The sequence below is a fragment of the Armigeres subalbatus genome, chromosome 1 (assembly GCF_024139115.2).
Source record: "Armigeres subalbatus isolate Guangzhou_Male chromosome 1, GZ_Asu_2, whole genome shotgun sequence".
Lineage (NCBI taxonomy): Eukaryota > Metazoa > Arthropoda > Insecta > Diptera > Culicidae > Armigeres > Armigeres subalbatus.
This window is the reverse complement of record NC_085139.1, coordinates 286,740,445-286,812,533: the sequence shown is the minus strand read 5'-3', so window position 1 is coordinate 286,812,533 and position 72,089 is coordinate 286,740,445. Positions and strand designations below refer to the sequence as shown.

The following is a 72,089-nucleotide window of genomic DNA, read 5'->3' as shown; positions in this document are numbered from 1 at the left end:
AATACTAATGTTGGTACAAGAATGACAGAAATCGTACCATTTCTGACTTTTAAATCAGAAAATATACAGCAAATTTCATTGAATAATAAAAATAGAATGTAACGCAGACTAAAAGCAAATGGATAACAAGGATAATCGGAAAGGGCTCACCGAATTTTTCGTGGAAATGAGTTGGCGTATGTTTGAGATATCCGAGGTCCATCGTCTTGTTTGAATTAGTAAAGTATGGTTCAATTCTTGAGCACATATTCTCGTCTTCATCAGCATTTGTTGTTCAATGGCGCCCTCAGAATCACAATCCTTTAGTCACTTTGGTCCACCTCTTTTAAACTTTCACTGTTGATTTTTCTGCAATTTTTCATACTTGCAAAGATAACTTTCACATTTTTTTTTAATTTTCATTCATCCAAAAAATTACAGCCAAAAATCTGCTGTCCAGAAAAATACCTTAAACGTAAAAGAGATAAGTTGTACAAAAATGTCATAAAATAATAATGAAAATCATTGGAATAGGTACCAGGTTGCGCGGAATAAATATTCGCAATGTTTAAAGCATACTCGATGCGAATATATTCAGAGGAAAATTTATCAGCATCAAAACAACAGCAAAGAGTTATGGAAAATATTAAAATCTTTGTTAAAACCTAGTTCTTGTAAACCGCGATCCATAACTTTTAATGGCACATTAGAAGAGCCAGAAGAAGTAATTGCGTCTAAATTTAATGATTATTTTGTCGACAGTGTTTCAACCATTAACCGATCTATCGAGTTAGTGGATGAACCTGACGAAATAAAACGGCCAGTCAACAGTAACTTGAGATTCGAAAGTTTTCACCCCATAACATTTCAAGAACTTGAAACGATTTGTTTTAATTTAGAAACTGCTGGTATTGATAATGGTAATGCTAAAATTATACATGATTGTTTTCATGTCATCGGACACAACCTGCTGGACCTGATAAATGAATCATTGCAAACTGGGCACGTGCCGCAAGTTTGGAAGGAATCGTTAGTGATTCCAATTCAAAAGTTGCTGGAACGATTAAGGCTCAAGACTCCATCACAATGTTTTGAAAATTAATGACTGTATCGCTTGTTTGTAATAGTGAGGCAATTGCTACGGAAAAGTGCAGCAGCGATAAATAAATTTTGTTTACAACTGGGTTGGGTGGAAATGGGGTGTTAAAAATATGCCAGCTGATTCATAATGTTGCCAGACTTGACGAAATTTTTATTTTATATCATAACACATGTTTACGGTGTATCAAATATATGGAATACACCACTTGGAATGTAACAGAAGCTTACATAACATGTTTAAATATTTATTTTTGGTTTATTTGTTCAATCCGACAAACAGCAATGATTTTTTCCAATAAATAAATCTGGCAACGGTGAAGAGATGATTATTTTCTTGTGTATGCACACCTTTGTTTGCGTGTTGGCGTGGACGTGGCTGGCGTATACGTTGTATTGTTCGGATTGAATGAAGTTGCATCGCGTAGATTTTGTTCTCACCATTTCACTTATTGCGCTAGTAAATTTGAGCCTTCCGCATTTTATTGCATTTGCAATACGGTCGTCAAATTTATCTCTCACTTCGATTTTTGGAAAGCAGTTTTCGACAGTTTTTAGACGTGAAGTGAATTGATCGGTAGTCAAGATTGAATAAAAAGGTGAAACTCAGTTAGTGAATATGTTTTAGGAGTGATTAAATCAAAGAAACAGTGGGAAAAGATCATGTGAAAAATCTAGTGCGTGTGTATGTGTTTGCTCCGAACGTTCGGAGTTAGTATGCGTTCGATAAAATTGCGAATGTCGGTCTAGGAAAAAAGCAGTTTTCTGCGTTTTCCAGCAATTCCTCAGTAAGTTTGGATAAGTGAAAAATTAATATGAGAACGTAATGAATATGCAATGATTGAGGTAAGTCGGCAAATAGCCCCAAAATATTGAGTTTAGTTCAAAACTTTATTAGTATTAGTGCGGATTCGAATAAAATCATCGTCATCATTGGATTGATTACGGTTTATAGAGCCTTAAAGCCGAAGAGTTTTGTCCCATCAACATGTTGCACACAGTAGAGAAAATTTTAGAACTTGTTGTGAAAGGCCAGCTGTTTATGTATTTAAATAGTAATAGCTTGTTAATACCGGAACAATCGGGATACCGGGAGGGTCACTCCTGCGAAACCGCTTTGAACTTCTTCTTCTTCTTATTGGCATTACATCCCCACACTGGGACAGAGCCGCCTCGCAGCTTAGTGTTCATTAGGCACTTCCACAGTTATTAACTGCGAGGTTTCTAAGCCAGGTTACCATTTTGCATTCGTATATCATGAGGCTAGCACGATGATACTTTTATGCCCAGGGAAGTCGAGACAATTTCCAATCCGAAAACTGCCTAGACCGGCACCGGAATCGAACCCAGCCACCCTCAGCATGGTCTTGCTTTGTAGCCGCGCGTCTTACCGCACGGCTAAGGAGGGCCCCCTTTGAGCTTGGTATTAGCTAAATGGAAAGAAAGCATAGAGCATAAAGATACGATTGTTGCTGTGTTCTTGGATCTGAAACGCGCTTTTGAGACAATTTCTAGGCCCTTATTGTTGAAAACCATAGAGCGCTTTGGAATTTCGGGTTCTGCATACAATTGGTTTAAAAGATATTAGTCTGACCGAACTCAACGAACTGCTTTTAATGATTCTGTATCTAATCACGTGGAGAACACCCTTGGAATGCCACAGGGAAGTGTATTGGGACCCTTTCTGTTTATTATGTACATAAATGACATGCGACGGGTTTTACGTTTTTGTGATATAAACTTATTCGCAGATGATACTGTGTTATTCATTGCAGCTAGAGACTTAGAAGATGCGATTGAACGCTTGAATGAAGACTTGCATTCTTTAACCGATTCAATACGGATGGGTCATATATGACCCAAGACGAAAATCAGATGTCAAAATCAGTTTTAAGAGATAGAGCCTGGCTTTCTTCAGCAAAATGTTCAAAATTAAATGTTCCGTCCAGGAAAAATATTGCCTTACATGAGGTGGAATAGCTCCACGATACCTCGTAATGTCATTACAGACACATCACAGAATTCGTTCGACATCTACTTAAATTCATCTTAATATTCAAATCGATCAACATGAAGCTCTTCGATGTGCCCAGTAGTTTTATGAGTTGGAATAGCTCCATGCTATCTCGTAACGCCAATACAGACACTAGGGTGGCTCAAAAACACTTTTTCAATTTTTTTGATGGGCCGCCCTTTCATTCGGTTCTATTTGATGCCCTGATGCTCTGGACAAAATTTCAGCCAAATCGGTCAACGTTTGGGCGGTGCTAAACTCGTTGGAAGTTTATATGGAAAAATGTATGCAGAAACATCCAAAAACAGTGATTTGCAGTTGAACGGCACAATTTACGATCAAGAACCATGATACTCATTCAGTTCTTGTAGAATTAAATACAGAATGTTATGCTGAAAACCGCGAGAAGATTAGAGTTGTTTAGGCAAAGATATTAGCATTTTACTGGAGTGTTGTAGGGGTGAATTTATTTCTTTTCAAAGGTAAAAGAAACGAAATTTGCTCAAACCCCACTTCAGAGAAATGCCAATAACTTCGCCGGGCAAACACTAATCTTTTCGCGGTTTTCAGCATGACATTCTATATTAAATTCTTCACGAATTCTGAATCACGTATCATAGTTCTTCATCATAAATTGTGCCGTCTAACTGCAAATCATTGTTTTTGGATGTTTCTGCATAGTCCGGAGACGAGCCAGCCTCGGGCTGAAAGTCTCCTTAATAAAGACACAAAAAAAAAAAAAAAAAAAAAAATGTTTCTGCATATATTTTCGCATATAAACTTCCAACGAGTTTAGCACCGCCCAAACATTGACCGATTTGGCTGAAATTTTGCCCAGAGCATCAAGGCATCAAATAGAATCGAATAAGAGGGCGGCCCATCAAAAAAATTGAAAAAAGTTTTTGCCATACTAATTTGAGCCACCCTAACAGACACACTAGATAATTCATTCGACACCTACGACACTCCAAACTCTTCTTGAGCTCAGATCTTAATATTCAAATCGATCAACATGAAGATCTTCGATGTCCCCACTAGTTTTATGAGTTGGAATAGTTTCATGGGTTAGGAGGTACTAACACCATTACAGACACACCACATAATTTGTTCGACATCTACGACACTCCAAACTATCCTTGAGTACAGGTTTTAATATTCAAATCGATCTACATGAAGCTCTTCGATGTCCCCACTAGTTTTATGACTTGGAATAGCTCCACGACACCTCGTAACACCATTACAGACACACCACAGAATTTGTTCAACATCTACGGCACTCCAAACTGGCCTTGAGGTCAGATCCTAATATTCAAATCGATCAACATGAAGACCTTCGATATCCCCACTAGTTTTATGAGGTGGAATAGCTCCACGATACCTCGTAACACCATTACAGACACACAACAACATCTACGACACTCCAAACTATCCTTGAGTAAAGATCTTGATATTAAAATCGATCAACATGAAGATCTTCGATGTCCCCACTAGTTTTATGAGGTGGAATAGCTCCACGGGTTGTGGGGTACTAACACCATTACAGACACACCACACAATTCGTTCGACATCTACGACACTCCAAACTATCCTTGAGTAAAGATCTTGATATTCAAATCGATCAACATGAAGCTCTTCGATGTCCCCACTGGTGTCCTCACTAGTTATGAGTTGGAATAGCTCTACGGCACCTCGTAACACCATTACAGACACACCACAGAATTCGTTCGACATCTACGGCACTCCAAACGACCCTTGGGTACAGGTCTGAATATTCAAATCGATCAACATGAAGATTTTCGATGTCCTCACTAGTGTCCCCACTAGTTATGAGATGGAATAGCTCCACGGTACCTCTTTACACCATTACAGACATACCACAGAATTTGTTCGACATCAGCACTCCAAACTATCCTTGAGTACAGGTCTTAATATTCAAATTGGTCAAAATGAAGATCTTCGATGTCCCCACTAGTTTCATGATTTGGAATAGCTCCACGGTACCTCGTAACCCCATTACAGACACACCATAGAATTCGTTCGACATCTACGAAAAAATGTGGATGCGATGTTGAAAAAAATCTGGATGCGATGTTTTTTTTCCTGTTCGGGTGTGCCACTGCGACCAGTTATTAGATCTATTGTAGCGTTACCAGTATCCTTAGTGTTTAAGTGCATGTCGAATTACTCCATTACTATTGATAAGCAATGCAGTATCGGTTTCGATACCGTTGTTGTTTTGTTTTCTCAAGAGCACCATGACAAGGTCCCGCTATTGAGACCCTTCACAGAGAGCAATCCCATTGAAGGCGCGCCCCTTATCAATAGGAAATCAATCCTGTCTTGAGAAAACAGAACAGTAATACTGTTTTGGCCATGCATCGGAGCCCTAGCCACATCCTTGTCTTGCTTCTAGAATATCACCAGTAAAACTCTTAAAACCCGGGATTTAGCTCTGTCTACAAGACCATTTCAAGCAAGAGAATTTATTCAGTAATAAGAACTTCCGTGTGTTCCTCTCACTACCATTGTTCACCAGTTCAAGAAGAGTTAGTACGTATTTAAACCCCTAACTAGATTTTTCCAGCAGTCAGTTCAGCCTAGGGACGGGTACCGAGGTTTTTCAACTAATTGCTTGAAGTTTAGCCTCAAACCAGAGGAATTCGAGTCTTTTAACTGTCTGCAAGGTAACATTAATTATGTTTTATTTCTGAAACTGCTGTTGGTAGCGGGGACTAAATACGATGAATCCTTAATTACCACAACTTATTGCCCTAGCTAGGAAAATGGATTAAGCTAGGGCTCTGTTTGGTAGATCTTACACCGCAACACACTACGTCAAAGTGATCTACCGTGTTACGGGAATGGATGCGATGTTGGGATCATAATAAAACTTTTTTTTTCGTACGTATGTACTGCGTACGTAATGATGCCCATTGGAGCAATTCCTACTAACAAGCATGTTTGGAAACCTATGCATCACTCTTTTATAGAATTCTGGAGTTCCATAATTGTTCTGGGAATACTGTGATTTTTATATAATGGTGTAATGATGTTCCATGATGCTTCTCCAACTAACAAACAAGCTTCAGAACCTATGAATCACTCTGTTGGTGACCTCCAATATCTGAACTCATTTATGGTAGGATCCTATGAATCATTCTGTTGGCCTCGTAGACCTACAATATCTGAACTCAAGAATCGTTTGGAGTACCATAGATGTTCTTGGAATGTTTAAATTTTCATATGCTGGTGTAATGATGTCTTATGGGGTTTTTACAACTAACACAAAAGCTGAGCAGCATTTGAATCACTCCCAGTAGCACACTTGTTACATATCAGTCACTGTGACTCATATGTGACCAAATCCAGTCACATTGGAGTTGCTTCAACCAAATCGATCTGAACTCTGCTACTTGGGCTCTGTTGGTCTTGTAGACCCCAAGATCTGAGTTCAAGAATGGTTTGAAGTACCGTAGATATTCTTGGAATATTGTATTTTGTATATACTGGTGTAATGATGTTCCATAGGGCTTCTCCAACTAACCCACAAGCTCGGATATCAATGAATCACTCTGGTGGTCTTGAAGACCTCCAATATCTGAAATCAAGAATGATTTGGAGTACCGCAGGAACTCTTGGAATGTCGTGATTTGCATATTCTGGTGTAATGATGTCCCAAGGTTGCTCCAACTAACGTACAAGCTCAGGACCCTATGAATCACTCTGTTGGTGTTGTAGAACTTCATGATCTGAACTCAAGAAAGGTTTGGAGTACCGTAAATATTCTGGGAATGTGGCTGTTTTTATATATTGACATAATCACGTCCCATGGGGTTTTTAACACTGCGATTTGATAATTTAACCGTACGATCCGGCCGCGCCTTCCGAAAGGGTTAGCGGATGGTTTAAGCGCCACTCCTAATGGAGACCATCCACCTGTTCTAGGGTTGCCCGGCCTAAGACCTTTCAGGGGAAAGGGTTATTATTTTCCAATAATGGAAGGAAAGCGCGAAGATCGACAGGCTATAGGGATTCCAAAGAAAATTACTCCCCCTTCAAAACACGCTCGATCATTAAAAAGAGCAAAGACAATCTAGTTGAAGGCAGAATATCCGCTTACAGTCGTTATCATCATCGGTTGGCTATAAACAGCTCACCCCGATCAGATCTGAAAAAATGGAGAGTGTCCGTTGGTTGGATTCAGAGCCAACCTTCCCAGTAAAAGAATCCCAAAGAAAAACTACTGAAAAACGATACCGAGTGACATGAAAACCTCCTCTACATTACCTTTTCTCGTTTCCTTTTACCAATCAAGTTTGTCTGTGGTACCCTATTGCATTTATTAGAACTCGACAATAACACAATGCTTTCAAATTTCAATTCATTGACATCGATTTATTTCGTAGGCCTACAATCATTAATTCAAAAAAACTCTCTCTCTCTCTTCTCCTCTAATTCTGTTCGCTTCTCTTTATCTTCCACTATCGTTCTATTCTCCTATCACGTGCTTAATTGTGCGGTGTGGGCATTCACATTATGTGATCGGCTAACAAAGAAAGAGCCTCTCACGCCACGCATCACCAACCAAAATTGGGAGCAGGCAAAACCAAACGATTCTTCACCAAGCTTGGGAAATTTACTTTCGCATGCGTTTACTTACGGACCATTCGTATTATTGTCGCCGTTGTAGCTCCACGACGGGGACGTTGCTTACGTTGGCTTGCCGGACGATGCTGTTCGCCGGTCGACAAGATGGTGCGGTGCCTCAGGCGAGCCGAAGAGAGGACGACGCCTACACACGTGCTCCACGGACGGAGATGGCGACGCTTGCCATGTGCTTACTTGACGGAGAGGGTGACGCTTACCTACGGCTCATCTACAACGATGCTGGTCTCTTACACCGCGGTCGCGGTGCGCGCTCTTCCTTCTACTGCGCTACGGAATTACTTCATGCGCCGACGGCGCCTCGCCAACGATAAGTGGACTTTACTTTGCTGCTGTTGCTGCGCTCTCGGTCATCACCGAAAGCGGGAAAACGGTTGCTGTTGTTGCTGACTTACGGTTGCTTTTGCCTTCGCAATGCCTGGGCGCGAAATGTCGATCGCGGCCCCTTCCGACAAAGTGGACCGTCGGGAAACTTCGAAGCTGCAGAGTGGGGTCAGGAGTGGTCACTGGTAAACGGGTGAGGTGACGGGCTTTCAGCACACCGGCCACGATTCTGAAGATTAAACGTGTTCGCCACGCTGTTACAAGCACATTCAAAGCACATTTAAAAGCACGTGATTTACCTGATTGTCGCTCCACACTCGCACACTTTCCTCAACCAGCACAGTTTTTAGCTAAACTAGGAACTAGTGAACGACTGTCTTTGCTATAACTAGGAGAGAGGTTTAACTCGAATTAGTAAATTCAAAGAGGCTACCATGTCACTTGTCTACCTGTAATATCACCTCACGACGCGAAACTTATTTGGACAACTCCTGCCTCTTCCACAATCCAGATCAAAGTGAACGAGTCACAGTCAAGAGTCCTTAGATTAAATGTAAGATTGTCCTAATTCTTAGCCTTCGGTTTTGACCTCACGAAGTCCCTAGATCGCATTTCCACCTCCTAACGATCGAAGTGCAGGAAGCAATTAATCCATTCGGATCGCAGCCTACTTTGCCTGCCGATCTTTCCCGAAAATTATCAAAGAGGCTTTGTTGGGATTTTCCCCAGGTGGATGGTCACTACCCGACCCGTGACGTAATCACACGCGCTCGCCACATGGTAGGCACGTTGATCTAGAACGTTCTGAGCGTTCTGCGAGCGTGAGAGAATAAAAGAGCTTTTGAAACGCGGTGTACTGGAATGGAATTATTTTATAGCTTTATACTATTTACAGGAAAATATTAATTAAACTACTTTCTATAATTACATGAATTCAAATTGCTTTGTTATAAATATTTACACGACTGTAACGGACCGAATGGCCGTTACAATAAAAAATAACTTAATTATGTTTGAAGTAGCAATGCTAACTTCAAATTAGGATTGAGGCCCCGTAAAACGCTTTGTTGTTTATGTAGATCATCAAGATCTAAACTTACGGAATGTTTGGAAGCCCTAGAAGATCTCAACAAATATTTCCCCCCATATTTCTACTTTTTCATGGTTTGCATCCGTTTTTGAAGCAGTATGTCCAAAGTTTATGTTGGAATACGGCGAAAAAAAAAATCCGTATTGAATCGGTTAAACAAGAAGCTGTCAAGTAACGTACTGCTATAAGTCCAAGCTGCTTCAGAACCGCAATGTTTTATTTTTCCTCCCGTGCTGATAGCTAACTCCAGCTTCCAATTTGTTTCGGACAAATGGAAGTAGATTAGAACGGTTGATTGTATGGCAAAACATAATTCAAACGCAACTGTTAGTATCTGCTTACGATAATTATGTACTGAACATGTTTCGGAAGCAGAACAAAAGGAAACTGGAGTGACAATCTTTCTCTTTAGTATTAAACTTCTTCATAGAAGCAACATTAAGGTGAAGTACGACAGAGCGCAAAAATGGCTGCAACAATGGCCATGTTAGCCCTCACCTCGCGGTTTTCCTCACACAATTGCAAATTTATAGGCGATTAGCTCGTCTGAAAACCATTTTTCGTGTATTCTGCAAGCGAGCAAAGGTTCCTCGCTTTTGCCAGTCGTATCCTTTTGAAGTTATGTGCATATAAAAGTGGTATGTAGTTTTGAAATTGGATTCCAACGCGATGCACCTTAAAGTCTGGTCATAAATCTTAAAACATTCTGGTCAGAATTCAGACAAGAAATCCTGGTCATTTACAGAAGAGTCAGAATTCCACCAGAAGACAATGACAGATTTTTTGTCAGGACTCAGGATTCAAATAGAATCTTTGTCATGAATCTGACGTATTCAATGTTAGGTTACGACAAAATTATGGATTTCTAAATAATTATGGGAAGAATCACTGATCAAAATTCCGACAGAATCTTGGTCAACAATCCGACAGAATACTGGTTCAGATTCCGATAGGATCATAGTCAGGTTTTTGAAGTCACCCTGGTGAGGATGTCATCAGCAACCCGGTCAGAATAGCGCCTGAATCCTAGTCAAGATCTCGACAAAATCCTGGTTAAGATTCCGAAAAAAACCGGGTGGGGAGTCAGACAGAATTATGGTCAGAATTCCAAGAGGATTCCGGCCAGGGTTCTAACAGAATTCTTCACGAAGAACACGATTCAACCAGTATCCTGACCGGAATTCTGTCGCGATCTTGATCAAGATTCTGTCGAGATCATGACCTATACAGTATAAAAATGTTACAGCATATATGATGTAACAAAAAGGCTCCGTTCGATTCGACTATTTTTTCCATCACTTTTTAAACTGAAAGGTCGTCGTTACTATGTAGCTTGTATTCTATATTGCGTACAAGGAAAAGTCGTATGTAAAATTAGAGGCTATTGAACACAAAAAAATGCTTTTAAATATTTCTATGGCGTGTAACTTTCAGAATTTTTAACTGTCTAGATTTTGTCAAAATCCTAACCAGGATTCTGCAGCATTCTGATCAGGATTCTGTCGTATTCCCGACCATGATTCTGTTGGAATCCTGACCAGGATTTTGTTGGAATTTTGACCGGAATTCTGAACTGTGTTCTGTTGGAATCTTGTCCAAGATACATACTATAGGAATCCTGACCAGAATTCTGTCGAAATCATGACCAGGATTTTTTTTTTTCGGAATATTGAACGTGAATCTGTCGGTATCCTTACCCGGATTCTTTCGGTATCCTGACAAAGATTCTGTTGGAAACATGACCACGTGTTTTTCAGATTCATTACCAATAATTTGTTGAGATTCCGTCAAAACGCTAATCTGGATTCTGTCAAACATCTGATCAGGATTCTGTCGTATTCCCGACAGACAAGGATTCTGTCGGAATCCTGATCAGGATTTTGTCGGAATCCTGACTGGAATTCTGTTGAAAACATGACCAGGATTTTTATTCAGATTCATGGCCAGGAAACTGTTGCAATCCTGACCGGAATTTTGTTTGAAATCTTGGATTCTTTCGAAATCGTGACCACGACTCTGCCGGAACCCTGATCAGGATTCTGGCGGATTTCTGATCAATATTCTGTCGGGACGGGATCATGACCTAGATTCGATCGAAATCCAAACCAGAATATTGTCGGAGTCCTGATCGGAATTCTGTAGGAATCCTGACCAAGACGTTGTCGGAATTCTGGTCAGGATTTTTTTTTCGGATTTCTGATCAGGATTCTGTCGGCATTCTGATAACGATATTGTTAGAATCCAGACAAGAAATCTGCTAGAACTCTAAACAAGGTTACATCAGTCAGTCGGTCAGTATCCTGACCGGAATTCTGTCAACATCTTAACCAGGATTCTTTCGAAATACTTACCAAGATTCTGTCGGTATCCTGACCAAGATTCTGACAAGGATTCTGTCGTTATCCTGGCCAGAATTCTGTCAAAACCCTTACCAGCATGCTGTCGGAGTCCCCACCAAAAATCATTCGGAACCCTGGCAGGACTCTGTCGGGACCATGACCTAGATTCTGTCAATATTCTAACCAGGTCAGCATTCTTATCAGGATTCTGTCAGTGTTCTGACCAGGATTCTGTCGGAATTCTGATAACGATTCTGCCAGAGTCTTGACTAGAATTTTGTCGCACCCTAAATATGATTTTTTCAGCATTTTGTCGGAATCTTGACGGGAATTCTGTCTGAATCCTGATCTGCGTTTTGTCGGAATCCCGTACAAGATTTCATCAGAATCCTGAACGGAACTCTGTTAGACGAGGATATTGTCAGAGCCCTGACTAAGATTTTGTCGGAATCCTGAGTGGATATTTTTTGGAATCCTAGCCAAGATTCTATCGGAATCACGACCTGAACTCTGTCGGAATCCTGATAATTGTTCTGTTGAAATCCCATCCAAGATTTTATCGGAGTCTTAACCGAAATTCTGTCGGAATCTTGACCAGAATTCTGTAAAAATCATGACCAAGATTCTGTTGGAATTCTGACTTGTGTTCTGTCGGAGTCCCGGACAAGATTATGACGAAATCCTGATTAGGAGGCTTTCGAAATTCTGACCTGAATTCTCTCACTCAGATTTCGTCGGAAGTCTGACATGTTTTCTTCCGGGATTCCATTCACGATTATATTGGCATCCTGATCAGGATTTCGTCGGAATCCTAACCAGGATTCTGTCGGAATCCTGACCGAAATTATGTTAGAAGATTAGTTACAGATTCTATCAGAGTTCTGATCAGGATTCTGTTGTATGCTTTCGAGATCCTGACCAGGATTCTGTAGAAGTTCTGACCTCGACGGTTCTGTCCGAATCCTGACAACGGTTCTTCCAGAACCCTGACCAAAAATTTTTCGGAATCCTAAATAGGATTCTTTCAGAATTATGTCCGGAATTCGGTCGGAATCCTGACTAGAATTATGTTGGAATGCCTACCAAGGAATTCTGACCAGTATTCTGTCGGGATCATGACCTAGATTCTGTCAAAATCCTAACCAGAATATTATCGGAGTCCTGATTGGAATTCTGGAATCCTGACAAGGATTTTGTCGGAATCCTGACTGTTTTTTATAAGGTATCTCCACAAAGATTCTAATGGGATTCTGACCAGGGTTCTATCGGAATCCGGTCGGGAATTCTGTCAGAATCCAGACCGGAATTCTGTTGGTATTCTGATCTGTGTTCAATAGGAATCCCGACCATAATTTGGACGGAATACTGACTAGGATGTTTCGAAATTCTGATCAACATTCTGTCAGAATCCTGTCCAGGATTTTGTCGAAATCCTAACCCTTACTAGAATCCTAACTAGAATTCTGTCGAAATCATGATCGGGATTCTGTTGGTACTCTGACGTGTGGTCTGTTGGAACACCTACCAAGATTTTGTCGGAATCCTGACCATTATTCTGCCGGAATCCCGACCAGAATTCTGTCAGAATCTCAACTACACAGTTAGTTTTTATTTTTGCAGCTCGGCAAAAATCCGCACAGCCGTGCGTCAGCAAAATAAAAAAAAACTGATATTTCAGCAAAAATGCCGTTTAATAGCTGATTTTTAGCAAAATATTTTCAAATTTTCAGCAATTTTGACAGAAATCTCGGCAAAAAACATGTTTGCTGGGGCACGGCTGTGCGAATCTCGGTAAAAGTTCAACGTTTTGCTGAGATCCTGGTAAATAACATTAAGTGTGTAGGATTCTGACTGGGATTCTGTCGAAATTATAATTTTAATTCTGTCGAAATCCCAAACAAGATTTTCTCGGAATCTTGACCGGAATTTCGTCGGTATCTTGACCAGGAATCTGTCAAAATCCTGACCAAGATTTTTAGAAACACAACCAGGATTATGTTGGAATACTGTCTGGGATTTTGTCGAAATCCTCATCCGGATTCTATTGGTATCCTTTCCTAGATTTTGTCGGGATCCCTATTAGGATTTTGTCGGAATCGTGACATAAATTCTGTCAGAATCATTACCAATACTCTGTAGGTTTCTTCACTAGGATGATGTCGAAATCCTTATATGAAATCTGTAGAAATCCCGAATAGGTTGCTCTTGATTGTCTGTCAGAATCCTGATCAGGATTATGTTGAAATCGTTACCAGGATTCTGCCTGGATCCGCTCGTCCAGCTTCTGGTGGTACTGTTCAGCAACTCCTTCAACTGACAAGCGTTGGATATTGAGACGCATCGTTCTGTTGTTTCGTAAATTCTGTAACTACCGGTTGCTCAACGGGAAGCTTTCCTGAAACTCCCTGACTAAAATACACCTCAGGGTCGGCATGCTTAACGGGAAGATTCAAGATACAAGGAATGACCGCACGGAAGCACAGAAAAACTCACATTCTTTTCGGACTTTTCCGACACTCTTCCACACTGTCCCACTTTCTTATTCTACGCTAACCTGAGTTCCACGGTATTCGTTTCTTTGCCGCCAATCAGCGGCTCTTCACGCAACGGAATGGGTTCGGTTCTTCTAATAGCGTCCTCTGCAGGTTCGTACGCCATCCTGGGGCCTCTCCAAGCGTGTTGACGGACTCGGACTTTGGCTCGTATCGATGGAACTGCCGTTCCCGACTTGACACTCCTTTCCCGTCAATTAGCGGCTAGCACTTCTCCACGCTAATAGCCTATTCAGATTACGCCATTAATGACATAATAATTGGCGTTTCAGGGTAAATACGCTTTATGATGTCATTATTTACGTAATATTCCATGCATTTTGCGCTGTCAAAAGATACCCGCTAAAAAGAGTCATAAAGAATTTATTACGAACAATTATTACGAGAGAGCTTTCGTTCTAACTGGGATGCAGGGAGAAATTCAACAAAACAAAACTGACAAGCGTCACGCTCTCTTTGCCAGAGAAAATTCTCTCTGTTTTCATTTCGTTTCGTAGTTGACAGTCATGCTCTTTCTGTCGCAGCAGGGTCGAATGCATGTTATGCAATGTACACACCAGTCAAGCAGTTTGACGAACATTGACTCCGCCCCCAAGAAAACGCTTCGGTTGCTGCTTTGTTTGAGCGTGTGTGAAGTTGTTTGAACAACCATTTGACAGTTGGCGGCTCGGTTGGAAAAAATTAAAACGGTTTGATTTTGGTTTGAGTTGTCGGGGGTGGAGTCAAGGTTCGCCGAACATGTTTGAGCATTTGTAGTGAAGTTGCACAAACCCCCATATATTTTTTGATGGTTGGTGCTCGAGTTGGTGCTTCGGTCGTTCGTGTGTGATATTGTTGGTCGAATAAATTGATTGTTCGTGTCGCTGTTGGGAAAACTTTATGGATGGTTGAAGAACGAGAGGTGGAGTCAATGTTGGTCAAACGGCTTGACCGTGCGTACGTTCCATTAGATGGAAATCTTCTGAGCGCTGAAGAACTCGGATTGTGATGGTTTTGTGGAAAGCATTTTATATGATGATAATTATTTATTCTCCACTTATTCAACATGAATTGTTTAAAAACAGATGCTCTCTAGAATTACAATGAAGTATTTAACTTAAACCTAGATTTAATAGAACAAATCGAATAAATTTTCAAAGTTCAAGGGCCAATGCGGAAGACAATTTAAAACGTAGGAATGGTTGTAAAACGAATATATTTGATGAATAAACATGATTTCATAAATTGTTTCAATTCTGCTCCTTGAATGGCTTAATGTACCGTCAACTGGGGGGAAGATGATCATTGAGGTGAAGATGATCATTTGATGTGTCAGTCAAAAATGCCAAAAAATTTTATGAAACGGTAGTCAACAATATTCTTTGTTCAAGTAATGTTACCGCTAGGTAGAAATCCGAGTTTTTTCATTATAATAATGAAAATGTATTTTGTGGAAGAAAGAGAGAGATAGTCATAAATGACGCTATTTTCGTTTCAAATATTGACTTCGTAGACTTCTTTACGCAGTAAATTCAACATTCAACATTCAATTCAACATTCATACAAATAACCTAGTTTATTTTGACTACTAGGTCATAATTATTTTAGTAGAGCTGTCTTGATCAACTTCACCCCAAACCAGATTACTCAAAAAATGTATAATAATTTAATTTATTTTAATAAATGCGAACGCATTTCAGAAAACTAAAGTTGTTGATTATTGCAACGTATAGCAGTACATGTTTTGAAAATATTTGTTTCGATTTAAAATGTGAACACACATTGTTATTGCATGTTTTGTCTTAAAAATGATCAGCTTCCCCCCAGTTGACGGTACTTTGGATTTCAACATTTTTCTCGTGGGACAACTGTACGATTTGAATGGGATGTATATATAAAGTAGAATAACCTTAAATAAAACATGGATTGGTAATGCATTAATTTATCCAAAATCCAGTTTAAATTATATCACATTCACACGATTCGATTTTGTTAGAAGCTGTATCCAAGGATGTTATCGATCTTTTAGTAATCTGCCTTCGATCATTTGGTTGTTTGTTAATAACTCATTCCAGAGACTAAATTTCAAAATGTGTTGTATGGTCAGATCAGATCAGATGAATTATAATAAATAAATAAATAAATAAATGGTGGACTTCTAGTGCTAAGGATTATCTACAACTCTGCCTAACAGTTCGTTGTTTGAATTTCACTAATAACGGAGCTATAGGGCTAGTAGCAGTAACTTAGACTAAATGATTGCATATTTTGTTATCATTTAGTATAAGTATTGCAACTAGCACGGTTACTTCTTTAAAAGCAGAATTCGAACTTCGACCTGTTAAGGAGAGTTGTAGAAAAACCTTTGCACTAAAAGTCCACCATACTATACAGTTCAAAATTGGGCCTCTGGAATGATGGGGTGATCTATTCCAATCTGCGCATTTGCATCCCCGATGACAATCTTTACATCGTGTGGTGGGCACTCTTCGTAGGCCTTATCCAGGCTCTCATAGAACTCACCCTTCACGTCATCAGGCTTATCGTTCGTTGGAGCATAGATGCTGATCAGGCTATAGTTGAAGAATTTTCCCTTCATTCTCAACACGCAAATGCGGTTGCTAATCGGCTTCCACCGAATGACACGCTTCATCTACTTCCCGATCATCATGAAGCCAACTCCTCGATCTGCTCTGTCACCGCCACTATAGTAGTGTGGTACTCGAATGAAGTGTTCACTATGGGATCCATCGCCCGGCATTCTCCAGTTCTCCAGTTCTGGGCCACCGTATTTCCTGGGCGGCACTCACGCCGACCTTCTGCAGCTCTCGAGCCAGGAGCCCAACACGTGCGGGTTCATTCAACATTCTCATGTTCCAAAACTCGACTTTCCAATCGTTTTCCTTTATTCGTTGCCAGGTTTGTTGCCATTGAATCAATCCGTTTGCCCTACTTTTGCCTTTCTTGGTAGCTGTAGAATCTTCGGTAGGCTACCTCACCAGGGTTGCGCTACCTACATGGGGCTGCCTTCTCGATGCTGACACGATGCAGTATGATGTGCACTAGAGTGGGGCGTCATGGTCATTTTTTCAAATCAATGGTTTTCCGAAGCCATTCTGGGTCCTGAACAACTGTGCAGAATTTGGGACCGATTGGTTGCTTCCTCGCTTTCCGCATCGCGTTTGAAGTTTGTATGGAAATTAGTATGGGAGAACGTATATTTTTGCATTTCTACTACTAGAGGTTTCAGTTCTTCGTAAACCAAGTGGCACATTACGTTAAAGTATAACCCAAAAGATGCCGAAAAACTTTGCTGAAGGAGGCACGTTGCTGGAACGTCCACGAAAAAAGTTATAACGCTTCGAAGATTGAGTGTTCAAACCATATGCAAAAAATCATTTATTCTGCCAGCACTGCCGAACTACGTGGAGTAATAATTTAACTGAGTGTTATTTCAAAATTATTGATTTTATAGGACTTTGGAGCTAATGGGAGATATTCGAAATGATTTCACAAAGTAAAAATTCCGACTAGAACGAAAATGGGTTTTGCACTCTGACAATTAAAGGTTGTCCGGTAGTGCTGGCAGAAACATTGATTTCTTGCATATGGTTTAAACAATCAATTTTCGAAACGTAATAACATTTTTTGTAGACCTTCCAGCTGCGTACCTTCTTCGGAGAAGTCTTTCGGCATCTTCCAGGCTATATGCTAACGTATTGAGTCACGTGATTGATGATAAACTGAAGCCGCTAATAGCAAAAATGTAAAAAAGTACGTTTTCCCATACTAATCTCCATGTAAATTTAAAACGCGATGCGGCATGCGAGGTCGCAACCAATCGAGCCCATATTTTGCACAGTGGATTGGGATCCCAAAACGATTCAGAAAAACCTTGATCTCACTTGATCGGACGAAGTTTGAATTTTTCCATACAACTGCGCCCCACTCTAATGTGCACAGTTTAGTTTAGATTCCCTCGCTGGCACACGGACGATGACCAGCCGCCCCTAACATGGGGAACAGACGCAGTTGTGAGCCGCTCCTAACATGGAGGACAGACGCTCGATCAGTTTTGCACCTCCGGAGAGGAGAAAATTCCCCCCCTCCTTGTCAGCATACGACCATACTTCCCACCGGGATTGGTTACCCGAACTTCCCTAAAGTTGCTCGTATCCCGGCCTGCGCCACGAGGAGGTAGGGATAGGAGTTGCTGGAACAGTAGAAATTAATTTGATGTCTCAGTAAAATTTTTCTGCTGAAGATTTTATATATTCTAACCGTTGAAATGTCCAAAAGGATATTAACCTAAGTAATCAAAATCAGCGATTCCTCAACATCAAAACAAGTTTTCAATTTGATCTCAAACTTTGCTTGGGCAGTGACAGAAGTTTTTAAATTTAACAATATTGCAGATCGCTTTATCAAATATCTAGTAATCGAGTTGGGAAAATACGCAATTTTGGAGAAACTAAGCACGTTACTCCACTATTAGAACTGCATATACTGCACAGATAGAAAAATCCACTGAAATTTTATGCACATAAATGGAACACCATTATTAGCTTAATTCCACGCGTAATTTAGCCTGAATGTGTACAATATTTGACGTGAATCGTCAGTATTGCTTACAAGTTGTAAGCAAACTTGTTAAGAAGAGGTCCATTTGCGCGTAGAATAGTGTAAATTTCCGCATCTCAAGTTTTACGCGCTGTTTACTTTTCATCATTTATTTCTGTGTGCATTTCACTTGCCTCAAGGGTGCTTCTGAGAAGTTTGAGGTGTCGGAAGACTAATTTGTTTTGTAGTTTTATGTTGGCCTTTTGTACCGGAAATTCCGGGTATCCGGAACCTGTTCCATGGCCATCGAATGGTCAGTTTTGAGTTAGCAAGAAACTATGACGTTTTCTAATTTACTTATGAGATTCTGAGAAGTTGGAGCTGTCGGAAAACCGATATATTCCATGATTCTGTGATGGCTTTTTTTACCGGATATTCCGAGTTTCCGGAGCCTGTTCGGTGGTCATTTGGAGGCCAATTTATGGTCTTGTCATTGACCATTAATAACTTATGCTAAAACACCTGTCATGACTTTAAAAATTTCAAAATACTGAACATTTCTCGGTACTTTTCAAAACGACGTATGTCGCAAATTGTAAACAAACCCGTTTTCAACAGCATATGGCATCAAATTCATCTAAAAATGTGTATATCTTCAAAGCTACATGAAAATGTGTTTTTAAAATGTAAATCAATTTTTGCAAAACGGTGAAACATCATCGTCGAAACTATTGCACATACACCCCCTAGCAGAAAACGTACTTTAAAAAGTTTTTTCGAACAACTAAATAGTTTAAAACGTGCGTCCGCTTGTACTTTTTCATCACTGATTTCAAAATTAAACATTTTGCTTGAATACTCTGATTTTCGTTAAGAAAAACATTTTACGTTGTTTTTCTGCAGCATATGTTGTTACGTCGTGTTGTAAGTGTTGACATTTTTTTGTCGCATGTGCGTGAAACGTTTCAACTTGACGCAACATTTCGACGTATCAACAATGCAGCGTACGGAGCAGCGTAACATTTCGACGAAAGTAGCATGACCTCGGTCATGCTGACGTATCAAAACGACGTATGTGATTTATCTGTTGCAGAACGTTGTAACAAATATTTTTATCAAAATAACTGAAATGTTCACACGCAGTGCAGATTTCAGAGTCAGTGACGATGAACCTTTTCATAATGTTTCGTTGAGGTGTATTCAATTGCAATAAAAATGATTAGTTTCTAAATAGGAATAAAAATGAAATCTGAAAACTTCCAAGCTCATTTTCTCAGCTTGATCAAAATGTTACATACGCCGATTTGAAAAAGTTCCCGAGATTTGTCCAAAAATGACTTATACCACACTTCAAAATCCCCCATCAAAAAGAGGAGGGGCATTCTTAGCATTCCACCCATCTACTTTCTGGAACTACTATTCCCTTGATCACAGATGAAACCGCTTGCGTTTTAGTTGAAAATTGGCCGAGAACGAGCTGTTTTAAGTTGTCAAGATTCGTCCCGGCAGTTTGAGGGTTAATCATATTTCATCTAAAGGGTATTCCCATTTGATGAAATATGATTCAGGTGTTTGGGCTGCGAAATGGTGAGTTTACATCCGGGAAGGGGCGCCTAAAATAGCTCTGGTCCTCACAAGTTCCAATACTCACGCTTCCACGGGTCTTCCGATGACAATTGACCGCCAGCTAAGGGTTGCGTACTTAGCTGGTAGTGCAGCCTGGGCACTGTTGTCCTTCTGACATCAGCTAGAGTGAGAGGGTGCGTCCTGTGGGGTCTGCCTAGGATGTGGTGGGGTTCGACAGTGGGCTCTGTTGAACTTCTATAAAAAGCTGCATGTGTCCCCAAGCTGGCCCTATCAAAGCGACCGTGTGCCGCTCAAAGCGCACTAACCTAGTCCTGGTGTTGGGTGGGACTTTAAACAAATTTGACCCGACTGATCGAGCGTCTGTTCACCAAGGAGGTGCGGCTCCAACAGCGTCTGTTCTGGCATCCAGCGGCTGAGTATAAAATGCTATTCCTTGGAAGCTATACCTAAGATGGCAGCCCCATCCCGGTGGATAGGGAACCTTGGGGCAACAACCTACTGTTCCCGAAACATCAATTTGTTCGAGAATTCGAAAATGAAATAATACGGACTGATTTTACGGCGACGACTCTTAGCGCGAAACAACGGACAAGAATAGAAAAATGGAATGTTTTAACCCTAGCCCAGCAGGGTAAATTGGCACAACTTGCCAATGAGGCACGCCGCATTCCTACTAAGCCCTCAGGCACACTCTGCGCTTATGAAGTGGGAACCTATAAGTGAAAGGATAATCGTTGCCAGATTTAGAACACGGGTCCGAAACCTTACTATAATCCAATGTTATGCAAGACAATGAGAACTTCTACAGTCAACTCAATGCCGTCGTAGATAGAATTCCGAATGGTGATATCAAGATCTGTTTGGGCGACTTCAATGCGAAGATCGGATCCGACAACTCGAACCATGAGCGCATTATGGGACGCCATGGTCTCAGAGAAATGAGCGAAAACGGAGAGCTGTTCGCAGAATTTTGTGGTAATAACGACATGGTGATCGGGGGATCGCTCTTCCCTTATCGTCCGGTTCACAAGGTCGCGTGGGTCTCCCGTGACGGCTTTACAGAAAATCAAATCGACCACATCTGCATCAGCCGAAAATGGAAACGGAGGCTTCTTGATGTACGGAATAAACGTAGTGCCGATATCGCGTCTGATCATCACCTCCTCATCGGCAAAATACGCCTGCGCATTGCGCGGATTCGTCGGCAGGAGGAAATAGTTGGACGGCGATTCAACACACGCTGACTGGAAGATGCCACGGTGAAACGGTCCTTCGTTGAAGAACTGGAGACGCGTGCTGCAGATATTCCGGAAGGTGGCAGCGTGGAAGACCAATGGACCGCCATCAAGAATGCCTTCATCGCCACCAGCGAGAACAATCTGGGCGCGCTGCGCACCCAGAGAAAACAATTGATCACCGATGAGATAGAGGAGCGAAGAGAAGCCAAAGCCGCGATAGAGCGATCGAAAACCAGAAGAGCCAAAGTCTTAGCCCGTCAACGATACGCGTCTCTAGAGAAGGAAGTAAAACGCTCATGTCGACGGGACAAGCGAGCGTGGCCGACGAAGGAGAGAGAGCCGCAGTAACCGGAGACATTCGCCTCCTATACGTTATCTCACGACGCTCAAGCGGGGTGAAGATGAGTGCAACGATGTCTGTGAAAGACGCGAATGATTAGTTATTGACCGACCCAATTGATCAGCTGAAACAACTTTTTCAAGTGCCAGCCAGGCCATCACCACCTCGGTATGAGCTGCCTAGGATCCGACGTATAACACGCATCAATACCGAAGCTTGATCACTGCTAGAGATTCAAACAGTCATCCAAAGCATGAAATCAAATAAAGCCCCAGGGGTCGATCGCATATCAGCAGAGATGCTCAAAACTGACCCCATGACATCCGCTCAACTACTGCATCGTTTATTTCGTAATATCTGGGACACCGCAACTTTCCCGGTCGACTGGATGCAAGGTATCTTAGTGAAGGTGCCCAAAAAGGGTGACCTGACTGTATGCGATAACTGGCGAGGCATTATGTTGCTGTGTATCGTTCTCAAAGTTCTGTGCAAAATCATCCTAGCCCGGATTCAGGAGAAGATCGATGCGACTCTCCGGCGGCAGCAGGCCGGATTCCGTGCCGGTAGATCATGTGTGGACCATATTGTCACGCTCCGCATCATTCTGGAGCAGGTCAATGAATTCCAAGAGTCCCTTTACTTGGTATTCATTGACTACGAAAAAGCTTTCGACCGTCCCAATCACGAGAATATGTGGGGCGCCCTGAGACGCAAAGGAGTTCCTGAGAAAATCATAGGCCTCATCGAAGCACAGTACGAGGCCTTTTCGTGTAGAGTGCTGCACAATGGGGTCCTGTCCGACCCTATCCGGGTCGTAGCTGGTGTGAGGCAAGGATGTATTCTATCACCGTTACTGTTCCTCATCGTAATCGATGAGATTCTGGTAGATGCGATTGACCGTGAACCAAACCGCGGGCTGTTATGGCAGCCTATAACCATGGAGCACCTAAACGACTTCGAATTGGCGGATTACGTTGCACTACTCGCGCAACGGCGCTCTGATATGCAGAGTAAGCTCAACGACCTTGCCGATCGCTCCTCCTCGGCAGGTTTAGTCATCAACGTCAACAAAACCAAATCGTTGGATGTAAACACGGTGACTCCTTCCAGTTTCACAGTAGCCGGGCAACCAGTGGAGAATGTTGAAAGCTTCCAATATCTTGGTAGCCAAATGGCGTCAGACGGCGGTACCAAGATCGACATAGGCGCACGGATCAAGAAAGCAAGGGCTGCCTTTGCCAGTTTAAGAAATATCTGAAAAAACAGGCAGATAAGTGAACGCACCAAAATACGAATTTTCAACTCTAACGTGAAATCTGTGCTGTTATACGCTAGCGAAACATGGTGTGTATCAGTGGAGAACACTCAACGGCTGCAGGTATTCATTAACAGATGCCTGCGGTATATAATTCGGGCCTGGTGGCCTCACAACTGGATCTCAAACAACGAGCTCCATCGTCGTTGTCACCAGAGGCCGATAGCAACAGAAATTCGGAATCGGAAGTGGGGCTGGGTCGGCTACACTCTACGTAGGGGCGGAAACGAAATCTCAATAAAGAAATAAAAGAAGTCGACCGAAATCTAACCTGGCAACAGGTTAAAGCGATAGCCGGGCAACGCTCAGGATGGAGATGTTTCAAGTCGGCCCTTTGCACCACCGGAGGTGTGCAGGATTCATAAGAAAGAATTCCAACAAATTCTGGGATGGAATTCCGTTAGAATCCTGGTGCTCAACGTTAAGCAGAATTACAGTCTTAAATTGTATTTTTTCATACACTGGGATTGTACAATTCTTCAAATTGATTGTATTTTCTTAAAATAATGTTTCCATGAAAATTACATTTCCCCGAAAGTAACATGTCCCTGAAAATAACATTGTTCGAATTGAAACGCAACAGAAAAATTACAAAAAATCGAAGAATGAAAGAAATCCATCTGCGTAAGAAGCAGATAAAAAAGTCGTAAAAGCATGCATTATGGTTATCGCTATCATGACTAACTTACTTATGCTTAATGAGGTAATGTATTTCTTACAGGAATCTATTTGCAGTTTACATCAACCGTACGAAACATTTGTTTTACGCAGCGAGATATTGACGATGAAAACCTCTAGGTTTTAATTAGAATAGAATTGTTGACCGTGCTTGAAGTGAGGGAACCGGTCCTTTCGGTAAATGGTTTCAACGATTTGGACAGTAAATCAATCACAAGTTGGCTTATCTCTAGGTCAGTTTCAGGTTTCGAAACACGCAATCAACCGGTATTTGAAAGTTCGCTATCAATATCATGTTGAATGTGAATAAAATTGAGCACAATAATGTTTTGGTTCAAACGAAGACAGAGTCGCTTTTCGGAGGAACCCTTCAGGAATTCTTTCTGGATTTTCTTTAGGAATTTATTCGGAAATTCCTTTAAAAAATCCAAAATTTCCGAAAGAACAGAATTTTCGAGGGAACGGATTCTCCGGAGATATTTCAGAAATAATTTCCGAAGGAATTTTTCGAAGAATATCTAAAAGAACTTTAGAACTGAAGAAAATTCCGAAGGTATTTCCAAAGATTTCCTTCGGAGTATTTTCTAAAGAAATTTCGGAAAGAATTCCTTAAGGAGGGATTGAGGATTCCTAAATGAATTTTCGACGAAATTTATGGATTCATTTCCGAAAGAATTTCCGGAGGAGTTTTAGAATGAACTCTTGATAGAATGCCTTAAATAATCTCGTTTTCGATTTATATTATTTCACGGTGTGCCTGTGACCATTATTAACGAAAAAAAATGTCCATCCATTCTGAACTCGCCTTTCAAAAGATATAATATCCAGGCGTCTGCTATGAAAATTTCAAAATCTTTCATCTAGGGAATCGAAAGTTATAGCAGTTACAAATTTAATGATTTCTGCGTTCGATATCTCACTAATATGCAACCATATATACCGTGAATTTCCTCATGATTACATGCAAATAAATTATCATGAAATATGCAATTTGCAACCTCAATCAACTATAACCTAAAACCTATTCTTAGAATAATAGAAAAAAGCAAAGGATGTTAGAGATAACATTGTACAAATATCGATGGCAAAATAGACAATTCAACCAAAATACAGTATTCAAATTATTGCACTTCAATCTCTTAATCATACCAAATTATGAATATTGTCTATGACAGACAAGTAACTACACTCTGTATGATGATTCTGCTTTTTTTAAATATCATAATAGTTGGTAACATAGAATATCGCGCTAAAACAATGTTGTCTTGCATGGGTACTGGGTAGTTAGTAAGACTAGTAACCAACATTTAAACAACAATGTGCATCATTTGTTGTCAGTTATACAACCATCATCCAGTTCGATTCAAGCAGTGGTATGAAAACGAGTTCCATTTGGAAAAAAATGGAAAAGGCTAGATCACCCGAGGAAAAGCGCCTTTTCCGAGAACGGTAGACGGAAAAAGCATATATGCACCACTTTGGAACGTCTCAACAATTTAACTGATTTGCTGAAAACGATGCATTCACTTCATAAAATAATGCATTTACTACATAAATTAATTAACAATGTTATGAAAACTTATATGTGAATATGTACATTATGTGGAAGATAATGATTTGAAAATGTATTGGAGGTAACCACTTTCTTTTCGGTAGGACTCGAACCCACGACCCTACAGTACGCCAGACTAGTGCTTTAACCAACTAAGCTACGAAGGACCTTCGCAACCTATATGCTACTATAGTCAAATCACTCGCAATCCATTTGTCAAGCAAACACTTCCATATGTGTATAGTACACGTCCACATTAGAGGAGCGTGAGTATTTAGTCTGTTGACTTGTAAGGTCGTCTTCAGTGTCTCGACTTGAGTCGAGTCAAGTACGAGACACTGAAGACGACCATACAGTTGAGGTCGAAATACGATATGTAATATGATTTGGTGGAATTAAATGGAATTGTACTAAAATCGTCTCATGACAGTGAAATATTTCTTAAATAGTTTCAGTCTTTTAAAATCTCTCATTTTCTTACCTGGCTTTATGGAAATGCGATGGTTTCCATCTTCTAGTCGGATACTAGAATTCCCTGTGTCAGTTAATTTATGTAGTAAATGCATTAATTTATGAAGTAAATGTATCGTTTTTCAGCAAATCAGTTAAATTGTTGAGACGATCCAAAGTGGTGCATATATGCTTTTTCCGTCTACCGTTCTCGGAAAAGGCGGTTTTCCTCGTGTGATCTAGCCTTTCCCATTTTTTTTCCAAATGGAACTCGTTTTCGTACAACTGCTTGAATCGAATTGGATGATGGTTGTATAACTGACAACAAATGATGCACATTGTTGTTTAAATGTTGGTTACTAGTCTTACTAACTACCCAGTACCCAAGAAAGACAACATTGTTTCAGCGCGGTATTCTATGTTACCAACTATTATCATACTTAATAAAAGCAGAATCATCATACAGAGTGTAGTTACTTGTCTGTCATAGACAATATTCACACTTTGGTATGATTAGGAGATTGAAGTGCAATAATTCTGTAATTTGAATACTGTATTGTGGTTGTATTGTCTATTTTGTCATTGATATTAGTGTAAAGTTATCTCTCACATCCTTTGCTATTTTTTTCTATTATTCAAAGAATAGGTTTTAGGTTATAGTTGATTGAGGTTGCAAATTGCATATTTGATGATAATTTATTTTTAATTTATTTTTATGTAATCAGGAGGAAATTCACGGTATATATGGTTGCATATTAGTGAAATATCGAACGCAAAAATCATTAAATTTGTAACTGCTATAACTTTCGATTCCCTAGATGAAAGATTTTGAAATTTTCATAGCAGACGCCTGGATATTATATCTTTCGAAAGGCGAGTTCAGAATGGATGGACATTTTTTTTCGTTAATAATGGTCGCAGACACACCGTGATTTGCTATACTTATCCCCGCTCATTCTAAAAGCATTACATAGTTTACTGGAAATGGTCCTTCTTAAAAAAACGTTTAGAGAAACGAGCATTGACAAGATATATTGTTGCGAAGGAGATGTCATCATTTGTCACCAAAGTTACATTCTGCAATAATAAAACATCAAAATTAAGATTCTTTAAATCTTTTGCTTTGCAATTGGCAGTTTCATTCAGTTCATTTTACAAAATCATTCATACAGAGTACAAACACGACCGCGTACGCTCAGTGGAAGCCACATCGCGCTGATGGGCTTCCGTCTCACTCTTAATCTTTTCTAGAGCCTGCTTTTCGGAATCTCCTGGAGATTGTAGTTCATGATGTTGCTCCCTTATAGTAAACAGACTTCGATCTAAGCAATCTTCGATCGATTTGACATTTCTTAGCATTCGTTTGGAAGCTACTCCCACAAATGTGACCACCAGCACGGTCTACTTCGATGGTTCTTGACTTCGAGGAGTAACGTGCTGATGTTGATGTTATTTCAGTGGCATTTGTGGAAGAACTCTTCCTATTTGACAATTCTACGTGGCACTCAATAGTTGTGTGGTGTTTACGGCGTGTTTGTATGAAATGCGGTCTTCTTACAATAGTCGTTCCAAGGCATCGGGCATGGACAGAGTTGATGAGTATTATACAAATGGCTAATTCCTAAGGTTTGGCATTCGTGGAATGGAGGCGTTTTTGGCGAATGGGTGACTTAGTAGTGAGGGGCCTCGTACAAGTGTGGCTTGTAGGAGCCATCATCTTCGTGTCCATGACCGTGCGCGGCCCATGGGGCGGGTCCGTGAGCACCAGCGCTGGCCAGAGCGTTCAGGTGAGCAGCCTTGGCGTGCTGGACCTCTGGGGTTTCGACTGGGACTCCGTTGTGGATGACTGGAACGTGCTGGGGTCCGTGCCAGGCTCCGGCTCCGAGGTGGGCTGGCGCAACTGGGGCGTGCAGTGGAGCTGGACCATGGCTAGGGTAAGCGGAAACCTTAGCGTAAGCGGCAGCGTGGAAAGCCTTGGCATGCTGAACTTCTGGGGTTTCGACTGGGACACCGTTGTGGATCTGTGGGATGTGGATGGGTCCGTGCCACTTCTGCGCTGGGCCATCATGAGCTGGGCCCCAATGGTTATGGGCTGGCGCAGCATGAGCGGCAACGTGAGCGTGGGCAGCGAGGTGAGCAGCCTTGGCAGCAGCCACTTCAGGGGTATCGGCAGGAATGTACGATCCGGAGCAGACCGAAGCCAGCAGCAGCACTGATCCCAACACCTGGAAGGGTCGTAGAAGAACACAACAAACGATAATTATTCACTTGACGTATATTCCATATTTTCACTTCAGAGTCCATAGATTTATTATATTTCACCCATAAATCACTTAGAATCACCATCGGAACTACTTACGAAGGCCTTCATTGTTGAACTTGGTAAAATTTGCAAAGCAAAAGACAACACTTGATAGAACTATTGAGTGCTCCTGTAAAAGCAAACCTCCAGGTTGATCTGAGTCGGACGAGGACTGTTCGCGGACTGTGCCTTTCCGAGGGACTAGGAAGCAGTTTTATACACCCCAGCAGCCAGATTCTGTGCAAGCACGCTGGTCACTTTCAAATACTTTGTGCACATAGTAGGCACTCGCGTTGCCACCTTCGTCGTCATAGTCACCGTCGCCGACGCTGTTGTTGTAATTGTTGCTCTGATCTACAAGATCCAGTGCCGGCTTCGTTCAGTTTCCTCTTATGTTAATTAGTTTGTGTGAGGCAACTTACAGCAACTTTTTTCGGCTAGAACACCGAAATGAAATGGTCTCATTGGATTTGAAATGGAGCAGTTCCACTTTTGAAGAAGCCGCGACCAGAACGCCCGATTCGATTTAGTCGATCGCTTTCGAGACTGGGCAGACCAGTTCGGTTTTCCGCGCGCATAATTTTATTTCCCACACATAAGTTGCCACCCAGAACGGTAATTACCTTTTCCAAGATCGACCCATTCATACTTTGATCGCTAATCGATCCGGCTATTTTTTTTTTTGCGAATCAGAAGGCATAGCGCCAAGGAAAGCCGATCTCACCAGGTATGCGAAATCACGCTGCGCTTTGTCTGTGGTTAGTTCGGCCTGCGCTGTGGTCTGCTCGCGAAAGAATCGAAAGGGAAAGGCAAGGTCACGAATTTCCATGAAATTCGAATTGATTTTACACCACCAAACCGCTCTGCTGCACCGCGCGCGATCGCTTACCCCATAAATAATAACAAATCGAACCATCGCCGTATCGTGGGCTCGGTGCGATCATAAAGCCTAACTGATTTAGCGGAAAATAAATGCACATGCTCACACGATCGGGCAGCAGCGGGCCGCGTCTTGCTGCTGCCAGTTGATTGCTTCTTCCGTTCGTCGTCGTCGTCGCTGCTGTTCGCGTGGCGGCTTCTCGCGTCGCTGCATTCCAATCGACGCCTACCACCAATTTGGAAGGGCGGGGACGGAGGAACGCCACTCTCGTTCTGGTGCTGATTTAGACAGATCACTTCGGCCGGTGCGGCATGCGCTTGACTTTAGGGCAGAGCGCGAGCGTTCTCGGGGCATGTTGCAGCGTTGACTTGTTGGAATGCCAATATCATGCCACGGCCGAGGTACCTGCCCCAGAGATCAGTTCACACACCGACTGACTGTCGCAGCGAGGTTGGAGATTGAGATCTGCGCATTTTGGGTTTCCAGTTGAATGGGCTTGTTTGCGGAAATTGTGGCAATTGGATTCTTCGACTGTACGAAGCAATGCGTTGTTTTTCAGATAGATCTGATATGATGTTGAAATGTTTCAAATCGGTTCGCCGGAAATGAGATAAATCAGTACAGTCATGTTCATGTCCAAAACCCATTGGTTGTGGATGGAGACCAACACGAATGAGTTAATTATCGAAAATTTCGCTAACATGATGGATTAATGTGAGCAAAAATTCGAACAATTTCAGTTCCGTTCAACTGCCGTGCATGCAACTTAATCATCACCATCATCATATTGTTAAAACAGCGTGGTGGTGAGCTGCCTCAGCAGCGGTGTTTATTGATAATAATGAGTCTGGGGTAATTGATAATCGCTGACGCTTGCTTGGGCTCGAAGTCAGTGCTGGTTCTGGTCTGGCGCTTTCGAAGGGCGCTCGTTATTTTCGCAGGAGAAAAATTTACTCTTCAATTGCACTCGGAGAAGCATCGACATGAATGTTGAGAATCGTGATATGCGGTGATACTGATGTTGAACTAAATGTAGTAACATTCATGAGATGTTTATAAGTTAAATATAAAGCAATTGCCATTTAGACTGAATATTCGGTATTTTCCGGAAATTTTTATCATTTCTTAAGTCACATTGCCATTTGTTTTATTCTGTTCTCTATGATTACTAAGCCTCAAGAATTAAAAAAAAATGATTGACAAACCAAATATAACAAAGTGTTTTGGAGGCATTTTATTCTAAAATACTTGATAGCTACGAAGATTCTTGTTCTAATGAACTTTGATGCATCGAGGGAGGGCCGTTTGGCCTTAGACAACTAGGCTGAAAGTTGTATGGTCGGATATGTCATTTGACTGAAAAAACCGTTCGATTGAACTGGTCATTTGGCCAATAAGGTATTTTTTCACTTCTAACATCGCAAGAGTAAGCAGTGAGAAGTGAGAAATGAGGAATGACAAATACGAGGTGAGAAGTAACAAGCACAGACAAACAGACATAACTCTCGTCAAATTTCCATGAATGATTTACTGGTCGATTCAAATAATCATTAGTTGACCAATCGATCACTCGTTGCGCTCGCATCGAATTTGCACACGCCACTCCAGCCTTGGTCGGATAATAATAATAATACCAATAATAAGTAGTTCGAGTAGGTGGGAGCTGAAGGCCCAATTCCTAAGCACCAATGAAAAACCACCCGCGGGCGAGCACTGGCGCTTGAACCTAGCTATTTAGCACTGTAAAGAATTAAATAACTTTACAGAACCCGTAGCTTCCGGGAATGAAAGCACACCCAGATATGGAGTTACGCTCAAGAAGAATACTCAAGAAGAGGAGGGAGCCCCTACTGGGGCAGGTCCTGGAACGGGGGACAGAGCGAGCGGCCAGCGGCTAGAGGAAGGAGAGCTGCAACAGTGACCCTCTAGCCATCGATCTCAGCCCGTGCCGACAACGCAAAACAGAAACGGCAGCAGAAGAAATCACCAAGGTAATGCTGCACCTGCTGATGTTGCTGTGGTTGATCGACGTCAATCACTCACGTTAGCGGGCCGCCAACGGCAACGGATCATGTGGACAAGGGAGATGAATCAGTACGTGATCCGTTGCTACTACGTTTGCACCAGGATGGAGACGGATATGTCCGGCAGACCGGCGATGCTGGAGATGTTCAATGAGAGGTTCCCTCGGTTTGCACCCCAGCTTGACCAGAACAAGTTGTACACACGCTAGAGAGCTATTATGTCACATAATATGCTGACTCCAGAAGACGTAGAGTACATCAAGCGGAAGTGCAGAGGGAACTAGGAGAGGAGAAGGAGGCAAGATCGAGCGATACGTCGAGAAGGAGTTCTGTTGGGTTGGCCGCCGCTCCAGGACCAACAGTGGAATTGCAACGACAGCAATTGAAGGACGAACTAGCTAATCATATGGGCACAGCAGTTACACAGTTCCGTGGGACAGACCCCATGTCCCGACACCGGATACCCAAGTTGCAGTACTCCTATCGGTTGACGAGTACAGTAAGCATCCTTAACCAGGATATTTTGCCACAGTACTTGGAAACCGTGGAGAACCTTGAGGAGCTGCAATTTATCGTGTATTCGGCTGCAGTGGCTGTTGTAAGAACGTTGGGATTGCGAACGCGCCCACAAGGTGAGAGTGATGGACGCGCACGCCCCAAAGCACGAAAACCCGCGTGGATGCGACGTCTGGAGACCCGCATCGCCACACTGCGGTCAAAGGTTGGCCGATTAACACAGTACAAGCAGGGGAATCGATCAACCAGGCTAGTTCGGAATGTTGCTGAAATTGTGAAACCCACAGAACTCCGTGATCTCACCGAGGCGAACATAACTGAGATCCTCGACACTCATGTACAGCGGTTGAGTGCTCTTGCTAAACGACTGCGACGTTATGGAGAATGTTCGAAGAGGAAGGAGCAAAATCGAATGTTCAACATCAACGAAAGGGAGTTCTACAACCACATCCGAAACGACAAAGCCGATTTTGGCGAGGGCCTTCCGGAGATTGGAGAAGTCACGCAGTTTTGGTCCAATCTATGGGAGAACCCCGTCATACACAACGGCGATGGGGTGTGGATGGCAGAAGAAGAGCGATATTATGGTGGAATGGGAGACATAACCGCTATCAACGTGATCGCCCAAGACATACGTGAGGCTACCCGGTATACCGGGCTGGAATTGGGCTGCACCAGGACCCGATTTTGTGCATAATTCCTGGTATAAAAAACTGACAACGTTCCACGGGCGGGTGGCGGAATGCTTCAACACGGTACTAGATAACCCCGGGCAGCTACCGGAATTCATCACTAGGGGTGTCACTTATCTTCTGCCGAAGGATCGGAACACTTTGAACCCAGCCAAGTACAGACCAATAACGTGCCTTTCCAGTCTGTACAAAGTGCTGTCATCGGTAATAGCGAGGAGGGTGCAGAACCATTACGACCTCAACAACCTGATGACTCTCTCTCTCTTCATTGGCATTACATCCCCCACTGGGACATTGCCGCCTCGCAGCTTAGTGTTCATTAAGCACTTCCACAGTTATTAACTGCGAGGTTTCTAAGCCAAGTTACCATTTTCGCATTCGTATATCATGAGGCTAACACGATGATACTTTTATGCCCAGGGAAGTCGAGGTAATTTACAAACCGAAAATTGCCTAGACCGGCACCGGGAATCGAACCCAGCCACCCTCAGCATGGTCTTGCTTTGTAGCCGCGCATCTTACCGCACGGCTAAGGAGGGCCCCTGAACAACCTGATGACCGGAACAAAAAGGTTGTCGATGTGACACACGAGGCTGCAAGGATCAGGTCATCATTGATGCAGTCGTTTTTGGGCATACGACTCAGTACCTCACTCGTACCTCCTTAAGGTACTGCAGTTGTATGTGGGGAACGGAGTACAAACATTACCCACACCTTTTTTATGGATGATTTGAAGCTGTTTGCGGAATCTGTGGAGAAGCTGCACCAGTTTCTGCCGCTTGCAACGGAATTCAGCAACGTCATCCGGATGGAGTTTGGTATCGATAAATGTCGATCCATACATCTACATCGGGGTCATCTGGTGGATCCGACAGTTTCCGCGTCAACGAACAGGAGGAGATTCGAAACATGGTTGAAGGTGAAACGTACAAGTTCCTAGGTTTCCTGCAACTGAAAGGAATTCGCCATACGACGATCAAGAAAGAGCTTTAGGAAAAGTTCTTGCATCGTGTCAACGGTATTTTGAAGAGCCTTTTGTCGGCAAGGAACAAGGTGAAGGCGATAAACACGTTTGCCGTGCCCTTGTTGACATACAGTTTCGGGGTGGTGAAGTAGACCAAGACTGACTTGGAGGCGTTAGAACGAGCAGTACGAGTGGCGTTCACTAAGCATCGCATGCGCCATCCAAAATCGTCCATTGAGAGAGTCACCCTGCCACGTACGTATGTGTTTCCCAGATCCAGCAGTTGCGAAGATACTTCGTGGAAAGCCAGAACCGCCACGAAATCTTTCGCGCTGTGTGTGTGAAGCTGGCCACGGATTCAGTGCCCTGCATCTGGCGCAGGAGGACTATCAGCTGAATTGCGACATCAAATCTGTCGACGAGATGATCGCATCGTGGAAGCAGAAGGAGTTGCATGGGACGCTACCCCATCAACTGGAGCTGGAATATATCGACTAAGCGACGTCGAATACGTGGCTGAACTCTTCTCAGAAACAGAAGGATTCATGGTAGCCATTCATTTCATTTATTTAGTTTACATCTAAACAGATAACACTGAATCAGCAATTTGACGCCACAATACACGGTTCGAGGCCGCATCTCTCCATCCTCAGATGCGGATCGCATCGCACCTGCCGGATCGGAAGCGAACACCATCTTTGCAGGGTTGCTGTCCGGCATTCTTGCAACATGTCCTGCCCATCGTACCATTCCGGCTTAAGCTACCTTCTGGATACTGGGTTCACCGTAGAGTTGGGCGAGCTCATGGTTCATTCTTCGCCGCCACACACCGTCTTCTTGCACACCGCCAAAGATGGTCCTAAGCACCCGTCTCTCGAATACTCCGAGTGCTTGCAAGTCCTCCTCGAGCATTGTCCATGTTTCATGTCCGTAGAGGACAACCGGTCTTATTAGCGTCTTGACACATTTGGTGCGGTGGTGAATCTTTTTCAACCGAAGTTTCTTCTGGAGCCCGTAGTAGGCCCGACTTCCACAGATGATGCGCCTTCGTATTTCACGACTAACGTTGTTGTCAGCCGTTAGCAAGGATCCGAGACGTATTCCTCGATCACCTCGAAGGTATCCCCGTCTATCGTAACACTGCTTCCCAGGCGGGCCCTGTCGCGCTCGGTTCCGCCCACAAGCATGTACTTTGCCTTTGACGCATTCACCACCAGTCCAACTTTTGTTGCTTCACGTTTCAGGCGGGTGTACAGTTCTGCCACAATAATGTCCATGTAATCCGCGAAGCAAATAAATTGACTGGATCTGTTGAAAATCGTACCCCGGCTGTTACACACGGCTCTCCGCATGACACCTTCTAGCGCAATGTTGAACAACGGGAACGAAAGACCATCACCTTGTCTTAGTCCCCGGCGCGATTCGAACGAACTGGGAGTGTTCGCCCGAAATCTTCACACAGTTTTGCACACCATCCACCGTTGCTTTGATCAGTCTGGTAAGCTTCCCAGGAAAGCTGTTCTCGTCCATAATTTTCCATAGCTCGACGCGGTCTATACTGTCGTATGTCGCCTTGAAATCAACGAACAGATGGTGCGTTGGGACCTGGTATTCACGGCATTTTTGAAGGATTTGCCGTACTGTCATATGGTAGCCATCCAGGACCGGGTAATTGCGACGAAGAACTATCGGCACTATATATTGCACGAAAACGTGGAGGACCGCTGCAGGAAGTGCAATTCAGTAGGAGAGACGATCGAACATATCGTGTCCGGGTGTTCAGCCTTAGCTGATTCAGCCTATCTCGGTCGTCATAACGAAGTAGCCAAGATTGTGCACCAACAGCTTGCTTTAAAGCACAACTTGGTTAACCAGTTTGTCGCCTACTACAAATATGTGCCTGTCCCGGTTCTGGAAAATAGTTTCGTGAAGCTGTACTGGGATCGCGAGATCATAACGGATGTCCTCATTCGTGCCAATCGGCCCGATATTGTGGTCTACGACAAAAGGATGAAGCGGGTAACCCTCATCGACATTGCTGTACCGCTAGACCATAATGTCCAAACAACATTCTCCAACAAGATAACGAAGTACCACGACTTGGCGGAGGATTTGAAGCAGATGTGGCACCTGGAGGACGTGCGTATTATTCCGATTGTTATCTCAGCAACCGGAATCGTCCCGAAATCTCTTCTGAGATCCTTAGGAGAGCTGGAACTATCTCATAACCTCCATAGCATCCAAAAGATAGTGGTTCTTGGAACCTTCAGCATCGTTAGAAGATTCCTGAACCGCCATAACTGATACATCCGGTGCAAACGTTTATTATAGGATTTTAAGTCAACCGGCGAATGAGATCCACAGAGCCAAATCCCCTTTGGCATTCAGATTACCCGGGGTAGGTGAAAATTCTCAGCACGCTTGCTGAGGAAGTGGCAAAGTGGGGAAGTGGGGAAGAGGTTCGGTTGTGGGCACCATTCGGTTATAGGCACCCCTACGTATCTTTTGACAGATAACAGATGATGTCATTCTGACAACCATTTGTTTGCTATAGTAAGCAGATGTTTTGTGCTCAATATCAAGCCAAATAGACATCTCTACTTTGAACTACGAACAAATCAGTATTTTTTACAAGAAAACAATACGAAAGTATTTTTTTACCTTTTTTTAATGTGTCATAAATTTAAGTGATTCAATTGAAAAAATGAGTTTCAATGCGTATTTTTACAGTAAATTTAATCTATTTTGAGGATCAATAACGGTTGCCATCAAAATTTAAAGCAATTTTTTTTTTCTTCACATTACAAAAAGGCTACGAAATTCGGTTGTGGGCACCCACAATTTAATGACAACTCAATCAATGCTGCTGAAGTTGTCCCCTTACTTATTTTTAATGGCGTTTTCAAGCAGTTATTGTACTCTCCTCCCTTAAGGTGATTATACAATCAAGCCATGTGGTGAATTTCAAATTCACCACACGGTTTTCTACTCCTGTTATCAAAAGTTCAAAACCAGCGTAATATTTTTTGTACAATGCTGAAATTAAAGTCGATTGCTTAGCATGAGTAATCAAACGATCTACAGATGTTGTAATCCCCATGGGCGTTGTTGTTCTCTCAATTCGTGCTCTTGAAAAATCACTAGAAAAAGCACGTGATTTCCAAGATGGCCGATTTGTGGCTTGGTTGTATAATCGCCTTAATAATAATAGTTCCGAAGCGTTCCCCGATGAAAACAAGTGCCATCTTATCGTGTGTTTGAAAGAGAAGAATTTTTAAACGTCAGCAAGCTCTTTACTAATGCGACGTATGAAGTTCTGGGTTTCACAATCGCCGTATAAATCCATTGAATTATTTTTGGCTTTGATCCTCACTTTTTAGCGAATGTCGTCTTACTTATTCATAGAGCATTGGTAGCTTTGTTTAATGCTTCTTCAAGATGTAAGTTTCAAATCAGCTTACTGTCAATTCGCACTCCGAGATGCTTGACTGAGTTTGAAGGTTTCGAATCTGCTCATTTCAGTTTTAAAGTAGGAAAAGAATTATTCCTTCTCCTTGTAAACGCCATTAATGTGGCCTTTGAAGAATTTATATTTAATCCTTTTTTTTCACCTCAAAATGTGATAAAATTTAGGGCAATTCACATTCGGTTAGAAATAACACAGACATATTTTCCTCTTACCAATACTATATATTATCCGCGAAGCAAATTATTTCGAAGCCTTGAGCTTCCAGCTGTTTGGGAAGATCGTCAACGATTAAAGACCACAATAGAGGTGATAGTAAGCCTTAAGGGTATGCGATAACACACTTTTTCCTAACGAAACGAAACGAAATTTAATATGTCTATGTTGATTCGGATCGAAACGAAATATAGATTTATTTTCGAGACTCCGAAACGATACGAAAGCAAAGTTCATTTAATTCAAAAATTTTCGAAACGAAACTAAATTTTATTTTTTTTTCTGCGGAATTTTTATTAAATTGGTTTAACATTATGTACGCAATTCTGATTTCACTTTTTCGAAGTCAAATAACTGTTTTGCGACCAATAGAGTAATAATAACAGAAGAGTCAGTCTTTGATAAATCACCGCATCCTCGTCGCATACACCATTGGCGATTAGGAAATACCCCAGAATTTGTGCTGCTTTCAAAGGAATTCATCGTGGAGCGTGTGCAACCGAATATGATCAATTTCATTTTTATTTATTTATTATCAGACTAAGGCCGGAGTGGCCTGTGCTGCACATAAAAGTCTTCTCTATTCAGCTCGGTCCATGGCTGCACTTCGCCAACCATGCAGTCTGCGGAGGGTCCGCAAATCGTCCTCCACCCGATCGATCCACCTTGCCCACTGTGCACCTCGCCTTCTTGTTCCCGTCGGATCGTTGTCGAGAACCATTTTCACCAGATTACTGTCCGACATTCTGGCTACGTGTCTGGCCCACCGCAGTCGTCCGATTTTCGCGGTGTGAACGATGGATGGTTCTCCCAACAGCTGATGCAACTCGTGGTTCATTCGCCTCCTCCACGTACCGTCCGCCATCTGCACCCCACCATAGATGATACGCAACACTTTCCTTTCGAAAACTCCCAGTGCGCGTTGGTCCTTCACGAGCATCGTCCAGGTCTCGTGTCCGTAGAGAACTACCGGTCTTATAAGCGTTTTGATCATATGATCAATTTCATATCAGTTTTATATCAGTAAGTACAAAAAAATATAGAAATTGTGGGATTTTTTATATATGGATTCAAATTTCGTTCGTTGACTTTTACAGACCCATAGTCTTATATACAATCTGCTCTACAAACTGAGCTATTGTCTGTGTGTCCTTGGCATATGAGAACAGCTGTTATGTTCAGTATGAGCTGAAAGCAATCATAAGTAAAGAATTTTCAGCAATTTTAATGATCTTTCAACTCGTTCTGAATTTTTGTTTTGTAAATTCCATGCGAAGATCTAGAAATGCTGGTCATGTCCTTACAGTCAATTTAGGATTAGGAGAGGAAAATTAGTTTAACAGTCATTGGTATAAAAGACTGAGGAATGCTCTGCATCTCCGTGACCGCTACGGGAAAGGAATCGTTGGTTAGTAGAGAAGGTAATTCATGTGAAGCCCGTGGTAAGTGACTAAATGTTTATTGTAAACGAAGTTATTTTGAAAACAAGAAGACAAAAACTGTGTTTCAAATCAATCCAACGCAAGATCAATGTGCTTCGTTTAATAAGCTTCTACAATACGATCGATAAATAATTTTGTGCTCTTCGATGCATACGATGCATTAGTTTTATCACTTCACGTTCTCCCACACAAATTTCTGCTACGCAAGGTAGATTTTTTTCACTTCGCGTTCTCCCAGACTAGCTGCCATCCCATGACCATTCCCATGACCAACGACTACTGCCAAGGCTTTCGCCGTACTAGGCTTCATGCGCCGGAACGCCGCTGATTTTGATGACGTTTACACCCTGAAAAGCCTGTATTGCTGCCTCGTGCGAAGCATACTCGAATATGCTGTGCAGGTGTGGGAACCCTATCACGAAATCCAGATGATGCGAATCGAAAGGGTCCAACGCAGTTTTGTTCGTTTTGCCCTCAGGCGATTGCCGTGGGATAATCCTTTCAGGTTACCGCACTACGAAGAGCGATGCCAACTGATTCGACTCGAAACCCTTCGACAACGACGTGGAGATTTGCAGAGGGTTTTTGCATTTGACATTATAAACAACCACGTGGACTGCCCTGAGCTCTTGCAGCAAGTTAACTTTCATGTCCCAGCCCGTCGCTCCCGCCAACGTCAGCTCTTCCAGTCTGTCCGACACTCCACAATGTTTGGGCAAAACCACCCGCTGGAACGTTGCTTCAACCTCCTCAACGACATTGATTGGTTCGATTTTAATTGTAGCAGAACGATATTCAAAACTAGATTAAGGCAAATTTTAAGTTAGCATATAAGTTTTAAACCAGTCTGTACAGTTAACACTGAAGATGAAGATAAATAAATAAATAAATAAAAATAAATGATTCCGGATTCATATTGTACAAATAGTAAAAAATATCACAAAATATAAATTTGAATCCTGAAAACGCTGTAGACGTTTTATAGAAGAAAACTACATACGTATTTGTCGACTAAGAATGGGGTTATGTAGTAAGCGTTAATAAAAAAAATTGTACCTAAAGTTCTGAAAACATCTTAACGATTTTGTTCAGCGGCGCAGCCAATATTTTTGATAGTATAAAGTATGGTTTAAGTTTGAATTTGTTTCGAAATTCCGCGGAATTCCGTTAAATTTCGTTAGAAGCTAGTTTTTTTTTCTAGCGATTTTTTTTGTAATTTTGCTCAAATTCCGTGAAATTCCGCGGAATTTCGTTTCGAACCATCTGAAGCGAAATTTTTCGAAATACCGCATATGCCTCCTCAAGGACATACTTTTACTGCTCTTACACTAATTGATGAGCCGCCAAGGTAAGCTGATATTTCTCTTTTTGATAACATTTCACCAATCCAGTTAACATGCATACCGTTTTGGCTCATTCCGAACACTGGCGTTTTAGCGCACTAAAACTAAAATTTCCATCGGTTTCAGGTACGGAGGATCAAGATTACAAACGAATTCAATATCATATGGAAAGAATTACACGAATAAAGTTAAATTGGCCATTTAAAAGCGAGTGTTCGGAATGTGAGTCATGTTCAGAATTTCAGTCAAAACGCTACATCGAAAACTCGTTTCAAAATAGCATTCTTCATTGAACTGTTAGATGTGCCATCGAATGCTCCTCCAAAGTCAAGGTACGCTGCAAATGAAATTTCTGTTACTGAGCATTTGCCCTCTTTTTGCTTTGAGGGGTATTTGTCAAATAAGATGATTTTATACGCTAAATGTACGAAAAAAGTTGATTTTGGTGCATAAGGTTATGTGGGGGCCCGGGGCCATTCAAACACCTTCCAAAGGATTTTCTATTTCACATCTCGATGTTCCCATGAGTCGACCGTCCTTTCAACATCGACTATTGGTTTGACTGCAGATGATCTTGCCCGGGTTTGTATTTTGCGTTCAATCCTATTTTTAAACTGTCAATAGTTGAGCGCTTAGTCTTTGGTTGAGCACATTGCAAGATCGACTAAAGTGCGAGAATGATTGTTTTCTCCACAACACACCAGACCGTTTCAATTTCTTGATTATCCGACACTTCCAGTTAAATTTTTCGCTTCCCAATATATATAAGCACTGTGGATCTCAAGACGAATTATATTGCGGTTAGTCACGATTATTCACCGTTCCTGAATGAGCACATGCCCTGGGATCATATGTTTCGGGAGCTGCAAAGCCATTTAACCCTTATGTTACCGACAGCGTACCCAACGAAAAAGGTTTTCAAATATTTTTTTTAGGGTTCTAAACGTCGCAAACTCCGTGGCATCTTCAAACTGGGCAAAATTTTGGTTTGGGTGGTATCAAAATGAAAATACAGTAAGGGGGGAAAGTCTTCTGAATATGTTTACCCCATAACTACCGACAGGGTACCCTGGTACCCACGATTTTGGTATGACCATAACTTCATCAGTTTTCAACCGATTTGCACGATTCCGTTTGCTATGGATTAAACAATTCATCCTCTATCCGACCCATGTCCTATAGTGGTCGCAAATTCATTCTGAAGAAACACTAGCAATATGGGTATTAATATTTTTGGAATTGTTCCGGAAACATGTTTTCCATGTAGTTGAGACCATAGGATGGATATCTTCTGGAATGGTCATTCTGGGACAGGTTCCCGGAGGGGCTGAAGTGGCCATCAATTTATTTGGATGAAAACCTGGGACTGATGCTGGGTCGGCCTAATGGCTGTTAGGCAGGACGGACAATAGGCCGAATGGTTTTTAGGTCGAATGACAAGTGAAAAGTGAATAGTGAGAAGTAAGAAGTGAGAAATGGAAAGAGACTTGGCCCAGTTAATCCGGTAACCAGGTTATCCGAAACGGATATACAGTGACCGGCATAATAAAAAGCCCACTAGCCGTTTTTCATACAAAATGGTCAACTTTGGAGATCTAGATCTCGATTGCGAGTGAACCAATTTTGCTGAAAATTTGACCAGAGCTCAGATATAACTTGAATTTTACCACACCTGAGTTTCGACCATATTGATTCATAGGGTACAAAATTATTGCGCTAATACCAAAATGAATTTTTTGGCAAAAATTTATTTTTTAAGTATCGTGAATTCTATAGGTTGTAAACTGATGACTTATTCAGCAAAAACGCGTATTTTTGCAATACACAAAAGTTTGCGAAATATACTTGTACACTAAGTGTTGTAGTTTTCAAGATATTTGAAAATCAATTTTTTACCAAAAACATCGGTATTACCGCGATATTTTTTTACCCTATGAATCGATATGGTCGAAACTTAGGTGTTGTGAAATTTAAGTTATATCTGAGCTCTGGTCCAATTTTCAGCAAAATTGGTTCACACACAATCGAGATCTAGATCTCCAAAGTTGACCATTTTGTATGAAAAACGGCAAGTGGGCTTTTTATTATGCAGGTCACTGTATGTAACATGTATCGAATAACGGGTAAGTTCATGCATCCGTAGCAACCAAAATCGTCAAAATCGGTGGCAAACTGACAATGTTATGATCATTTTAAGTCCGTTGGTACCCAAGTACCCTGTTGGTAACGTAAAAGTGTTTTTTTGTCGGTAACAAAAGGGTTAAAGTATTTTTTTATTGCATAGTCTCCTTACTGATTTCATCACTCCTCCCCCTACTACCAAATTAATTCAGCTTATCCTTGAAGAAGAACTTGTGAAAATTTTCGATTTCTGTCCCTTTTTTTCATTGTTGTGGGTAAAGATCCATTCGAAAGTAGTCTTATTTTTGAACGGAGATACAAGTTTGACATCAGAACTTGAAGATTCACATGTGTACTCTTGCCCCACCCGTTCAGCCGTACTTGTACCCCACAGCACAAAAATGTATACAGTTAATAGTTTTGACCTCTTCGAAAAAAATTGACCTTTTAAAAATTCGAAAACGTACTCTTACCCCTCGCGCATTTTTGCCCACTCTATTCTAAATGTTACCAAAGCTGTTTGCAAGAATTGATCAATATTGAGAATTGTCCAACACTTCGACATTTTGCCCGTGGTTGCGCTATGGGCGCTTCCCTCTGGATCTACACCTAATGTAAAGCACAGTTACTAACAGCAACTCATTTCCGCCACACATCTGAAAGTAATTCTTTCAAACAAAACAACTTTAGATTTTTTTGTGAGATTTTCTTTTTAACGATCGCTTTTTGTATGAAAAATGTGTCAAAAACGTAAAAAAGTAGAAGGTTGTATCCGAGACACGACCGCCAATTGGACGTAGGATTACGTAAGTGTAGAAGATTTTATTTTGAAACTCTGAATATGTTTCTTGCTGCTGATTTTTGAAGATGGGGCTGTATATTCAATCTGGGTTGGAATATCCTCGGCATGTCGCATATCCTGGAAATAAATGGGCGAAAACCCGATTGTTACTATAAACTCATTTCGGTTTATAACTATAAGCAGAGTATTAAAGAAACAGAAGATCGGTAAACAACAGCCTTAACAACATCTTCCTCCATGAATATTTGGTGGCCCTGAAAAGGGCCGTTTGTTTATGTTGGCTTGAAGCCTTTTGAAGTGATGTACGCCGTGGTCCCTGATGAATGTTAAAGGATGTATCAATCCACTGTTGGGCTGAATCTGTAGAAAACAAAGAAAAGAACAAAACGGAAAGAATGTTTCATATTAAATACATTATGATCTAAATATAAATTTAGTTACCAAATACTCAAGTTTCATTTTCAGGATCAATTATCTATTTTTGCTACGGACTGTCCGGCTGATGTCAATGATTGGTCATTCAGGTTGAAATCGAACGTTTCGGCAGATGAACTAGCGGAACAACGACGATCAGTGACGTTAATTCACTTCACTGGGATGGCATCGGTTCTAGAATAAAATAACATAACTGATGAAGAGAACTATGTTTAATTCTAAATCATTAGTTTTACCTCGGGACACCGCAAGAATCGACAAAATAGGCCGGTGGTAGGAGAAGTACGTGCAGTATCTCCTGCATTCCACACTTACGTTCCGGGTGAACGTTAGATCGAGACATGTGCCACCCAGAGTAGTCGCTATAGTTGGATCCGAAGCACAATCCAGATAGAGAAACTGCTTCATGAACCAGATGAAATCTCTGTTCTCCTCTTTCGTCACATCAATATTAAAGTCTCCTGACACTACCACGGGCATGGCAACATGGGTGTACTTTATGAGGTTGCGCACTAAGAAATATTTCTTTTGCTTCAGGGTGGTACCTAGTAAATATACAAAATTTAATGCAACATACTTAAAGACAAACACAACTATACTATTTGATTATACCTGGTGAAATATATACCGCAAACAGTAACGTGCGGGTTTCCATGATCGAAACCTCTGCAGCACAGCAGTCCCCATATTCGTCTGCTACACTCAATGCTGGGTCATAGCTTTCATTGAGCTTCGTAATGGCGTGAGAAACGGCCATAGTTGACGAACCAGCACGTTCAAATATTGCCACTCCTCCCGCTCTTGTTCCGTCACGCTTCTCTTGACAAACACAAAGGTATCCATTGATGTTTGTGGTTGTGCCGTTGTCAAGCCAAGTTTCGCTCATTGCAAGCAAATCAACGGCGGTAAGCACCCGATCTGTTGCAATGTCCGACGAGTGTGCATTCAAACTTTGTACATTGATGCTCATCAACGTACAAGCCAACCTGTTTGCGGTTATAGCTTCCATGATATCGTCTGTAATGGTGCGCATACGATGGTTACTCAAACGTTCAAGTTCCGTCCGAAGGTCGTTCATTCATAGAACCCTTTCCGTGGTGGAACCGGAATGAGTTACTGGCATTCGTCAGATACAATCCGTCGATTGATGTAACCCTGGAAAGACCAACGTAAACTAGCTGCTGTTCCTGACCCTTATCGTAATTATATACGACTTCCGAGAATGTGCCTCCCTGGGACTTATGGACTGTGAGGGCACACGCACTTACAACGGGAAACTGAACTCTTTTGCACTTAACACCACCGTTAAGGGTTACGTTCGCCGATCGTTTGACGATTGGAGTCCAGCCTGTTTGTAGCACCCCAGGTCTCGAATACACCAGCGGTCTGGCCTTCACTCTCAACATCTTCCCAATGGACTCATTTTCGAATGCCATCCAAAGCCTCGTGATTGCCTGTTGCTGCGAGTTTCCTTCGTTGTACTCAACATGCATGAGCTCTCCGATCGCTCCGTTCACGATGCCATCTTCGACATCCACGTTGGTGGTCAGCATATAAGGTGTACCAAGAACAAGACGCAACAGATACGGTAAGCCACCAGTCTCTACTACACTCATCTTATGCACCTTTGTGCGAGCACTGGCCAGCTGGGAATTGTCCTTATAACCAGAGTATAGGTCATCTGCAGTACATTCGACAGCCTCTCGATCCATCAACGCCACAGAGTTATACCGTTCGACATCAGCGTTCCGATGGAATAACCGGATCCCTCGAGGGACATGCTGCCGACACCACTCCTCCGTACGGAACCTGCTTTCAATAAGCTCGATTTCCTCAGACGACATCCGCTCACCGTTGCCAATTTTTGTGAGAATGCTGGAGAACTGCTCGTTGGTTTGTCGCATAACTTGAACCAATGGGTAGAAGTCAAGAGATTGCCATAAAACGGCGCCATGCATAGAGTTTATGCTCGGTTTAAACACCGCCCGTGCATTGACCGGTGGCAATTGACGAAGATCGCCGCAAAATACGATCGGCATTCCACCGAATGGATCGTCGTAGTTCCCCGTGATTTCTTGAAGCCGGACATGTACTGTGTTGAGGACATCAGCACCCAGCATGCTTGTTTCGTCGATAATGATGAGCTTCACGTTGGCGAAGGCGTTCCGGTACAGTTGTAATGCCTCGAAACTCAGCTTTGAGCTTTGCCTACGCGACATGCAAATCCGGAATGCGGAATGCACTGTTGTTCCACCTATTGCAACCGCTGCTTTTCCAGTGGATGCGCATGCTACATAAGCGTTGTGCTGCTTATTATGAGCTTGGCTGTACCGGTTCACTGTCTCCATTAGAATGCGCAAAGTGAATGTTTTGCCACAGCCCGCCGGGCCAGTGAAGAATATTTGCACTGGTTTGCAGTTTTCTTCAGAAGAATGCAAGCTGTGGATTACTTGCACAATCAAATCCCGCTGCTCTGCATTCGTGGCACGCACCATTTCACAATATTCTTGCTTTGACAAGACATTTGATCGCTGTTTGACGACAGCTGCCAAGGGTCCTGTTGGCAAGTTGTGAATATCGTCATCATTCGGCTCCATGACGATCGTGCGGACGAACTCATCGCGCTTCTGGTCGGCAATCACCTGCTGCTCATCGTCTTCGCTGCATATGCGGATGTATTCCTCCACAACCTGGTCCAAGTTCATTTCGCAGTCATACTCCTTGTGCTTTGCCAAAATGGCGGCCTCGTTGTCTTCATACAACTTCAGGAACTTGTTCCGATCAAGTACATCGCAGACTTCATTCCTGAACGGTAGGAAGAGGAGAACCATCTCACGCTTATAGTCGACCATTTCCGCCATACTGTATGAGCACCAACGCAATACACGGGGAACTAAACGGAGTCTATATGAATGCTTCGTGGATCTTTCTTCCGAATAATATGCTGCGAAATCCGCCAAGCAGATATCATCCATTCCTCGGCGCAGTTCATACCGTTGGATGATGTTTAGCGTCCACACATCGGTGGAATTGTCGTCGAGATCCTCTTCGTCCATCTGTTTGTTCCGCTTCTTGGATTTTATTCGCTCTTGTGGCCACATTGTCGCAATAAACTCAACCTAAAACGAAATTGAATTCTAAATTGTGAAAACTATATCATTTGATGAATGGTACCTTGCGGCTGGCTTCTGACATCGGTTGCCGAAGCAAATACCAAGCAGCCTCCTGGGCAGACATTTCCACGGAATTTAACATTTTTATGCTGACCTTCTTCAACAATCCATTGTAGTCCTGGTCTGGATGCTCTTCCTGGAGCTTTATGAGGTCACGATGTAAACTACTTATGCCTCTGTTGGTCTTGTTTACGTATTCCACAACATAAGCAGCACATGAAAACTCCTCCAGCACAAACTGCAAATCCATATTGGATTTGAGCTTCTCAGCGATCCAAGGATTGAATGGATTGGTCCAAAGCTGCGTCATGGAGCGTTTCAACAGAACTGTTGGTCGGCGAATGGAAGAGCGAATCACGTCCAAGTAGTAATCGTACGTGCAACTGCTATCAACGAGAAACGCGTCAAGGCTATCGTAGACCTTCGTTTCAAGAGCTTCCCGCATTTTCGCTGCCTTTCTGTTTAGCTGTTGAAGTCGGCCATCCCCGGCTGTAATAGGGATCAGAATTCTGGTTTGATCCATTGGCCAGTACGGAATATTAAACCGGCAACGTTTATCATTTCGCTTGAAACACGTAAACGTGTGTTTATGAACCTAAAAGGGTTTGACATTGTGAGTGATTACTTGCTCGAAACTATGCGAAATTTAAACCCACCTGATTGCCATAGGTCTCAGGCAGATCTTCCGATCTGATGGAGCACAGAAAATCGATCAACTCAACAGTAGCGGGCATTCTTTCGGAAACATCCTCACGGGGATCGTTCGCCAGCCAGAGCAGAATATGTGCATGCGGGCTGCCACGATGCTGGAACTCGATCCTCTTAAAATAATCTACAACGTGGTATTTTCCGAACGGGCTCAACCTGGTCGATGACAGAAGGCGCAGAAAGATGTTTACCAACTTGTGAAAATATGCACAACACGTGACAGGATCTTCGCTGACAAGTGTAGCACGCTGGAGTGCAGACAACTGTTGCACAATATCGTCCATTTCCGCAATGTTAGAGCCACCAGAAAGCTTCCGCAGAATGCTTAGTAGGTGAGGCCATCTAATTTCATTTGCACTCATCGTCAAAACATCGTGGGTTTCCCCAGCTGCCGGATCATGGCGAAAACATCCCGTTTTCTTTGCTGCCAATATTGAACGGAGTTCGGAATAGATTTCAGAAAAGAGAGGTTACGCTCAATACAGCTTTCCAAAAATTCCCGATCTTGCAACTGCACCCTTGTTATGTTGGCCGTGCCCATGCATTTAAAGGTATTGTTCAATCCTTCCGATACCCGCAGCCGCATGATTTTCATGGCCATATACAAAATATGCTCCGGTCTCGCGCCCCGCCGATCCCGACGTCGCACCTCGCTAGTAGCCATCATGAACGCTGTCACATGGACTTCACGGTTGAAGCATCTCGGATGACCAAGATAAATATCGGGGAAAGAGCTCCTCAGCAAACTCATCGTAGATAATGGAAAGCGGTTTCTGATTTTGTGCCGGTGCAAGTTCCAGACACTTGTCTTCATTCCACATGAGCGTATGTTGTTGTCCAATCATCATTTCTACCTCGTTCATCTCGTCGACGACTTCAAGGTCTACTGCCCTACGTTCCTCCGAAATATCCGTCTGCTCTGTTTGTCCGATCGCAGCCAAGTTTTCTTCATTGAAAACAATTCCATTCCGCCTGTAGAGCGGTGTAGTAACCAGATAGTTCAGCCATGCTTTAACGGTACCTTTCTTCACGTAGCCGGACAAGTAACTTGATTTGTGTATGAAGTGTTTCTTGATGCACACGTTGATAGCATAGTCGTCATCCAGGTGGCGGGGAAGTTCGCCTACCATCTGGGCCACGTCGACTGGAATGTTGATAATTTGGCCGATTATTGCCAAACTACCTGTTGCATGTTAATGAAAATAGGTTAGGAAAATCATATATTTATTTGATGTAATACATTTTAAGTTAAAATAACTTTTCCACAAACCTGCAGTATGCCGCAAACGACGAAACTGCATGAAATTGATCCTGGGAGACACCAGTCTTGTGGTGAGAGGGTCTAGCGGAGGCAAATTGGACGGAAACTTGGGATATGTAAAGCCATTCGATTGCGACAATGTGGGAATTGATCCGCGGTTCAGGCTTGTTCGACAAGTAGCACACGCCAAAAATCCTTCCACCGTTTCGAAATAATTTGTCGCCAGTAACACGGCAGCATTTGAGTCGGAGATTGGTTTCAAATCATTCCTGAACCAGATTCTAGCACACACATCACAAGCGCAACCGAAATCGTTTTCCACGAAACGTTTCTGGAACTCCCGATCAGCCCGATCGAAATTGGGTTTGTCTTGTGTTAAAAGCGAAGAAATATGTTCGCCATCATCATCGACAGCAGACACGTTTTCTTCAAAGTCACCACGCTCATCATCGACATCTGCTCTTGCGGACTGCATCACAACATTTTCACCGGCGTCGGAATCTTCATGATCAGAGTTTACGACCGTATCAGCACGGATTAAGTTGAATTCTACTCGAAGAAATTGTAACACGGGAAGATTAATCCTTATTGACAGACAGATATACATAATTGACAGATGCATTCGCATTTAAAATGACTGTACCAAGTACAATAAGACATTTAAAAACATAAAAGATGAAATGAAAAATTTTTGCCAAGCGTACTATAAACAACAATAGCATAGTAATATAAAATTCAAGTAGCATGTGTTTAGGATATATTTGTACAAAACACACTATCCAAAAGTTTAAGTAAATCTTAACTTTATGTCATAAAAATCTATTTGTTAAAATTTTGCGATTCGCTGGAATCTAATATGTTATTGTTCCAAATATTAAATTCAAAATTCAATTGAATCAAATAATAAACAAGTAAAAGACACCGTAGATTTAATACGACCCAATAATTCATTAAATTCAAATTTAATCCGAATCATACTCAAATTCAGAACAATTAAATAATATGTCCGAAAAATATATCGAAATTCAAACTCAAGACAAAATAGAAATTCGGTTCAAATCTTATCCATTAATACATGAATGTAAAATTCAAACACAATCGATTTGCAAATTTAATTCAACACCAAATTAAAGGACCAAATCTTACCGATTGTGTGATTTCAACTCTACTGGCAGGCTAATGTAACCTACCAAGTGAATGAATTCGGAACTATATTAACAAATTGAATATCTAAGAACTTTTGGGCTTTTGGGATTGGAATTATATTGTTCCATTTATCGTTTAGCGATTTATAAAAACCCAACAAACAATTCAGGCTAAATAAGCTAATAAGTAAACATTTGCAGTATATATTTCGAAGTACTTGAAGAACTTCAGCCGTTAAAAGTACTTACCATGTTGTCAATGCTACATTTATTGAAAATAATATATAAATTATGTGTAATAACAATGTAATACATTCGACGACAAGCAAAGAGAAATAGAGGTATTCGTAATAGAAAATAGGTAATAGAAAATATTCGTTGATAATTTCACATTTATAGATAAATCTGCTATATAAAATGATAAAATGCAAAATTTCTATACTGTCATCATAGAATTTGAAGATTAGTTCACATTATTGATATGTATTTACACATTTGCTGCTAATAATAACTTCCTACCTCGAGTTGAGGGCCCTTCGCCAGCGTCCCAACCGGTAGCCGACGACGTACTACCCTTGGCCGCTTTCAACTTGGCCCGATAACTCCGTGCCCGTTCAGCGTCCGTCCTTGGAAGCTTTGAGGGTGCGTCCGATTGTTGATCCCTTTCACGCTTCCTGGAATTGCGTTTATACTTCGCTGCCAAGTATTGCGACATCGCACTGTATTCACTAGTATCGAATAAACTTCTTCTAAGCACAACTAATGTTTCTCACTTCACCGATGTGATACGAGACACTAACTGTATATCGAAAAAAATATGAAAAGTGCATCACGTTAGCTATTGAAAAGTGATGTCTGTGCTAGAGAATGCATGCATATTGAATGCCAAGTTGAACCTGGTGAGAAAATGTTTATTTCAAGAATACCCCTGTTTAGTAGGTGCTGGGATTAGAGATGATATTCGATTGAAAATTTACTCAAATGTTAGCAATTTTCATATTTATTTAAATACGGCGTTGTTCTGTTGCTCTCAAGCAATTATGAATTGCACTTTGCAGAAAATTCGTCTCAGCTCAAAATACTCCCATGATAGTTATTATAAGAACCAATTTGTTTTCCACAATACGCCTATCCAATCACAAGCAGCAATAAAGCTTATAATTTGTACTTTGAAAAACATTTGTCTCGGCTCAATCTTCTCTCGTGTGAAATTATGATTCTGAAAAGAACCCATTTGTTTTCAGTAATGCACCTTCCCAATCACAAGCAGCAACAAAACCGAAGCAGAATCTAGAAAAAAATTCATTTCATTGCTACCGACCCCAATGTCAGCCGCTCGATAAGTTACCGCTAAAACGCGACATACGCCATCATGCGAATCAATTTTCGCAGCATCCCCCTCCGAAGAGCGCTTGCGCTGCTGCCGACGCCAAGCGATTGTAATTTGCACTTTTAAGAAGTAAAAGAAGAAGAAGAAGAAGAGTCGCTGGTTATGTTCGAAAGCACTGGCATCGAACGAACGAAAGGCGGAGCAAACAAGCCGATGCCAAGCGATCATAGTTTGCAATTTGATTTGTAAAAGAAGAAGAAGAAGAAGAAGGAGAAGAAGAGGCCCTTGTTATGTACGAATGCATTGGCATCGAACGAAAGAAAGGCGGAGCAAGCAAGCCGATGCCAATGATACGGCGCTCAAAGGGGCGGGGCCTCGAAGTCCATGCAAACGTATTCTGACCAGCCGAAGTCTGATTTTCTCGGAAAATCGGCAGGACAATTACATCGCAGCGCCGACCAGAAATCACCGGCGGTGAAAAGGCTGAGAAGAAACATCATCAAGGGCGTCTCATCAGTAGTAATAAACTACTACTACTACTTCTCGGAAATTCGGCAGGACAATTACATCGCAGCGCCGACCAGAAATCACCGACGGTGAAAAGGCTGAGAAGAAGGGCGTCTCATCGAAGGCGTCGAGTATCTTCGTGCGTGTCGAGCTGGCCAAGCCCGCCGTTTCGGAGGGTTCCAAAGTCGTCACCAAGTAAGTCAGCTCCTAATGAATGAACGAGGAAGTAGCTTCACTTAAAACGGCCCTTTTCAGGGCCACAGTCTCACTCAAAGAGGAGAGGAATTTTCGTACCGTGCACGCCGGAAATCAAAATTTTGTAATGAATTTCCACTACTGATGCCACACTGTCAGCCAATTTAGAATTTGCCGCTGGAACACGATAGAAGTCATCCATCCTAATACATTGTTTTGGAACGTCTCCATGCAAGGAGCGCATCGGCTGCTACAGCCAAAGAACTTTGCCCGTCACCAAGCGATTATAATTTGCATTTTTTGCAGATTTTTGTCTCGGTTCAACCTTCTCCCGTGTAAAAAGATGATTTTGTTTTCAATGACGCGCCTTTCCAATAATAAAGAGCAAGTACGCCGAAATCAGAATCTTGGGAAAATCTGATTTGACGCAATTCAATGATGTGAGACGTCATCATTGTTTAATTCCCGCACTTTTAATAGATAGCAGATTCCAACTTTCTACCGTCGCCAAGCGGTTATGATGTGCACTTTGAAGAAAATATTTTGGCTCTACCTCTTAATAGTACATTTGCCAAGAATTGATTTTGATCCACAATGCGCCTTTCTAATCAATCATAGCAAACAAACGATAGTCCGTATCTTGCGTAAAAATTTCACTTTTCTGCTAAATAGTCACTATTAAGAAAACATTTTCAGTGACGCCACTGGTATGCGGGGACCGTAATCGCTGCCATTTTTGCAATCAACTCTATCTTCTCATAAAATTTGGGTCCTGAGAAGAACCGGTTTTCTTTCCAAAATGCGCCACTAACAGTAACTAAACGATAGTCCGAAGATTGTTGCTTTTAGCGATGGCCTCTCGATGTTCCACTTTCTGCTGAGACTGCTCCTACGGGCGTCATCGTTGTGCCCGCTCTCCGAGAAAATTTAGTTGAACTGAGGATTGAGTCGAGCCCGTAGGTTGCACGATTTTGATGTCTGTGCTTGCGATGCACATCGCGATTGGTTGGTTTACCGATTTTCAGTGCCTGGTACAATTAAATTTTTCAATAGTTTAGCACCTTGAATGCATTGTTTTGATAGCTGAGCAAAATCTTAAAGAGTTCGTCGATCGATTAACACCAAAATCTTTAAAATCGGTTGAAAGACGGCTGAGTTATTAGCCCATACTTCCTGACCACTTTTCGTGACGGTCTCAAATTTGAAACTGCAGAATGACCCCCCAATGTTCCGGAAAGACGTAATCCTACGTCAAAAAAATCTGGCGTGTCTGGTCGCCCGAAATAGAAAAAGGCGTTTTGCTCTCTGTCGTATGACGATCACGACCTTTTCCAGTACTGTCCCCCACTACGATATTGCTCAGCATTGTCTTGCTTTGTAGCCGCGCATCTTACCACACGGTTAAGGATGGATAACTACACATTGTACTCGAATGCTAGTACATCCACCCAGCGCGCTGTACATCCACGAACGCGTTGGTAGAAGCTGATGATGATCGCCAGCTTGCTGGATCGGTGGGGCGCCAGTGTGATGAACCGTCGACTCAAGTCGAACAGCATTTCGAGGCTTTCCGATGCTGAGATCGAAGAAGAACAAGGTGAGGAGCATGAACCGGAGCCACTGGTAGCCAACAATCTACGCCGAAGTGAACAGAACCGAAAGCCGCCCACGAAGCTGAATGATTACATGTGCATGGCATTCACCCTCAATGCGGAGAACTATGTTGAGAGTATTCCCGAAACCATCGAAGAGCTACAGCAATTGGACGATTGGTCAGAGTGGAAGCGTGCCGTGGATGACGAGTTGCAGTCGTTGGCTGACAACGGCACATGGCAACTGGTAGACTTGCCTGCGGGGCGCCGGCCGATCGACTCTAGGTGGGTTTTCCGAACGAAGCACAACCCGGATGGATTCTTGCAGAAGCGTAAGGCAAGATTGGTCGCCAAAGGCTTCACACAGAAGCACGGATTTGATTTTTTCGAAACCTATACGCCGGTCGTGAGGATGGCTACCGTTCGTGCTATGCTTGCGTATGCCAATCAGCACGATTTGTTCGTGCATCAAATGGATGTGTCAGCCGCCTTTCTCAACGGTACATTTAAGGAGGATATTTATATGCGCCAGCCCAAAGGTTTCGAGGAGGAAGAAAAGGTGTGTAAGCTGCTCAAATCCATTTACGTGCTGCGTCAAGCGTCGAAGGCATGGAACGACTGCTTCAATGAATTCATGGCCAAATGCGGGTTCGGAAGATGCGAAGAAGATAGCTGTCTCTATGTGCGCTACGGCAGCAACGGTCCAGTCTATCTTCTATTATACGTGGACGACTTATTGATTATTTCAAAGGATCTGCGCAGCATAGAGATGGTAAAGCGAATGCTTAAGAGCAGTTCCGAATGCAAGATCGCGGAGAGGCCAAGATGTTCTTGGGCCCACAAATCGATCGGAACTGGAAGGAAGGCACCATGAAGCTGCGCCAATCGTGCTACATTAACGCCGTCATGAAGCGATTCGGCATGGAAACATGCAAGCCATCATGTACTCCCATGGAGTCCAACTTGCGGCTCGAGAAAGCACTGGAAACTCAACACCTAGGAAAGCCGTACCGTGAACTTCTCGTCTGCCTCACGTACCTAGTTGTGACATCGAGGCCGGACTTGGATGCGGCAGTATCTTTCTTCAGCCAGTTTCAGTGCAATCCATCGGAGCAACATTGGAGACATACGAAAAGGATGTTGAGATACCTGGTACGTTGGATTACGGGTTGGTTTACAAGCGGAACGCTCTACTTCTGGGTACCTATTGCAGGTTTACGGGTCAACGACAGCGTGGAGTTCCAAAAAGCAGAGAACCGTGGCGCTTTCATCTACCGAAGCCGAATGCTACGCCCTGGCCGACTGTGTTTGCGAGGTTCTGTGGACACGCAAGCTGTTTGCGGAGATGAAGCTGTTGGACTCTGGGCCGGTGAGGATTTATGAGGACAATCAATCCGCGATTACCATCGCTGAGTTTGAAGGGCCATCGAAAAAGTTGAAACACACTGAGGTGAAGCTTTCGTTCATCAAACAGTGTGTGAAAGAAGGTAAGGTAGAGGTGAATTACATACCCACCACTGAACAAACAGCTGATGTCCTTACTAAAGGGCTCACTTTCGCATTATTTGAGAAACATCGGACAGCTCTAGGAGTAGTAATGTGATAAGTTTAAGGAGGGATGTTAAAGTTTGGTTTAAACTGATCACCGTGTATTGGGTTAATTATAACAAACATATGAGTAGCCACATGAGAACGTGTAACCAAGAGTAAAATAATATAACGTCATTCGTTTTCCATATCAAAGCTGAACACACGCTTTTTCTTTCTCAGCTAAATATCACCGTTTTCATGCCTTACACTGAGGCTTGTGGTCATTGTTAGCAGAAGTCGGGAAAACATATTTTAAGCTCTTTTTAGTGGAGCGATTCCAAGCAACAGCATCAAAATTTAAGAAAATTTTTAATTCATGATTTTCTATTGAGTTGAAACTTTGCACAGTTTTCAATTTCATCTAAATCGTCATTTTTCGATATCAAATCTTCATATTGAGTCACGACTAACTTTTCAAAAGGGTGTATGTGAAAATGGTTCAAAAATATTTAAAAAGCTGCACAGCAAAAACGGAATGTTCGATTGTTATGATTTTTTCAGCAAAGTTAGACAACTAAATGGTGATTCTTAAGAAAATGTGCACAGTAAAAAAAATTTTTTGCCTTTAAAATATCATTTTGTCACAAAAACTCAAATATCTCAAAACCCTATCTTTTTCGAACGTAATTTTTTAGGGAAAACGGTCCATTATATTAGCTATCTACCATAAAAATTTGGTGATGGTAAACTAATAAACAAAAAGCTATGACATTTCAAACATTTCACAATTTTCACATATAGTAAACAAAAAAAATTCCGTGTATTTTTTTCACGAATCGCAGTTTTGATGCTGATTTTATTGTTAAGGGCCTTGTGTGAGTTAAACAAGTTGTTTGTATGATATTCCATATTTATGTATTCATCGATATTATGTATATTATATGTATAAATATTATATGTATAAATAAATAAAAATGAATTAATATTATCCTAAGTATTAAATTAAATGTGGCAGTTACACAATGTTGTTATAGAAACTCTAAGAGTTTTGGGTTTGAATTTTGGTATGGGTTATGATATCATGAAAACAGTTGATTAATACTTATTTTTTATTTATTTTTATTCAAATTTTTTAAAATATCGAACACTTTTGAATTATTATCAGCACAGTTTGAGTATAGTTTTGCTTTAATTTTATTTTCCGACAATGGAATGAAACAGTGAAATTTTTGGGTTCCTTGGATCGTTTGCGCGTTATTAAATTGCTCGCTGAGCTCTGAAGCCTTTATTTCGTACTCTTCAGTAGTAGTAAAACAAAATGATAATTTGGTTAAATCTTTTTCTTTTCTACGATTTGCCCAATCAAAAAGTTCTTTCGCAGTTTTAATTGGATGCTCACGTTCTTTGGCTAAACTTGCTCTTGTGGCCATGCGCTTTATTGTTCCTCCAATAGCATCACAAGGACCTTTGCCATGTGATGTAGCAAAAAATGCCATTCTGCATCAATTCCGTACATTGATTTAAATTGACATAGGCTCGAAAAATTCTTACGATTTTTGTACTGCGACGCTGCTCCATCAGACATGAAATATATCTTTTGACTTCTTTATGCTTATCAACGCGTAAAAAGTTAATCATTTTTCAATGAACAAGTGGACGGAGACTGAATCGTGTCTGAAATCTTCGGAAATTATAATAAAACTTAAGTGGTCAATGTGCGTACTTCCATTAAAATAAAGAACGAATGGATGAATTGTAGCTGGTTGTACGTTCCAGTGATGGGACTGCACTTCATCTTGCAATACAAAGCTGTAATTTTCAGAAAAATCACAAATGACTAAAATTCACCATTTTGTAATGTATTTTTCGTATTTTTTAAAAGCTGGATTGTTCTGTTTTAATGAAATCGTGGGGATTAAACTTTCTAATTTCAAGCAAAATATGACACAAACTCATCTACAGGTTTTACAATAGTTTCTATGTCACACCTATCCGTGGTCACCCATTGCTCAAATGATAACTGATCAATATATTTTTCTTCAAACTCAGCGAATAAAGTATTTTCCAATGATGAAGAATCTGGACAATCCGAACAAGATCGTAGATAGCAATTTGATGTTGTATTTTCACACAAAAGACTACCAGTTAACATTTTAATATCCTTTGTTAAATTGATTCTTTTCAAACTATGTAAAATAAGATTAATATTCTCATGGGTTGTGCACACACACATTATGTGTTCCTGAATTGGAAAGAAGCTTACATTGCCTTGGCCGAAGGCTTGCAAATGAGTAAAAACCTATTTTAATATTATCGTGAATTTCCTTGAAGCGTGTGTACGCTTCTTTCAAAGTCGTCGTCATTAATCGTTTTTGGATTGCTTGACGCTTTCCATCTTTTTTTACTGATACATAATCTTTTTGACCAGGCATAGCTCGACTTACTTCATCATCTTCAAAATATTGAACTACTATTTCTTTTGTCTCATCTGTTAATGCAGTACTAGACCTAGTATTTTTGGTTAAAAGACAGTTATTCTTCAATTGTTTTGCCTCTTTTACTGTATTTCTATTGGTTTTGAACTCATCAATGGCATCCTGAATAGACCACGAACTTGGCAGCATCGACAAAATCAAAAATTTTTCTTTCCTTTTCGTGGCTGCATTTGAGAACCTTTCCTTCATATTTATAATTACCTCATCGTAGTCTGTATTTTCCACATCATCAGGTCCTAATATGAAGAGGTTTCTTCGTACAGCTTCGTTTATTTCACGTTATTTTTTCTCCGGGTAATAAACGTAGTCCATCTTACTCCATTTAATCGGAGTCACTTTTATCCCAGCTATGCCCTCGTTAAAGCGTTCGATGTTGACCTTTTGGATACACTCATCTTCCGATTGATTTGTTGAAACAGATTTCGCTGATGGTACGGTGGCAAGGCTCTCAGCACTTAATACTTCTGGTAATTCCTCAGTTGTTGTCGATACATCTGGCAATTCCTCAGTTGCTGTCGTTTTCGAACTTCCTGCGCTCTGCTCAACCGATGATATACAGATTGCTCTTTTGTCAACGTTTAGACGGCAGGACGTGCAAATGCGTAAATTTGTATTCAATGTGGACATTGGAGCATAACCAGTCGCTTTCAGTTTATCTATGGTGCTTTCGGTGAGATTTCGTAACTCTTTTGAACACTTTTTTCCATCAAACGGCCTACAACAGTTGAGAAAGCGGCTACTCATGTTGTTCGTAATATTTCAATAAACAAAATCACTTTTAAGTTTTTACTGACTAGTTTGTTGTCATTTGCTTGACTGAAGAAAAAATTACTATAAGATCTTTAACAACCTTAGTAGTAGTAATTTTTTTGCTTTTTCGTGAGCATTGTCATGGTATGTACCTATCATGCATTTGTTGTTGTTGAAGATACCCGTTTCCTCCCGATCATAAAGTCTATTCTCTAAGAGGTATATTTTTGCAGGTAAACTATAGACGTACACGTGTATATAAATCTTTGATTTTGCAGCTTTTGTCTTAAAAATAACATTTCTGATATGTTTCTATCAACGTTATTATCAACAGGTTTCAACACTATTAAAAGAATTTTTTCGCCAGTCACGTGCAATGAAAATTATGACACTATCAATACTTTTGATCACAACACTGGATCGTGTCTAAGTTTCTTATAGATGCTATGAATAATTAAATCAAAATATCATGAAAACAACTTGTTTAAATCACGTCCCTTAACAATAAAATCTGCATCAAACTGCAATTCTCGAAATAACTTACACAGAAAAAATTTTTTTTACTAAATGTGAAAATTGTGAAATGTTTGAAATGTCATAACTTTTTCAGAAAAATATATTAAGCTCTTTTAGTGGAATGTATTAAACCGTCTAAGACGAATTAAGTACTGTCCATTTAATTCCACTAGTTAATTTTCGTTATCTTTGCAGATACGTATTTCGACCACAACTGTGTGGTCGTCTTCAGTGTCTTGTACTTGACTCGACTTAAGTCGACTTAAGTCGAGTCAAGTCACCATTTAGTTGTCTAACTTTGCTGAAAAAATCATAACAATCGAACATTCCGTTTTAGCTGTGCAGCTTTTAAATATTTTTGAACCATTTTCACATACACCCTTTTGAAAAGTTAGTCGTGACTCAATATGAAGATTTGATTTCGAAAATGACGATTTAGATGAAATTGAAAAACTGTGCAGAGTTTCAAATATTTTCGAAATGGTCGCTCAGGATCGACTGGCATGCCCCGTGGAATGCCTCAGTGGAATGTATTCAACCGTCTAAGACGAGTTTAGTACTAAACTCGTCTTAGACGGTAGCAGAAGTTGTTCAAATTTTGCGTGGCCACTAAAAATATTTAGGAGGACCCTCTATTGCAATTCGAGCTTTTGAGTATTACACCCAGGTTTTTTTTTTACGCGGTTGGAATTCATTAATTTCTCGGTCAACCTGAATTTTCACAGCTTTTAAAATACCCCCTGAATTTTCTTTGATTTTTTGTGATTTTTTTCGTGGGGTTAACTCATTGTTTTATTGACGCTGAGGGTCTTAAACGACTAAAATCAAACCGTGTAAAAAAAATCCTGGGTGTATAATCAAGTGAGTATTAATTTTGATTGATTTGAGGTCGTGTTTGATTCAATGACGAATAAGATCCATATGTACGGAACATTGTAAAGAGTAATCATCAGGAGAATCTTGCCAAATGTTACAGAATGACTATTTTTTACACATTCTAAAATACGACAATTGCTGTTTTCTGATCAATTGGGTTTTTAAGTATATGATTGTGTTTGGTAATATAAATTCTAGAAAACGTCAATATTCTTGGGTATTGTTACAGTATACTTCGTATTTTCGACACTAGTGATGATCATATTGTATCACATTATCTTTGATTCCCAACGATAATGACGAAAATATGACGTTGACCATTGACCATACCCGACCTCGTCGGTATGTTGTAAAATATTAACATGGCCAGCACTATTACTTTTATGTTCGCGGTAATGCGGGAAAATCTGTCCAAACACTGTACAAAGCTCCAGTATTGACTAAAAGTAACCTGCGATAGGCCACTGGCAATGGACTATACATCTGAAGATAATTAGTCGATGTTGGAGAAGCTCAATAGCCGTGGATTAACATAGATTTCCATTTTCTCAAGTACCGCAATATTGTAAGACAGCTTCGACATCAAGAGCACCTCAGACATTCTTTATTCATTCTTACTTGAAGTGTCAAAGTTTACCAAACGCGTGTTAACCGCTCATTAGTTCGTTGCCGGTCTTTGTTTTTTTTTTTGCAACGATTATCAACTTCAATTTCAATGCGATTATTAACATTTACAAACATTTTGCCCCATAATAGGCGCCCTTTTGAAAACCACCATTAAAAAATTGCACCCGTTTAAGCTGCAATAAACCTTACATTAAACTTGAACCACCGCCCAGCAGCCCCGGCGCGGCAGTTGGTGTTGTAGCTCATTCGCACAGAACAGAACCCATAACCAACAGCAGAGTGTGGCAGCGAAACACGAATAAAGAAATCGAAAGTTCACCGCACAAACCGGCATAGGCACACTGACTGACTGACTGAAATCCATTTAGAACAAAACCTGCCACACCATGCGGTTAATCGCTGGTGGAAAATGTTTACACCTTCACAGTAGAGTAAAAATGTTCCGTTGAAAAATCAGTCCAGACCAGAAATAATAAGCAATCCCGAGCAGATGAAAATGGCTCAATAATATCAAATCTTGATTAGATAGCAAAATGTGATATGGACATGATTGATATAGGAGATAAAAGATCCGAAGACAATATCGATATTTTGCACAAAAATATCATGAGGAGGTCAAGTTATGCTATTTGTAAGAAGTGATCAATATCATGTATCATTAGTTTGTTCTTATTCTTTACATATAATGATATTTAAATGATATTTAGGTGCAAATTTTTGATATTGTTGCCTGCTGTTTTATCTCTTATATCAATTAATGGCTTCTGCAATCGAAAACCACGATAAATACTCGATCGGTATATGGTCACGGAAGTTATGGCCAAAATGCTATTTCTACACATCTTCTTCTTCTTATTGGCATTACATCCCCACACTGGGACAGAGCCGCCGCGCAGCTTAGTGTTCATCAAGCACTTCCACAGTTATTAACTGCGAGGTTTTTAAGCCAGGTTACCATTTTTGCATTCGTATATCATGAGGCTAGCACGATGACACTTTTATGCCCAGGGAAGTCGAGACAATTTCCAATCCAAAAATTGCCTTGACCGGCACCGGGAATCGAACCCAGCCACCCTCAGCATGGTCTTGCTTTGTCCCCTTTTTTACACATAAACAGCGTAAATAAGTGTAACTCTTTTTTGGCACTTATCCTACACTGGTTTGCTCGCATTCGGTTATTGCATTTGACACAGAATTCTGCCTAAAAATTTGAATTTGACGCAAAATTCTGTCCTATTATTTCCTATTGAAAATTGGCCAGATCGGATCAAAAGTTTTAGCCAAAATACTGTTTTTTTTATATGCACCAAAAAGGCACCATTACCGCCAGGTGGAATAATTTGGGGTTTTCTTTATAAAAAGGCGAGTTTATTCGATTTTAAACTGATAATATTTTTCTGCATAGTTTCCTTCTTTATTACTGGCCATTCATTCTGCTAGCACTAATCGCGCTACCCCTCCGAGTAATGGAACAATAAAGTTAGAACGTTCGAACGCGATCGCACGATATCAAACTTGGGCGATCACATTACCGGACGGGTGTGTGCAATGCTTCACCGACAGTGCCTTGCTCGCACGCTGCTCGAGATCCTTGGGTGGGCCTGTCCTGTCTCTTTCTCTCGCAATTGCTTTTATCTCCCCCCAAGTATTAGTAGCCAGCCATACCTTTCGTTCATTAAGCAGGTTACGTTCGGGAACATTCTACAGTTAGCCAGCCCCCGGAGGGCATCCGATGGACGACGTGATACGATCCAGCGAGAGGCGATCGGTCATTGAATCGATCTTGTGGTCGCTGGCTGCTGATCGGTTCATATATCGTTTGGACAATCACATTCCGTAGAGATCTGCAGAGAGACTGACAAGTGGATGCACGCTAAGTTATTGTTATATGTACTTGGTTGGGGTTCAGCGAAACCTTACCAAGCTCATTTCTGACTGACTGACTTATGGTTTTTTGAATGATCACGGAAATTAATATCAATTCATTCATACATTTGTTTTTGGATATCCTTAGTTATTGGGTGAAAGGATGTAATCAATTGATTCTGCAACACGAAAACTTGTGCAAGAAAATGTGTAATTTTTATTGGCGCTTGTTGCAAATTTGCAGAACCCTGGCAACTTAACAGTTAATTATCTTTATTGTCTTAAACTTAATCTACTTTATTTAAATTAAATATAACTTAATAATGAATAATTGAATAACGAATATGAAAATAATGAAGTAACTGTTGGTGTTGATGTTAAAATTTACTCTGTTGGTTTTTAATGGATCTACTTTGAAACATAGATCAGTAAGAGTGTAAATAGTGGTCCCCACTCTTAAGTCTTACGAATTATGATAAGCCCTATGCCTAAACAGAGTGCGAAGAGAAAGAGAGTGAGAGATTTTTTTTTCTTCTCGCGAGAAAATGTTTCCGCTCTTTCGCAGAAACACGTGCGTTTGTTTTTAAAGCATGCTGCCATCGTATCAAATTGAACACGCTTAAAATAATTTGTACAAAACTTCTAACTTTAAAATGGAAAGTATTTTTGTACTTAACCATTCTTCAAACTTTTTCTGGATTTTTTTTTTAAACAAAAATCAACTACGCTTAGTTATTTCAAGTTTATTTTCTCATGAGATGCAATTCGGTAATTTTTATTTTCCCTCGAAAGCCGACAAGTGCACAATGGGGAAAAAATTGTCCATAACGCAAATAAATTCAAGGGTTGTATGACATTCGCCAGAAAGTCATTTGCCAGAAGACCTTTTGCCAGAATCAATATGCCAGAATGGACTATTCCCCAGAAAGTCGTATGCCAGAATGCACCATTCCCAGAAAGCCATTAGCCAGAATGTACCATTCCCAGAATGGACCATTCCCCAGAATTAGTCATTTCATATATTAGCCATGCACGCGTTTGCCCAGTATGCGCAATAATTCATGACGCCATGAACTTTTGGCATAGCTGTGAACAGCGTCAAAATGGTGGGTCATTTGGCATAAGGGACATTTTTATAATTTTTCTTTGTTGTTGTCGATAATAGAATTGAAAATACCTAATCTGTATATAAGACATATGCATACATAAGCCGAGTATAGCAGCTTGCCTGGATTAAGGCAAAAATGGCGGATGTGATCCTTTCTTTCAAATCGGTGTTTGCCCGGATTAAGGCAATGGTGGATGTGACTCCTTCTTTTAAAATTGGCGCTTGCCCGGATTAACGCAATGGTTGATGTAATTCCTTCTTTAAAAGTAGGCGCTTGCCCGGATTAAGGCAATGGCGCCTGTGATCTCTACTTTTAAAGCAGGCGTTCGCTAGGATTAAGGCAACGGTGGATGTGAACCCTTCTTTAAAAATAGGCGATTGTCAGGATTAAAACAATGATGGATATGATCCCTTCTTCAAAAGAAGGCGCTTGTCCGAATAAAGGCAATGGTGAATGTGATAACTTCTTTGAAATTAGGCGCTTGCCCGGATTAGGGCAATGGTTGATGTGAACCCTTCTTTAAAAATAAGCGTTTGCTAGGATTAAAACAATGGTGCATATGATACCTTCTTTGAAAGTAGGTGCTTGCCCGGATTAAGGCAATGGTGGATGTGAACCCTTCTTTAAAAATAGGTGTTTGCCAAGATTAAGGCAATGGTCGATATGATACCTTCTTCAAAAGAAGGCGCTTTTCCGGATAAGGGTAATTGTGCATCTAATTCATTCTTTAAAAGAAGGCGCTTGCTCGGACTAAGGCAATGGTGGATGTGGTCGCTTCTTTAAAAGTAGGCGTTTGCCACAAATGAAGCAATGGTGGATGTGATTCCTTCTTTAAAAGTAGGCGCTTGTCCGAATTAAAGCAAGGGTGGATGTGATCCCTTCTTTGCAAATATTGCAAAAATTTGCGTTTGTCTGAAATGAAGCAATGGTGATTGGTGGATATGATACATTTCTTTAAAAAAAGGTGCTTGCTCCGATTAAGGCAAGGATAGATGTTATCCCGGTGTCCTCCTTAGCCTAGCGATAAGATGCGCGGCTATAAAGCAAGACCATGCTGAGGGTGACTGGGTTCGATTCCCGGTGCCGGTCTAGGTAATTTTCGGTTTGGAAATTGTCTTGACTTCCCCGAGGCATAATAGTATCATCGTGTTAGCCTCATGATATACGAATGCAACAATGGTAACTTGACTTAGAAACCTCACGGTTAATAACTGTGGAAGTTCTGAATGAACACTAAGCTGCGAGGCGGCTCTGTCCCAGTGTGGGGATGTAATGCCAATGAAAAAGAAGAAGATGTTATCCCTTCTTTAAACGTAGGTGGTTGCCCATGTCCGTTGTTGAATATGTCAATTGTGGATATGATTTCTTTTTTTAGACATTTTGCTTAGACTTGTAGATATAACTTCTTCAATGAAATTAAATGGCGTCTTGTATGACTTAAAATGATATTATCCAATTGTAGATATGATTTAATTTTTGAAATGAAGTCTGCGTCTGGAATGAGACGAAGAAATATGATATCCATTCGTTAACAGTTTGTTTGTATTAGACAAATATGTTTTTTTTTGATAAATAGTATCCACCTTTCTGAAAATTGTTCAATATGTTGAATAATCCCTTTTATGAAAATTAATTATACCGCAAGTCCCTTCATTAAATAATGTCAAATCCACTTTATGTAAAATTAGCTTCTTTATATATTTTTCTATTCTTTAGCCATCAATAACAATTGGAATTTCCAGTTTTACTATTTCTGGGGAATGGTACATTCTGGCAAATTACATTCTGGCAAATAGTCTATTTTGGGAATGGCTTTCTGGCATATGGTCCATTCTGGCAAATGGGTTTCTGGCAAAACCATTCTGGCAAATTGATTCTGGCAAAAGGTTTTCTGGCAAATGTCATACAATAAATTCAAGATCTCGGTTCGGTGTAAGCGGATTGCGCTGAATCGTAGAACTTCTGGGGAGTCTTGCAAAGGTGGTTAGGTTCACTTCATGAAGCTGCAAGGCCTTGTTTTACCCCAATGCGTCATATTTGTTACGTAATTCGTCAAGTTCGGAGTATCAAAAAATCGACAAAATAAAACAATTTGACTTAAAATTTTGCCAAAAATCGTGTTACTGCACGACGCGACGTTAGGAATTGAAATCTTGCTGATTTTACCCCACGTTCTAATTTTGCTTATTAATAACCTCAGATTACTAGTCTGATCCAGAATTGTCCAGGGAATCTAGTGGAGTAATTTTTGCCCACCGCACGACTAAAGATGCTAAAATATTGCTCATTTTACCCCACTTTATATTATTTTCTAACTATTACCCAAAAGGCCAAGGTTTTTCGGAAAGCATAACAAATAAGGAGCATTAGAGTAAAATGAGGTCTTACAGCTTCATGCAGTGAACTTAACCCCCTTTGCACGATTCCCCCGAAAGTTTTATGATTTGTGTCAAAATTTCAGCTATTGCTGTTTGCATTTAGATAAATGAGATAAACCGCCATCGGGGGTGACAATGGGTTTGGGGGGTGAGAATGGGTAGTTGCTCTCACCGGTAGCCAGGAGGACGTAGAACAAAATTGTTCAAAAAGGTCTCTTGTATTTTAGTCTTCTTGCCCTCAGATACATTCAATATATTCTACAAGAATTCTAAGTAGTTGAAACAGTGACCCATTCTCAACCCCATTTGACCCATTGTCACCCCCGACGACGGACTATGAAAATAGTGTGAGGTGGGGAAAAAATCCCGTTTATACAAGTAAGGTTTGAACAAGGATTTGTTTTGACTATTGATAAGTTTGGAATTCTTCATTGAAAGGCATCGATCGCTGTCGACGATTGATATGAAACCCTTCAAAGATCTATATGATGAATTTCAAAGAAAATTTAAGAAATGGTTGGTCGGGTTTGACTATCCCAAGTAACATTTTAAGATTTATCAGGCTCTATAAGAGATTTTGACCTTGACCAGTTGCTAATAAAATTAATAACTCCTCCAAAACCTCTTCATAACATCATTAAGATAGCTTTTCGGCTTAATGGACCAATCAAGAAGAAGTTATTAAAACCGTATTAAGAGTAGTAATAAAACTGCAATAAAACATTGTATTGAATTTGTTGATACTCTATAAGAGGTTGTCGTGACCATCATAAGAGTTGGGTGGAAGCACTTTAGTTCACCACCCTAAACGTACGTTTATCTCTAAAACTGACGCAAAAGGCAAAAAATTCTAACTATTGAGTAGGTTTCTGTATTGTTATGTAAAACTGGTTCTTCTCTAGCAAATCTGATTTAATAATGACGATACATTATTGTTAATTCATATAAATATACCGTTTAATTAGCAAGTATTCTGATTCAATTTTAATTTGTCCCCATGATCTAGTTTTCGCCACCCTTGCTTGTCCTTTTGGAATGGTGGTTTGAACGGATATTCAATTCACTAAAGCCCTGAGCTTAGACAACACGTATTGCGCGTTCAGAAAATCTGCCGAATCCAATTAAAATAAGAAGAACACAACCGATGCTGTTTATGGTGGCAAAAATTATCTCAGGTTCAAATTTCAGAACCGTGAAAGGAATTTCGCCAGTGGCGATAATTGAAATCACTAAATTTTATGTGCTAAATTTTGTCACCTTTTATTCAACTAAATTAAAACAAAAACATGAACTTTTTTATAATAAACCGTTAGTGATCACATATTATGAATAGTTCTTATGATTGTGTTTGTATATTGGTCATAATTTTAAAGGTTTGATCAGTTTTTCCAGCATTTGTTTATTTTGGTCTGTTCTTCAAACGGTTTGTTTAATATAGTTAGGTAAAATATTGCACTAGAGCATTATAAAACTACTTGTTTTACCAAGGTGGCGAAATATTGTACATCGACTCTAACAATACAATTGTTTTAATTTCATATTATGCACTATATTTATTGTCATTCCATTGCCTTTGTTTTAATTTTCACTAGATGCTCCCTATGTAAAGCTGATGTGTGGAAAATAATGTTTCTGATTTGATGTTGAAAATGAAGTATTATTTAAGTAGTTCATACAACAGAATGACATGCGCAACCAAATTTATCGTGAATATTGAGTTTGTAGAAGCTTAAAATCAACGCGCCTCGAAATTATCGAATAATCACATGAAAATAGGAAATTAAATAATTTTCCAAACTGCTCAAAATATTTCAATTTCAAATAGTTTGTAATAAAGTAACCGTGCTTCTATCAAAAAACCTCAGAAATAATTTAATTCCACTAATGAATAGTCTATTTGATCGTAATTGATGTATTTTTTCAATCACGGCTATGACGTTGATCATTATTTCAACATGGCGACATTCCTTTTTATGAAAACAAAAAATCTGGCGATAAATAGCTCAATGGCTTTTGTGATAACCTCAATAATTCTCCTTGGTTACTTCATGACCTGTCATAAAACTTTGTCATTTTTACACTTCCCTACAACAGATGACCTTCGGTTCGATAACATGCATCCTAGTGGCTGAGGCGGGAAGCACTTTTTCATGCTACGAGCAACGATGCCAAATCTGTGGAAATCGGCGGATTTGCGGACCCGTCTAAGAAATCTATGAATGCTAGTAATTTCCTGAAATTTGTGAACCTACGAATATGTATATGGAATTTCACCCATTCGTGTTTTTGGTGTGATTTGTAGGAAACAAATATGTGTGCACTAGGGTGGCTCAAATAAGTATGGAAAAACTTTTTGAAATTTGTTGATGGGCCGCCCTCTTGTCCGGTTCTATTTGATGCCCTGATGCTCTGGACAAAATTTCAACCAAATCGGTCAACGTTTGGGCGGTGCTAAACTAAACTCGATGGAAGTTTATACATTTTTATATATTATAATTTTTATATATTATAGTTATTATTGACAGAAATCGATTTTTTTTGACCAGGAGATTTTTTACCTGTCGCTTTTCCCTACCGAGCTATGAGAGCCGATCGCCGATATACTACAGGGACGAATCGACTGCGAAGGTATTGTTGAGCAGAAAGATTTGAATGATCGACCAAGGACACTCCGCAATAGCGGAATGCTTAGTCCACCACTGCAAAGGACGAATTACGGACTACATGGGGCAATCGGTGGCTTGCAACGCGTATTCAACAGAGTTGCAACATTGTTTGACTTCCATTTATCGCGTAATATGTTACGTCGGAGGTTTTTGACTTTTTTAACACACCTAGATAGCAATTTTACTACTGTGACTTTTTTTAATTGATTGTGATTTCTAAATGTACTTTATATTTTAAGACCATCATTGGGGCCACACAGAGCCTGTTGATGTTGTAAACAAAAAAACTAATAAATAAATAAAGTTATTTTTTTCAATTTGGGAAATAAGAAGCATCTTAAGTATATCAGAAACACATGTCACTCACATTATGTAGTTAAAATAGATTGTACGACAATTCCCCGAAAACAAATTCCCCGAATGTAATTTTTCCGAATGCAATTTCCCCGAATGTAACAATTCCCCGAATGTAACATTTCCCCGAATGTAACAAATCCCCGAAAATAAAGTATTTTTTGCAAACACATAATTGTCATCGACTATAAGCGTCCGAACAGAGCAGCGTTCAAAGATTTGTTCTAGAGTGTCTCTTTGGAAATACCGAACATGATCAAATCTTTCGATAGTTTGTATGCCCTTGATCTTCCTTATTGTTAAATTATAAAGATATTAGAATAAAGTGTTTTCCTATTCATTTTTTTTTCTAAAATAGTCGAACAAAGGCTGAATTTCTTTAATGGAAATTCCGATCGAAAGCATCATGGACAAAATTTGTGAAATCAAACTCCTGTCATATGTAAGGTCCATCCCTTCTTAAGAAGTTACTAATCGTGGATATAAATCCTTAAAAAATAATAATGCGTATGCCCGGAATAAGGCAATGGTGAATGTGATCCCTTCTTTAAAAATAATGCATCTACTCGGAATAACGCAATGGATTAATTTGATCTCTACTTTGGAAGTAGGTGTTTCCCAAAAATAATGAAGAAGTGAATGTTATTCCTTCTTTGAAAACTTGTATCTACCTGGTATAAGGAAACGGTAGTTGTGATCTATTCATTAGAGTTAAGCGTTAGCTTGAAATAAGCCAAAATAGAATGAAATTACCTTTTCAGAAGAAGGAATTTGCCTGCAATACGGTAATGATAAACGTAGTCTCTTCTTTTGATGTAGACGAGTTTGGCTGGAATAGATATGATATATGAGATCGCATCTAGCAATAAATATCTATTATATAAACCGGAAAAAAAATTGAATTAATCGACGTGTTCATTTAAAGAAGGCAATATCCCCTCCATTGTCCTTATACTGCGTAGACGCGATCATTTAAGAAAGGCATTATCTCCTTTCTTCGCTTTACTCCAGGCAAACGTGTTCAATTGAAGAAGGGTCCATCTACCCTCATTGTCTTATATCGGGCAAACGTGTTCATTTTAAGAAGGCATTATAACTCGTCTTCCCCTAAAACCGGGCGAAGCGATTATCAATAAAAAAACATTATCCCTTTCCTTCGCCTTATACCGGAAAACGCATTATTTTCTTCCTTTATCTCTATCCTCCTTCCTCATTTTTCCATTCTCTCTTCCTACATCTCACTTCGTATTTCGCCCTCTCTCGCTCCTCACTCACACTTCATCATATTTTTCACTTCTCACTTCTTACTCCACACTTTTCACTTCTTACTATGTACTTCCGTTTCATTTCTTACTTTTCACTTATCACTTCTCATGTCTCACTTCTCACTTCCAACTACTCATTACTCACAACTCACTGCTCACTACTCACTTCTAACTTCTTACTTCTCACTTCTCGCTTCTCACTTCTCACTTCTCACATCTCACTTTTCACATCTCACATTTCACTTCTCATTTCTCACGTCTCACTTCTCTCTTCTAACTACTCATTACTCACAACTCACTGCTCACTACTCACTTCTCACTTCTTACTTCTCACTTCTCACTTCTCACTTCTCACTTCTCACTTCTCACATCTCACTTTTCACATCTCACATTTCAATTATCACTTTTCATGTCTCACTTCTCACTTCCAACTACTCATTATTCACAACTCACTGCTCACTACTCACGTGGGCAGCAGGGACTATGTCCAAGGGCTTGACGATCCCTCCCCAGGCCATCTGCGAGTTGTGGGGCTTGCCTAGGATGTGGTGGGGTTTGACAGTGGGCCCTGTATCCGCTGCATGTATCCGCAAGTAGGCCTCACCAAAGCGACCGTGTGCCGCTCAAAGCGCACAAGCCCAAGTCCTGGTGTTAGGTGGGACGCTAAACAGCCCTGACACGACGGCCCTCCGACGAGACAGGAGGTTTGCGCAGGCCCAATAAGCCGCCTGGAAAACCAATCATTACGAACAATATAAGAGATAATGCGACTCGATATAATCGGCAAAGATCTAGGCGACGAATACAGGATCACGATTGGAAGCTTGGAACATGGAATTGCAAGTCGCTAGGTTTCGCAGGTTGCGACAGGATGATCTACGATGAATTACATCCCCGCAACTTCGACGTCGTGGCGCTGCAGGAGATTTGCTGGACAGGACAGAAAGTGTGGAAAAGCGGGCATCGAGCGGCTACCTTCTACCAAAGCTGTGGCACCACCAACGAGCTGGGAACCGGCTTCATAGTGCTGGGTAAGATGCGCCAACGCGTGATTGGGTGGCAGCCAATCAACGCAGGGATGTGCAAGCTGAGGATTAAAGGCCGTTTCTTCAACTATAGCATCATCAACGTGCACTGCCCACACGAAGGGAGACCCGACGACGAGAAAGAAGCGTTCTACGCACAGCTGGAGCAGACATACGATGGATGCCCACTGCGGGACGTCAAAATCGTCATCGGTGACATGAACGCACAGGTAGGAAGGGAGGAAATGTTTAGACCGGTCATCGGACCGGATAGTCTGCACACCGTATCGAATGACAACGGCCAACGATGCATAAACTTCGCAGCCTCCCGCGGAATGGTAGTCCGAAGCACCTTCTTTCCCCGCAAAAATATCCACAAGGCCACATGGAGATCACCTAACCAAGAAACGGAAAACCAAATCGACGTTCTAATCGACGGTAAATTCTTCTCCGACATCACGAACGTCCGCACTTACCGCAGTGCGAATATTGAATCCGACCACTACCTCGTTGCAGTATGCCTGCGCTCAAAACTCTCGACGGTGTACAACACGCGTCGAAGTCGGACGCCGCGGCTTAACATTGGGCGGCTACAAGACGCTAAACTAGCCCAAGAATACGCGCAGCAGCTGGAAGTGGCACTCTCAACGGAAGAGCAGCTAGGCGCAGCGTCTCTTGAAGATGGCTGGGAGATATTCGATCCGCCATTGGTAACACCGCAACCGCTGCACTTGGCACGGTGCCCACGGATCAGAGAAACGACTGGTATGACGGCGAATGTGAGCAGTTAGTGGAAGAGAAGAATGCAGCATGGGCGAGATTGCTGCAACACCGCACGAGGGCGAACGAGGCACGATATAAACAGGCGCGGAACAGACAAAACTCGATTTTCCGGAGGAAAAAGCGCCAGCAGGAAGATTGAGACCGTGAAGAGACGGAGCAACTGTACCGCGCTAATAACACACGAAAGTTCTATGAGAAGATAAACCGTTCACGTAAGGGCCACGTGCCACAGCCTGATATGTGTAAGGACATAAACGGGAACCTTCTTACGAACGAGCGTGAGGTGATCCAAAGGTGGCGGCAGCACTACGAAGAACACCTGAATGGCGATGTAGCAGACGAAGATGGTGGTATGGTAATGGACCTGGGATAACGCGCGCAGGACATAATCTTACCGGCTCCGAATCTCCAGGAAATCCAGGAGGAGATCGGCCGGCTGAAGAACAACAAAGCCCCTGGGGTTGACCAACTACCAGGAGAGCTATTTAAACACGGTGGTGAGGCACTGGCTAGAGCGCTACACTGGGTCATTACCAAGATTTGGGAGGAGGAAGTTTTGCCGCAGGAGTGGATGGAAGGTGTCGTGTGTCCCATCTACAAAAAGGGCGATAAGCTGGATTGTAGCAACTACCGCGCAATCACATTGTTGAGCGCTGCCTACAAGGTACTCTCCCAAATTTTATGCCGCCGACTAACACCAATTACAAGGGAGTTTGTGGGGCAGTACCAGGCGGGTTTTATGGGCGAACGCTCCACCACGGACCAGGTGTTCGCCATTCACCAAGTACTGCAGAAATGCCGCGAATACAACGTGCCCACACATCATCTATTCATCGACTTCAAAGCCGCATATGATACAATCGATCGGGACCAGCTATGGCAGCTAATGCACGAACACGGTTTTCCGGATAAACTGACACGGTTGATCAAAGCGACGATGGATCGGGTGATGTGCGTAGTTCGAGTTTCAGGGGC

The 72,089-nt window shown here is 41.3% G+C and overlaps 2 protein-coding genes across 2 annotated transcripts; both read right to left on the bottom strand.

The window, feature by feature from the left end:
* Positions 1–26,859: 26,859 nt before the first annotated feature.
* On the bottom strand, positions 26,860–28,277 carry LOC134207686 (cuticle protein 18.7-like). The gene is made up of 2 exons (XM_062683482.1): positions 28,120–28,277; positions 26,860–27,985 (listed from the first exon to the last, which is right to left on the bottom strand). Exons 1-2 carry the CDS (start codon positions 28,129–28,131, stop codon positions 27,431–27,433), a joined length of 567 nt encoding a protein of 188 aa, XP_062539466.1. The 5' UTR covers positions 28,132–28,277; the 3' UTR covers positions 26,860–27,430.
* Positions 28,278–43,561: 15,284 nt separating this feature from the next.
* Positions 43,562–47,508, bottom strand: LOC134207422 (uncharacterized). The gene is made up of 5 exons (XM_062683148.1): positions 47,319–47,508; positions 46,793–47,268; positions 46,138–46,731; positions 44,051–46,082; positions 43,562–43,980 (listed from the first exon to the last, which is right to left on the bottom strand). The coding sequence occupies exons 1-5, from the start codon at positions 47,506–47,508 to the stop codon at positions 43,562–43,564; spliced, it is 3,711 nt and encodes a 1,236-aa protein (XP_062539132.1).
* Between the last annotated feature and the right edge of the window lie 24,581 nt (positions 47,509–72,089).

What these genes read in the sequence shown, in the direction of transcription:
- LOC134207422 (XM_062683148.1), bottom strand. Translation starts at nt 47,508, where the DNA reads ATGGCTACTAGCGAGGTGCGACGTCGGGATCGGCGGGGCGCGAGACCG. An exon ending in CTGAGACCTATGGCAATCAG is followed by an intron (nt 46,732 to 46,792) that starts GTGGGTTTAAAT and finishes AAACCCTTTTAG; the next exon opens with GTTCATAAACACACGTTTAC. An exon ending in CCGGTTCCACCACGGAAAGG is followed by an intron (nt 43,981 to 44,050) that starts GTTCTATGAATG and finishes GCACCATTACAG; the next exon opens with ACGATATCATGGAAGCTATA.